This window comes from Populus nigra, chromosome 5 (assembly GCF_951802175.1).
Source record: "Populus nigra chromosome 5, ddPopNigr1.1, whole genome shotgun sequence".
Lineage (NCBI taxonomy): Eukaryota > Viridiplantae > Streptophyta > Magnoliopsida > Malpighiales > Salicaceae > Populus > Populus nigra.
In genome coordinates this window covers 11,771,934-11,837,874 of record NC_084856.1, presented here as the reverse complement: position 1 = coordinate 11,837,874, position 65,941 = coordinate 11,771,934, and the positions used below count along the sequence as shown (strand labels likewise).

Sequence of the window (65,941 nt, the reverse complement as noted above, 5' to 3'; positions counted from 1 at the left end):
TCGTTGTAGTGAGTGGGAATCACCAAATTATTTATGCAATTTGAAGATTATATATTGCATCCATGAGCTTTTTCTCCCAAAAACTCATTTTTGGTTTTCCCTCTCAAATTTACTTTTTTCCTTTCAAAAAAATCATAAAATGAAAGTAATAATAACAAGAAGACCGAGGATTTCAAATATGTAGAAGAATCAAGTTGGAGTTTTAGATGAAATTCTGAGTTTAATTATATATTATTGTACCTAAGACTGAAAAGACAATGCAAATTTAAGATCAAATTAAATTATTATTGGATGAATTTGTATAAAAATTAAATTCATAGACTTAATTATACTTATAATGAGTTAAATTAATTTTCTTAGAGATGTAATTGGTGAAAAATTAAGTTTGGAAGCCCAATTTAGGCTGGAATTTTGGAGTACTAAACTCAAATTTTACATGGTCAATTGATTGAAACCAGGGACAAAATTACAAGAAAATTAAAGTTTACGGTCAATTATGAGTTAAATTGAAGAAATTCACAGCTGAAGAGGACCTTTTAGAAAAAGACGTTGAACTTCAAAAACTCAATTTGGTTGAAAACATGGATGAAATTGAAGCAAATTAAAAGTTTAATGATCAATTGAAGATCAATTTGCATAAATCTAAAACCAATACCAAAATGAAAAGGCGCTGGAATTTATGGTTGATATTGGAGTTTGAAAGGGTAAAATCACATAAAATTAAAAGTTTGAAGTCAATTAAGGATGCAATTAAAAAAAATCAAAAACCAAAGGACTAAATTGAATTTTAATAAAATCCCTAATTAAAACCCTAAAGATGTCAAAACGACATCATTTCATTTAAATGAAACAGTAGGTTTTGACCAACACAGAAACACAAAAAAAAAGGATGTCAGATGACTTGTCGTCTAGTTATTGTTCATTATCTTTAATCTTTTGAACCTGAAAGGTTGCCTGAGTGGCTACTTTTCAAGGGATGCCTCATCATATAAGACACCACTCTAATGGCTTGACACCATACTACACCCCAACATAATTCTTGTTGGCTGGTTGCCATTATAGCCGTCGCAGCGTTGCCCCAAAAAGGCCGACGCGATAAACCTTTAGCAGCCAAATTTCACAACTTATGATGATGACTTTGGGCTAACGGTTGTGATCCTTCCTGTTTAAATCAAGGTTCAGGATTTATCCCTAATAAAAACAAGATGTCCCTCTTTCACCTCCTATAAATAAAGGGTGAATTTCGGGCATTAAAGAGGAAGAAATCATAGTGAAAAGTGAGCAAACAACTAGCATTTTCATAGTATTTTTATCTGCCAACCTTGTTCTTCTCCCTTTCCACCGCAACTTTAACCAACTCCTCCACCGTGAATTCCAGCAACTTCAGTCTCTACACCGTGACCAACAACAGCCCAACACCCTTGTAACTTCATCTCTTGCTTCAGTGGAGAACACTACGCCATCAGCTCCTCCCTTGGCCAAATCATCCACGTTGTCAGCAAAAAGGCTAGACCACCTCTACATCAAGTAACTTTCTTCTCTCTTCCCTCATATTATTATCGTCTGTATGCAGAACGTGAATTCATTCTATAATAGACGATAATTAACATGGTCAATAGGCTGGGGTAGTGACCATATAACGTAAACGAGCCGAACCTATTTAGGCCTATCCATGTTTCCTGCTTATTTAAAAAAAGAGAAGAGATTGTTGGGCCTTTAATTGGCCCAACCCAACTCGGCCAAGTTGGGCTTGGGCCTTGGACCCAAGCAGCCCATAAAAAAGACTAATAAATTCAAGGACCATCTTAAAGTTATTTGTAGGTTCCTTGCATATTTTTCTAACAATTTTATTTAATATCAGGCCGTAGACTTATACTATAAGATATAGACCCAATATAAAAATCTGATTTTTCTCTGAAATTTCAAAACAAATAAAGAAAAATTCAAAAATAAACTTTCATTTCAAAAACGAAAAAAATATTTTATTTTCGTGCATAGGGCCAAATCCTAAAGGTTTTTCATGCATATTTTCTAAAAAGGATAAAATCATATTTTTATCATGTTTTAAAAATGCAAAATGGATATCGTAACTAGTTTATGATTATGCATTAGAATTTGTCCAAAATACCAAAAATCCCATAACAATTAGTTTGTTATTCGGAGAGTCAAGATTTAGTTGTAGGCTTTATTATTTGGGAGTATAAAATTATATTGTAAAGTATATTATCAAGTATTAAAGATACAAAATATAAAATAAATGTGATGTTAAATTTGGACCTTAGAATGGTTAGGATTTAATCAAATAAGATACAGACGTCCTCACAGAGAGAAATCTACCTTATAACTTAGATGAGACCAACAAATATAAACATGACCTGAAAAAACAATCAATCAACAATGCAACTTACCTTAGGTAGGGTGTACTGGGGGTGATGCATCTTCTCTTTGCATAACTAATCCCCTTACCCAGACTCTCGCAGATCATTAGGTTTTCTAGTGACCATAATACTAGGTGGCGACTCCTGAATCTTATAATCATAACTTTATGATTAAACCCAAAACTTCCTTTAATTCCAAGAGGTAACTCCGCCATTCGACGCCATGCACGTCATGACAATTTGTATAATAGGTTGGTGGTTATCTTACATGAATTTGTGAGGAACTGATGCAAACATCTTGATCACATGGTCAAGTAATTCTCAATAAAGTAGATAACAACCCAAAAATCTGAAAATCAGGTTTGATAGAACCTTGACCAAGAGGTAACTCTATACCTAAAAACCAAAGGTATTGAAAAAAGACTTAGATCCAGAGATAACATTGTATCTAAGAACCCTAGGTATGCGAATAATGTCACAAAGTTATTTAATCTTCAATAAGTCAATGTACGATCTTTGTCCCTGCAAAGAAAAATTATTTTACCATAAATAGACAAAAGAAAAACTCACATTTATTCTCCAACCTGATGCAAAATTTTGCATTTAAAGAAACATAATATAATATCCTTTAACTAATCCTAATGGACCCTTTATGGGTTGCAAACTAGTGGACCTAAATTAGTAATCAACTAACATAGGTCCAATATGACAGATTTGATAAGATTTATCTAGTAATTTTGACCCTCTAAAATAATATGTTCCCAGACCCTATTTGACCTAAAAATTTACTAAGATAAATTTTTATATGTCTAGTTTCTCCATGTACAATTTCAGCTTGTTCTAATGTATGGTTTGAGAGATGTATTGATCTTGCAAAATTAATCAATAGACATTTTGGTGCCAAATTCGAACCTGACTTGGTTCGTTTTATCCTCTCCTTTTTTAAAAAGATTCAACCTCAAATATGTATCATGGAAAACATCTTCTAAGGTCAACAAATTAGTACCAAGCTGAAGAATAACATCATTATTAACACCAATAAGAACCTTTTAGGAAAGAAGGTTCCCTTGATATATAAGCTCTTTTTTCAACCATCTTCTCCTTCTTTAATTTTGGTTACTCCTTGTATATTTGATTAGGTGTCAAAGATACAAGAGTTATAGGTTTTTCATTCATCTCAAAGAAATATTTATTTTTCACTCCATCATGCATAACTCTCATATTATACTGTCATAATCAACCGAGTAACAAGTGACTAGTTTATATTGGCACAACATTATATAACACCTCATCATAATATTTACCAATAGAAAAAGCAACCAAAACTTGTTTATTTACTTTTACTTCACCAACATCATTTAACCACTGTAATTTATAACACCTCATCACAATATTTACCAATAGAAAAGGCAACCAAAACCAACTTATTCACTTTTACTTCACCACTATCATTCAACCACTGTAATTTATAAGGTATGAGATGTTTGGTAGTGTATAAGTTCAACTTTCTCACCAATTCAGTACTAGCTACATTAGTGCAACTTGCATTGGTACAACATCACATAACGCATCATCATAATATTTACTAATGAAAAAAAGCAACCAATACCTACATATTCTCTTTCACTTCACCACCATCATTCAACCACTGTAATTTATAAAGTATGTGGTGTTTAGTAGTGTGCAAGTTCAACTTTCTCACCAATTCAGTACTAGCTATATTAATGCAACTACCACCATCTTGTGTGAAATATGTTTTACCTATGACCTTCTGAATTATCCACCTTGACATGCATATTCAGTGCTCTTCTCACCACAAGTGCCTCTCCATCAACTAGATACTCAACACAAACATCATCAACATCCTCTAATGGTGACATCTTTTCCTCTTCATCCTTCCAATTGGTCTTAACCTTATTTTTAGCTTTCATAATCATAACTCTTTCATTTAGACACTATGAAGCAATATGACCAAAACCCAAATAACAAAAGCATTTAATGTCATGGTTACGAGAAGTAGAAGTAACATTGTTACCTTTAACAATGACCAAGATGTCTTTCTTCTGTCTAGGGTATTCAGTCTTGCTCTTCTTATTCTATTGTGATCGACCATCCCTAGTGTTAGCCTTCCAATTGGGTTTCCGAGGTTTTGAAAGGCCTAATGGTTCGCTTAGCCAAATAGTACCCTTCCATTTAAACTATTTCTCCACCTTCACAACCATATGCATCATCTCCTCCACCTTCATTTAATGATACAACTCTATAATATAAGTTATATCATGATTAAAGTCATTCATGAATCTAGTCATGGTAGCCTTAATATCTTTCTCAATATTAGCTCGAATCATAATAAGTTTCATCTTCTTGAAGTACTCATATACAATCTTTATACATTGACCCAAACTCTACAACCTTTGATACAATTCTCTTTAATAATACCTAGGAAAAAATATCCTCCTTATAAGGGATTTCATTTTATCCCAAGTATTAACTTGTCTCTTATAATTTCTCTTGCGAATTGTCACTAATTGATTCCACCATACAATGACATAGTCAGTAAAAACAATCACAACAAGTTTGACTTTCTTGGGCTCTAGATAATTATAACAGTGAAAAATTCACTCCACCTTTTTCCATTCTAAATAAACATCTAGATTATTCTTCCTTTGAAAAGCCAGTATTTTCAGCTTAATTGTACCCAAACTTCCACCTAACTTAACATTATGGTCCTGGTACCTATAATTACCCCTCTGACCAAAATTATCACCATATTTTTTCCCTATACACTAACAATTTCTGCTGCTTAAAATGTTCTTCATATCTCATAACACATCTTTAAAATCTAAATCACAGATGTCCGTATTATCAGCCATAAACTCATCCATATTAGTGTTAACTCGCCTAACAACCATTCTAACATTAAATTCTCTTCGCTCAGGTCTAATTTTAACCCTACCGTGATCATTAACATGTTGCCTCTCCAACCTATCTTCAATTTCATTGGCCATATAATGCATCCGTTGATTCATAATGCATAACTGAGTTACAATTTCATTGTCTCTTCTCTATGGTGCCATGTTATTGCTTGCCTTCGATATCTTTGAATATAAAAATTGGTTAATTGACAAGAAATATATATTCCTGACTCACTTCCTTATACGTTTACACTGCTCTTGCATTTCACTTAAATATGTTCGCTACATGTTTTTCCTCTCGTCTCACTTTTCTTCGAATCTTTTGGAATTGAAATCAAGACCAAATACAACAGCTTTAGCAGCATATCTAAATATGTGTATATGACTCAAGAAGCAAGAAAAATATGAAAACAAGTAAAGACAAAACTACAACTACAATTTCACCAGTAACAAACGAATTTATATGAAAAATAGATGTTTTTTAAGACGTGAAAGAAAAAAGATAAAAATGTTATATAAAAAATTTGAAATGGCACCTAAATATATCAATTATGATGTTATTATGTTGTCATAATTGAAAAATGACAAAAACAAAACATGTTTAAGACTAACTATTATTAGACTTGTTATGACAAGTTCCAATCCTGAATTTAGTTTCTATAGCTAATGAACTCCAAACAACCTTAAGTTTTATATAGGATGTAATTAGAACCTTAAAACCCAGTATAAAAATTCAAGAATTTTCTGAATTTATTTTACCTGAAATTCCTTTCCTATAAAAATCTAACCTAGTACGACAAATTTTAATCCCGACATTGGTTACTATAGCAAATAATCTCTAAATGAGCTCAGATTTTATATGGGGTGCACTTAGGAGCTGAATTGGTTTGGTCCAAATTCTCCTTTGTTTGTGTATTGTGGTAGATTCGATAAAAGTGACTTTTGGATGTTATTTTTTTTTACTCTTTATGCTATTGATATATTTTGAGAAAACAACAAACTAAAATAAGACCCTTTTTTATAACCCAAGATGCAAACTACTAAGCTCTAGACATAAAATAATAAAATCTAATCAAAGACAACAAAAGTTAAGGAAGCCGAACTAAGAAAAAGAAAATAAAAGATATAACCTGATTTTTTAAGCCTAGCTTTGATACCAAATGATGTGAACCTCTTGATCTCGTAGTCACCCTCAACAAAGTAGATAACAACCTAAAAATACAAAAATCATGTTCGATCGAACCTTAACCCAGAGGTAACCCTATACCTAAGAACCAAAGATATTGGAAAAAGACTTGGACCCAAAGATAACAATGTATGTAAGAACCTTAAGTATGTGAATGCCGCCACAAATCTAATTAATCTTCTATAAGTCAGTGTACAATCTTTATCCTCGCAAAGAAAGATTGTTGTCACAAACAAATAAAAGAAAAACTTATGTTTATTCTCCAACTTGCTACTGAAATTTGCAGCTAAAGAAACATAATAAAGTCTTCTCTAACTAACCCTAATGGACCTCTTTTAGGTTGCAAGCTAATTGACCTAAACCGGTAATCAACTAACATTAGCCCACAATAAAATAAACCCCTAAACAATGTTTAACGGGTCAGAACAAATCCAAATTAAAAATAATTATTCAAAAATAAATAAATAAATAAAATAGGATAATAAAAGCAAAGTCTTCACGCCAAAATTTCTCCTTATAGCCCGAATCTCGAATTTCACACATTCTTAGCAGATTTTTAGTTCTGACTTCAAACACGTCGTTCTTTCTTATCTAGATGAATTATTGGGCCTACCACGTATGGTTGAAATTTTTTAGATGTCTAATTTCCAGCTCAACTTGAATTGCAGTGAAATATCACATGCAACTCTAAAGATGTCCCAAACAGTATATAAATGTATAGTCTGATAGATTTGACTAGATTTGTCTAGTAATTTCAACCCTATGAAATAATATGTTCTTAAACTTTATTTTCCTGAAAATTTTTCAAAATATAGTTCCATGTGTCTAGTATCTTCATGTAAAATTTCAACTTGTTCCGATATATGGTTTAAGAGATATGTCTGATCTCGCAAAACTAGTCAATAAATATTTTAGGGCTAAATTTGGACATGACTTAGTTCGTATTAGATGGGATAGTGCGTCAGTGCTTTTTTTTTTCTAATACATAATTTATTCATACTAGTCATGTCTGCCTTAGCTATATTGAATATAATTTTTGTATTTGTTTCTAGAATATTATAAAAATAATAGATAAAGATTATAATTTAACTCCACATGCTTTTAAGTAATTTTACAATACTCAAAGAATATCTAGTAAAATAATAGTTAATCTTATTAGTAAAATAATAATGATCTTAGATCTCAGGACATAAAGAGAAATTATTTAAATTTACCTCGTAAAAAAAACATTGGTATGATTAATACAAGAAGAATGATCTTAGATCTTAGGACATAGAGAAATGGATGGATATAAAAGAAGAATACACATACTGAAATAATGGAGAAAAATTAAATTGTGAACAAAAGGATATGGAAAAAAAAAAAAAAGAGTAACATGGGATAATCCATGCAATTCTACCTTATTGTGTGCGTGTATTTCGTTATATGGCACCTCCGGGGTTTTGAAGTCATCGAAGAATTTATTTTTCAGAGAAGAAATAACATTATAATTAATAACCTGCAATGGGGTTAATAGGATGGGTTATAACAAGTTTATCCAAGGCGTAATTGTTTGACCATCGTATCAATTTTGTATTTGTTGACTTTGTCTATTTCTTTTGAAAGGTATAGATGTTTATTTGATTTTGTTTTTAAAAAAGATGAATGATTTGAAATCAAGCAATGGCTCTCGAGAAAGAACAAATCCACCAGCCAACATCAACCGATCACCCATAAAGATCACATGCCCAGCCACAAACATTGCACTGTTGAAATCCACATGAGAGAGTGTTTTCTATGATTTTCAAAGGGAACTACGCTGCATTAGCACTCTGCCCTAAACCCTAAAACTAGTATGGTTCTAGGGTTTAGAATTCAATCGATTGAAATTGCTGAGGAATTTTGTTAGCTTTTGAATCTCAATACAATAAAAATGGGAGGCGAGAAGATTAATCAGAGTAAGGATAATCCTTGGCCGTCGTCTACAAACATGCCACCGCCACCGCCACCACCCTATCAAGGAAAATCCGAAGACATGAAGCTTTGGGGAGTTGTCATCTTCGGCCTGATTGGGGCCACTGCCACCACTTACGCTGTGAGTCCTGGTTCATTTCATGTGGTAGATAAGTAAAATCATTAGATATGTATAATTTATGAAGTTCTGGAAAATGTTTTAGTAATTGAGGAATGGATAACACATAAAAATTGGTTCTGAAAGTAGATTGATTTGGCATGGCAGGTCAGGCAGCTGCGGCGGACTGTTGATGAGCTGTATGCAGAGGTAGACTATTGCAAGTATAAATGCACCGCTTTCCTATGTCGTCCACTTAAATTCGACTTTCTTTTTGGGCAAACTGAACGCACAAGAACAATCTTTATTTATTTATTTATTTTGTAGCTGTGAAGATTTAGCGAAAGGTTTTTGTGTAGGAAAACTCGGTCTTATCGATGTAATGTTGTCTAAAAAAAAATAGTGATTGATTCTGAGCGTTAAGTCTGCTAAAAAAGGTGAAGTTTTTAAATTAAAAATTGAGAATTTCACTGCAAATTTTTTCTTGTCTATGCATGCCAATGCCCCGCCTGATCATGTCTGTAATTGTACCTGATTAGTTAACCAGGTCTCAATCAATGTGGAAAGGAGGATCTGGAACTAGCAAGTCATTCCGGACATGTTTTCAGGAGGAAGCGTGGAAAAATTATAATCGTCGAATGCAAGAAGCATATGAAGAGGAAATGGAGAGAGTGGTGAGCTTTTTTCTTGTGAATCTTTCCTTCTGGATGTCATATTAGTTATAATATGGAACCCTGCAGAACATGCTATATCAGTTTTTGGTTATTTGATTTCTCTGTGTGTTCCTGCAGATATTACCCTGCATGTTTTAGATTGCTTTCCATGATATTGTGAAACTAAATCGTTGTTACTTATAAGAATAACAGTTGGGTTTAGAGTAGACAGTTATCTGTCATGGTAGTTCTGGCACGTCGCTGTGGTGTTCATGCTGCTCTTATTTGTTCACTTTCAGTCATTTAATTGCATCCGCAAGGTGACTCTTCTTAGAAGCAAGGTTTTCAAGACTGTTCAATTGGAGTACCACTCCTTGTGCAGTTTGAAGTCACAAAAATATTTTGAATTCAGATCTATAATGCTAGTCTAGATGCATAATAGTATGAATAAGCTTGTTCTTAGCTGGAAATCCAGGTACGAATTCTTAGCAAATTGGGCTGCTTCTGGCTAAACCACTTTTTTTTTTCTTTTTGGTGGGTTATCTTATAGTTGCACAGTTCAGGAACAATGTTCTGTCTTTTCCTGCTTTGCATTGCCCAGTTGATCTATGTGTCTTTCAAAACTCTTTTTTTATGCCTCAAGATTGGACTCAGATGATAGAAACTGAAAGGTGGTCTTTGTATGGCCTAGCATGGTTCTCTTTACCAGCAAAACTTCTAGAATCTTCTAGACCTAAGAAATCTTGTCATCCTATTACTCTCTCTTTCTGTTGGGTCCATTTCAATTTTGTTTATAAATCATGTAGGTTGAATTTCTTTATACGCACCATATCACAGTGATAAGCCTAGTTCTTTCTCTGAAGCTGTCAAATATCAATTATCTTGCTCTGAGTTTGAAGTGTCTAGCAGGCTCTTTTCCTTGATTGTATTTGCATGCAATTATGATGTCCTAATGTTTTGCAGGAGCGTATAAGGCGTATGCAAAGCGTGTTTAACCGTGAAAGAAACAAGTTCAAAAGAGACTACGAAAGGTGGAGGGAAAATGGTCCAGGTGCATATCAACAACATTTTCAACGTGATGATTGGTATTGGAAGACTGATTCAGCTTTCAGAGACCAGAGGACTAATTTCAGGAGAACTCCAAGAGACAGTGGAAGCTATCCATTATCACATCACTACTCGGTTTTGGGACTTGACAGGTAATTGTCAGAATCTAATGTGGATGGTTCAGTCAAGTTGTATAGCTGTCTTGATTTGTGGAGATTGGAATTTAGCTTTAGGATGAATTTAAGAGGTGTTTGGAATATGATACAATATAATTGAGTGTTTTTTTTTTTTTAATCATGAGATTTTCTCAGTTATCTGGACTTTACCATTAGCAGTTGGGATTGACAGATTGTCCCTGGTCTTTTTGTGACAGGTCTAGAACAGCACCATATACTGAAGCTGAGATTAAGGTATTACTTGTGATTACCATCATCTCTTTGAAATCTATGTGCGGTGACCAGATTTGACGATTGTCATTCGCATCTTATCTGTGTTTTCTAATTTGTGTATCGTCCATGTCTTCATGTTTTCAAATCTGTAAGCTGACTTGAGCTCCTGATGAAACTTCTTACTTGAAAACTTGGAAAATGTTAAGAGGCTGAATATAGTGGATCATATATACAATACTCAATTCCACTTGGTTTCTTTGGCCTGTCTTCATCTTATAACTGGGTTTATTGTGTTCTTCTGGGATTCCTGCAATTCTAAATGTATTTCTTTTATACATGCAGACAGCATTCAGAACCAAGGCAAAGGAGTTTCACCCAGATCAGAACCAAGATAATAAAGGCTGGCCTTTGTTTTTGATTACTAACTATGATCTTGTACTGTGATGCCACAGCTTTGAAGTGGAACTTAAAGTTGTTTTTTTGTGATTTGGTGCAGAGGCTTCCGAGGCAAAGTTCAAAGAGGTGATGATATCCTACGAGGCCATTAAGCAAGAAAGAAAGAACACTAAATATTAAACTGCCTGACACTGGTAGGGGAACAGCGTAGACTCAATGCAAAATGTTCCTACATATGTATACTTGGGGAAAATGAATCTAACAACAACTTAATTTTTTTGTGAGAATTTGATATTATATTGATAGGAGGTTGTGTGGAGAGGTAAGTAAATAGTTGTCTTTTACAGGGGCTAGATATTAACAAGGACAGCAATTCATGTGTTGTGCACAACCTTTTGTATGTAATTCCTGAAACTATCTACCTTAGACCACAAATCTATATATTTATATTTATTATTAATAAATATTTTTTTTATCTTTAATATTTATTTATATTTAATTAATGAATCTAAAGTAATGATTTTGTGATTAACTAATCGCTTCATAGCATTATTTTTAAATATTTATGTCAATATTTTATCAAGGCTGGAAATTAATTAAAATTGTTAAAATCGATATATATTATGTTAATTTCTTTATGAAAAGAAGCAATTATTTTTATAAATTGAGGTGCGAGGAATACTTGAAACTAATATTCCTGGACAAGATAAAATGAGATTTAAAAAAAAGTTCTAGTTTTTATTTAAAGAATCAATGACTATAGTATTGAGAACTAAAATAATTTAACAAATCAAAAATACTTCATGATATAATATCTAAATCAAAACTTTTTTAATGAAAGGATAATAATTGCACTGAAAAATTAATTATTGAAAGGTTAGATTAAATTACTTATAACTTTGTTAATGTTTAATAATTTTTTTAATATTTAGAAGATCATAATAAATTGTTAGATATTATACTTGATGTTCAAATATAAGTTAATTAATTATTAAATTGATAATAAATTAAATTAAATTATTTTATTTTATTTTATTTAAAATTATAATTTATAATTATACCGAAACTCAATGCCAAGCTTGATATTGGACCCTGAAGTCCTCCAAATAGGCGATTGATTCCCCACTTGTATTGCTGGGAATTGATGACGCTGGCAATCCGTCTATAGACCTTTGCTGCAGCAACAAATATAAAAAGCCACCAATACTACCGATAGAGAATGCCATAATTAATCTATTTAATTATTATATTTTTATGATATAATTTTATAGTCAGATCTACATCCAATACTCTTGAATCCGGTGTTGTAGCTAGGCTCATTTAAACTTAAATCATGTAAGTTTAATATTATTATTAATATTATAAATATTATTCTTGGGTCAAGCGTTGCAGCTAGACCTAAGACTTTTAAGTATATCTTTACAAAAAAACCTAACACTCTTAGATCTTAGCTTTTTTTGATATTTTTTATGCAAGAAAATAGAAAATAAAATTAACCCATAACGTATGACTTTGTTTTTTTTCCTTTTTCTTTTCCTTTCTAAGCCTTTTACTATAAACTGCACGGTGCAGTCCACAGTGAAAAAGTTTATACCTTTAGTTTATTTTTTTTGTCTATAGTTTCTTAATATTAAATTTTTTTTGTTTAATTATTAGGCTTTCATGACACATATCTCGGGTTTGACGGTTTAACTCAGTTGATTCAGATTTTTTCTTTTTTTCTTCAATAGTTTTTTTCTTCCTGTATGTATTTTTCTCTTTACTTTTTTCTTTTTAATTAATCTTTTTTTATTTAGCTCATTAATATTAAATCTTTTTTCTATTTAGTTATCACACTTTCATGACACGAATCTCAGGTTTGACGAGTTAACTCAGCTAATTCAAATTTTTTTTTCTTTTTTCTCATTAGTTTTTTTTCTTTCAATTTCATCTTTTAATATTGTATGCAATCTACAATGAAAATGCTGATGCTTTTATTTTTTATTTTTTTTGCTTTTTTTTCTTTTTATGCCTTTTACTGTGGACTGCACAGTGTAGTCTACGGTGAAAAGACCGATGCTTTCTTTTTTTTCTTTTTAATTATTTTTTTATTTAGTTTGTTGATATTAAATGTTTTTCTTTTTTAGTTATCAAACTTTTATGATACAGATCTTATATTTGACGGGTTAACTCAGTTAATTTAGATTATTTTTTCTTTTTCTTCATTAATTTTTTTCTTCTTATAAGTTTTTTTTATGTTAATTTTTTTTTAATTAATTTTTTTTATTTAATTTAGTTCATTAGTATGATTTTTTTTTTCTATTTAGTTATTGGTTGATGCCTTTTTTTCTATTTAGCTATCTTAGGTTTGGCTAATTGAAGATTTTTTTTTCTTTTTGCTTTTTTATTTTATTTTTATGCCTTTGACTGTGGATGCACAGTGCAATTCACAGAAAAAAGGCTAATGCCTTTTGTTTGTCTTAGTTTTTTTTCCTTTTTAAGTAATTTTTTTCGTTTAATTTATTTTGTTAATGTTTAATTTTTTTCTATTCATTTATCAAACTTTCATGACACGGATTCCGAGTTTGACGGGTTAGCCCAATTAATTCTGAGTAACCCGTCAATTTTTTTTTATTTAGTTATCAAACTTTCACGACACGAATCCAAGGTTTGACGAGTTAACCTGCTTTGAAGGGTTAACCCAATTAATTCAAAAAAAAAATTTCTTTTTCTTCATTAGTTTTTTTCTTTCTGTTGGTTTTTTTCTATTTAATTATCATTTTTATGACACGACCTTGCAGCCAGACCTATATCCAAGGCTATTGGATTTGGTATTGCAGTCAAACCCACTTAAACTTGGATCATGCAAGTTTAATTTTATTATTAATATTATAAATATTACTCTTAGGTCAGGCGTTGCAGCCAAACCCAAGACTCTTAGATATAATTTTGCAGAAAAACCTAACACTTTTAAATCTTAGTTTTTTTTATATTTTTTATGCAAAAAAAATGACCCGCGGCATCGCGCAAGTCATATAACTAGTAAACCAATTTATTTTATGTTTATACTCCTATTAAAAAATAAATATAAATATAGCAAATGAAAAAATTGAAAATGATAAAAATCTTTCCTCCAAAATTATTGTTTAAAGAATATGATGTTTCATGGGACATGTCTTGTAAAATATGAAACAAAACATGAAGCAGTTATTTGATGTATAATTCATATTATATTTATTGGTCAGAGTTGAAGTTTTATGAACATCCTAGCAGCAAAAATCTATAATAATGCACAGTTATTCTTCGAAGCATTCACCCTCACCCAGACGACTTTCAACGAGGGAAGGAGTGGGAACAGAAGTGGCTTACGCTATCTCCACATCTTGCCGAATGAATCTCACTTGACTGGAGGAGCTCTATAATATGCTGGAACAGTTGCAGGGAAGAACATCTGTCTAACTCCTTCTGCCCTAATGATGGGGAAGATGATTCCCGATGCACCCTGCAAAAAAAGGACTTGATCTTTCAGTGTTCAGGAAGAAAAATGTGCATGAAAGTGGGATATTAATCTTGGTAAATAGACTGAAATGGCAATGGAAAGCCCATAGAGAGGGAGGGGTAGATACGCACTGAAATCAATCTAGCTCCAATCCAGATGCGTTTAGGTGAAGGGAATGGCAGTAACAAACGCCCAACCCCGTATATAGCAACCGCAAAGAAGTGGGCAACCAAGCTCAACGGGCGGGGGTTTAAGCCTGAGAGCAAAGACACGGGTCCTGCTGAAAATACGCCTCCAAGACTTAAATAATCAAAGCACGCCTGACGCATTTCCTTCATTGCTTGATCAGGTGAAGCACAAAAAACCTTGTAGAGGGCACCTGCCAGTGTATTGATTGTGGATGCTACAGGCTGCAAAAACATAAAATAAATCTGAGTTTAACTGCAGTACTATGAAGGCATCATCTTCATCATAAAAAATGCTCTGCTAAAAGCTGTCTCTAACTCCAAGTTCGGAGACAGTGTGTTGACTTTTTAGATTAAATCCTAGTATCATTCAAAAGGTATTCCAACATCTACAAAACCAGCAAGTGAACAGAAAAAAAACAGACAAGCATAACACCAGATATACAAATCACCTTGCGCAAGGTGTAGAAAGATTCAAGATATTTGCAGAGTGTAGGTGCATCATTAAGGTTGCGCAAAGGCCTGAGAAGATTCCGTAAAACAACAATGTCAGACAATGCAACAGTCATTCCTCCCCCGGTAAGAGGATGACGCATGTTGAATGCATCGCCCATCAACAATGCACCAGGAGTAGGATAAGGAGCAGCTGGCATGCTTCTGTTTGGCATTGTCCTTATATTTCCTTTATCAACAGCAGCTAGAAAGGCATCATAAACTTCTGGGGGAAGCTGCCAACAGAAATGTCAGAAAGTCGGCCGAAGAAATCACCACACCAGACATAAATAGGGATTAGTAAAGGCCAAACAAGCAGCTGAGGATGCATGGAAGATTACTATATACCTGAGGTGCCACCACAGTCTTCAAATATTTTGCCATTTCACCACTTGAAATGGAAGGAACCTTCTGACCAGGTACATCAACCAGACAGCGGACCTCGGTACTGCTAATAGGATACATCAAAATCGGGGACGGATCCCCTAAGATAACATGCCCATGATTTGCACATGGAAGCTGGCAATTCTCCAGGACCATGCCAACAAAACAAGAGGGCACATCCACCTGCACAAGATAATTTGACATGCATTTTAATTTTCTAGAAAGAACTTCATTTTGTAATAAGCAAGTGGCGAGACAATTTCTACGGGATTGGTCGTCTTAGACTTGATACTGGAATTGCTACACTGCTACTATCCAACAAATATCAAAGGTTCTCACCTTAGGGTTGCAAAGGGAGCGGCGCAGGTTTGAGAAACAGCCATCACAAACAATTGTCAGAGGTGCAAATGCCTTCAGCTCTTGCCCATCTTTTGTTTTGTACTGCACGCCTCTAAAAGTCCCTTTATCTTCAAGTAGAGATATGACAGTTCCTTGCTCCAATTGTACACTAGTAAAATCGAAAACAAAAATATAACTACCAGTGAACATAAAGAGATGCTTCTAGATACTATGATGGCATGCTAAACTGGCATAAAATATATTATCAAGAACAGGGTCCAAGAATTACAACATGCGCACAGCAGACAATCAGATGACCATGGACACTCACTGCGTACCTGAGGATGTCAACCATCTTAAAAATGTGCAGGTACAATGAAAAGAATAATACACAAACACTTGGAAACCATTTTCTTGAATCATTTTAAGAACCATTTAATTTTTCAAAGGGCATTGCCACATGCATAGATTTGCAATGGAAGAAAAGACATACTTGGGGAGGGACGCAGCTTTGTCCCGCATTCTCTGTATGAAACGTCCATTGTGAAAGCTCCTTCCAGCTACATCTGAGTGGAACTTTTCCAAAGGATAAGAGAGTCGAGTATGTTTTCCATCCTTGAAAAGTGCATAACCAAACACCCTCTGAGCATCAATTTTCTCCACACAATCTGCAGCGAGAAACAAGATAGGGGTTCTATTAGCAACTAAGTTCTCCCATTATTGAGTGGCCACAAATGACATCGATTAATACAAACTTGTGGCATTACAAAATTTAGCAGGTAGTAGCAGAATTCATAGTCACACACCTTCAAGTCCCAATTCAATTAACTTAAGGTAACCCCCTGGCTGTAGCAATTCACCCACAATCCTATCAGGCTCAGTCAAGTCTCTTTCAATGACGTGCACTTGACGTCCATCCTGCATTTTAAGATATACATTGGCTTTTCTATTGAAATGACTTGCAGTCAAGATATATATATATATTTCCTTCTAAAAGAAACGATCCCATGTAAATTCAATTCAATATGAAAGTCTGTCAAATCATGATGCAAACTAATCGGGATAACAGAGGCAAAAGAAACGAAATACAGTAGGCCCTCGGTTTTAATAACTTTATAGTACAATTTCTATAATTATTAGAGAATATTACCAGTAGCAATCTATAAGAATCATGAACATGATTTAAATCCTTATGAATAAATAGAGATCAACTAAAATATAGAAAGATAATTTTCATTTCTAGAACCACAATTTGGGGGTGGTAACAACATGAATTTCATTTGTGCAGTCAATTTCTCATTCCACTAGCTAATAATTAGAAGGAAACAAAAATATAGCATCTAACAACTAATTAATTGAAAGATGACAGATCCTCTGATTATCAGAACAAGTTCATACACACCCGCTTGGCCTCCCAAAGGCCAGTTATCACATAATTATACACTTTGATCCATAAGACAGAACATAAAAGACAGGTCATCTCTCCAAGTTGGTATGGTCCCTGCTTTAATTCATCTTATTATCAATTCTCAACCAACTCTATGAAAGTTCAAAAATAATAATAATAATAATAACAACAGCTACTTATTCATCTTGGTAAAGCACGCGTTTAACGAAGATGCCTTACTTTCACAAGTCTGCAAATGTATATGTTTTATCTACGTGTTTAATGGAAATATGAAGGGCTGGCCTCCATTAAAAAAAAGTGTAAAATCAAAAGAACATAGATTGTATAAATTCAAAAATAAACACATAAGAATCATCAAATCCTGTACGCGGCATTCTGTGTCGTATAATTCAATAAATTAATCAACTCTTCCCCTCGGTCCTCAAAAACTCTTCATTCAATTAGAAAGATTTATTGATCATTTGAGGTGCGTTTTCTTTTTCATTTTTCCAAATAAACAATAAAAAAAACCAAGAGTTTGGAATAATCGATTATCCAACGAAAAATAAAATAAAAGTTCGTTTTTCTCCGTTTGATTGCCGAGAAGATGCAGCAAAAGAAAGGAAAATACCTTGCCAAGAGTATGAGCGAGAGCGGCGCCAGCAACACCGGCGCCGACAATGATAACGTCGACATCGGAAACATTACTGGATCTGCATTCTCCACTGGTGGTGGCTATGCTATTAACGTACTCGCTTCTCGCCTCCAACAAATCCTTACTAGCTCTCTGTTCCTTCTTCTTGGTTACCAAATAATAGATAACAGAGAGACCAAACAGAGTAGCTAAGATCCATCCTGGCATGCACTGATCCGCCATTATTTTTAAAATGCAAAAACGATCAATTAAAGAATGGGAACGACGACGTTAGAGAAGGAAAGATTTCTTTGTCTTGCGCTCTCGTTTAATCCTCTAAAAAATAAAAATTTGGGAAGGTGGAAGGAGCTTTGCCGGCAATGCCTGTGTATATGCGTTGTACAGCGAGGCAAGGGGTTCAGAAGAACATTCACGAAGGGATGCATCATTTTATAGGCCATAGCGACCATCACTGCTTAAACGTGGACTTGACGCTAGCGTGCGCCGCGTGGGTGACTTGGTTAAGATGATGCGCCTTTGACCGGTCATTTATTGGTTTTTTCCCCCCAAAAATTGAATATATGACAAACTAGGTGATGACTATGGTTCTAAATTTAACCGGATTGTTTTTGTGTTTTTTTTTAAGTATTTTTTAAATAATTTAAAAATTTTTTATTTTTTTTAATTCAAATTAATATTTTTTTAGTATTTTAAAATTATTTTGATGTGCTGATATCAAAAATGATTTTTAAAAAATAAAAAAAATATTATTTTGATACATTTCCGAGTAAAAAACACTTTAAAAAACAACCGCATCCACATTCCTAAACATGCATGGTTAAGTATATGATTATGATTTTAGATAAATGATTATGAAATTTTTCTCTCTCAAGATGATCATAATTAAGTATATGATCATGATTTTAGATAAATAATTATGGATTTTTCTCTCTTACGATGACCATGATTAAGTATATATTTATGATTTTAGATAAATAATTATGGATTTTGTATAGCTATAATTCTAAATATTTAATCATTAACTATTTGTATTTTTAAAAGAAATCTAAATGACCATGAAATTTTAACAAATTTGAATAATAGCATACCAACCCAAATATTAAAATTAAAAAATATATTTATAATAACAATCAAATAGATTTTACACATAAAAATATCTCAAACTATCCATTTATAATAATAATAATAATAACAACAATAACTACTACTACTACTGTGTTAGAAAATAAATCATGATAAAAGTTTAAAAATAAGTATTCTTAAAACATAAAATGAATTACTCATAAAACAAAATATAAAAATAAATATTATTATTTAGGAATCATTAATTATATATTAATTTAAGTTGTGTTTCGATTTAATTCTCGATTATTCAACAAGTGTCTTATTTGGTGTTGACGACCTTTTTTTCTTTCTTTCTCCCTTTCTTCTCGATTTTTATGCAGGCTCTTTAAATTTCGAAAGCAAGGTTTTTCTTTCAAATTTGGTTTTTGTTCCTTTTATTACTATTTATTTTATTATAAATAATTTATAAAATTAGAATTGCTTTTTAATTTCATCCCCTTTAATTCTCTTATCTATCAGATTTGGTCTCTATTTTTTTTTATTGTTATTTACTTTATTTGAGATGGTTTTTAAGATTGAATATTGTTTTTATAATTTCATCCTACTTTTTTATTGTTATTTTTTTACCTTGAATTTATTTTTAAATTGATTTTTTTTCTTTGGTTTTTTTCTTCAATATTGAATTGGTTAGGTATTCAGCTTCTTGATCCAACTCAAGTGTAGGACTTAATAGATTGCAAGTTTGAGAGATTAACTCAGATTCATAATGTTCACTTGGTTTGCTTATTTTTCGTTTCTTTTTTGTTTTTTAAACATTTTTTTTTCAATTTCATCGTCTAACATTTATTTAACTGGATGTCAAACTTCTTTTTTTTTAATTCTTTTTCTATGATATTTTTCAATAATTTTAAAAATAACATGGGTTATCTTGAGTTTTTTTTTTATTAAATTTAGCTTTTTGAAAAAAAAAGTAATTTTGAATTAAATTAAATCAATTGATTAAATATAGGCATGGGATGTTTGCTTCATAGTATTTTATTTGGTTTGCTTTCAAAGTTACTGCTCTGACAACACATGTAGCCTCTTCTAATGTATTAGTGCAGCCTTTCGCAGTAACGCTAGAATCGTCTTTGTTAGCATTTTTGGTCATGAGATGTTATCCATAATGGAGCGACAATAAATCTCCAATAAGCTCTTTTTTGTTTTCATTCCAGGTATAGTATTGACAAAAAAATTTTATTGTTAATTATTGCCAATTTCTTTTATTTGCTTTGTTTATTGTTAGAACTGAGTTATTGAACTATATAAGTCTTAGTTTTTTTTTAATTATTTAAAAATACTTGTGTCGCTTGAATATCTTTTTTATTTTTCTTTTAAATTAGCCATGTATGCAAGATAACTTGGGGCATCTATATGCATTGTATAGCGAGACAAGTTATTCACAAGAACCTTCACAAAAGATGCATCATTTTATAGGTCGTAGCGACCATCTTAGCTTAAACATGGACTTGATGCTGGCGTGCGCCAGGTGGATGACTTGGTTAAGATGATGCGCCTTTGACCGATCATTTATTAGGTTTTTCCCTTAGAGAATTGAATGTTTAACAAACTGGGCGATGACTATGGTTTTGAATGAGTTAGAATGGATTTTTATCTCTCAAGATGACCATGGTTAAGTATATGATTATGATTTTAGATAAATAATTATGGATTTTCTTCATTTAAGTATTTGATTACTATTTTATACAAATAATTATGGATTTTTCTCGGTTAAGCATATGATTACGATTTTATATAAATGATTATGGATTTTGTATAGCTATAATCCTAACCATTTAATCATCAGCCACTTGTATTTTTAAAGAACTCTAAATGAACATACAAATTTAACAAATCTGAATAATAGCATATCAATCCAAATATTAAAATTAAAAAATATATTTGTAACAACAATCAAATAGATTTTACACATAAAAATATCTCAAACTATCCATTTATAATAATAATAATAATAATAATAATAATAATAATAATTGTGTAAGAAAAGAAACCATGATAAAGGTAAAGCATAAAATGAATTACTCATAAAACAAAATATAAAAATAAATATTATTATTTTAGGAATCATTAATTATATATTAATTTAAGTTGTACTTTGATTTAATTCTCGATCATTCAATCGATGAGTATAGTATGACCAATAGATCTCTTCGTTTTGTCAAAGGTTAATTAATTGGAAAGATACCATGTTGACCTGACTAGATCAATGTTATACATTTTAAAGTGTCAATCAACACTTGAAGTTTAAGTTTTTAGACTATTCTTAAACTTAAAGTCATTGATATTCGTAACATGCAAGTAACCAAACATAAGTACTTTAATCAATTTCTTTCTTAGTACATTAATCTTCTATCTTTAATTCTGGTTATTCTACTTATGTGTGCATTGGATTGTTTTCTTTATGTAACAGTTTCTTTAATTATATTTCTATTATAATGGTGGCGGCATTGATGCTTGTTATTACATCTTAACACCAATGATTCTAAATTAAATGAAAGGTAACAAATATGATTAATTATGTTAACTTATAAATTAATTAAATCATGGATTACATGAATATAATCACCTATAAATAGATAATAAAGCTAAGGGTGTTAAAAAAGAGATAATAACTAAAATTAAAATGTTTAATGTTTTGGAAATTTTACATGCCAAAGAAGGGTGTTAGTGTGACACTCTAGACTCTCTCATTTATGCAAGGGCTAAACCACATATGATTAGACTATCGTATCTTAAAAGGTTAAATCATAGAGTGTTTGCTACACTAATTATACATAATGTTCTTGCATATTGTAAAAGACTTAAATCTTCTTAAAATAACATGTATTTATGCCTTATGATGTACTGCATTGATTAACTTTGATAACATGTTAAGATATTTTAAGTTCTTGTAATAACATTAACAATTTAAAGAATATTCAAATAAAAAAATTTCTGGTATTTTTCATCGTTATGAAATGTACAACATGGTTGGAAAATTTAGGGTTATTATAACTGGTATCAAGGCATTGGCTTTGGTCCAGTAGACTTAAAAATGATAATGATGGATGTTAAATTGTTTCAGGATGGTTCATACCAGACAAGAAACCAAGACTAATCCACCTTCGGTACGATGAAGGGATCAAAGTGTTAATATTGGTTAAGATCAAATGGGAGATCCTTTTAACAGATATTGCTTCATGCATGCCTGTAGTGTCTGTACAATCAGGGCATGGAGAGTCAGCAGGACTCGAGGTTGATCTTGCATCATTACAGATAAAGATATTGTAGCCTAAGGTAGCATTCAAAGAGGGGCAAACAGTTAAGCCCCCACCTGTAAGAGTACATTTACCCTCCATTGATCTTGTTTATCTTGAAGAGATTGTAAGAGCAATAGTAGCTGGAATGTCAAGGGTGACAAGTACAACTCACGGAGACAATGTTTATACTTTAGTACGTTAAGGAAAAAGTATAAGAAAGATAGGGTGTGTGCCTTTTTTAGAAAAGAGGGATGCTGAGATAGCTGAATACTGGTACAAAAAGTAGAGAAGTCCCTTAATCAGATTTCAGTGCTAGAAAATGTGCAAGTATATTATGCTACTTGGTTACTCTTAGATAGTGCCTAATTCTAGTGGGACATGGTGCAAGAAAGGAGATCTAGAGAGGTACTCACTTGGAGGGACTATAAAGTAGAATTTGAAAATAAGTACTATTTTAGACAGCATCGCAAAAGTAAAGAGCAAGAGTTTTTGGCCTTAAGACAGGGCAATATGAATATATTAAAGTATAAGAGGTGGTTTTAGAACCTCTATATGTTTTCTTCTTCATTCCTACCTACCAAGTAACAAAAGATAGAAAGGCTACGAGATGGACTTAGTTAGGATTTGAAGAGTGGGTTAATTGCTTTGTAATTCAGGATTGTGAGAGAATTGATTAAGGCTGCCCAGTCCTTTAAGACAGTGATAGATGAGGATCAATAGGGGATAGCTAAACAAGGGCAGTCGAGAGTTGGAAAAAGGAAAAATCAAGTATTTTTTTAGTAGAACTCCCCCTCTAAATAAAGAAAAGAGTGGATAGTTTGGTCAACTCAAGAAGAAATGATGGGATTTTAGCTCAAGAGAAGCATCAGGTGGATCCTTTTAGGGTGTTAGTGAGGGATCAACTGAGGACAATCATGCTCGAGTGTCAGTCTAGTAGAAGGATATACAAAGTAGAGGATGCCTAACTATCTATTGTGGATGATATAATCAAAGGCATCTTAGGAATTACTTAGTCGCTCTAGGTAGATGTTTTATTTGCCTACATGAAAGGCATAGATGGAAAAAGTACAAATAGTTAGATATCAAATGTTATTTCTACGAGGAGACAGGGAACTTTAATAGGAAATGTCCATTTAAGGCCACAAAGCAAACTTATGGATACAAACCCATAGTACAAAGTCAATAGTATTTTATGACCGTTAATAGATCGAGGAGACTCATTCAGTCTAAGACCAGTGCCAATAAGGACAGATTTAGGGTAAAGAATGAATGGACCTATAAGAGAATATCTAGGGTTGAATAAATTTATATAAAAAGAAAATTGGATGATTATAAAGAATGAATTAAGATATTGTTTAGATAAAAAGTTGATTATTTACTTTACGCATTGAATGAGATATTAACTTGTGACTTACTGAAATTATTGACTTTGTTACAGATAACACACAGGCTCGTCAGGAGTAATCTTTGGTTGTTGCTTTTCTATAGATTTAGGAAATTATGGATTATTAGTTGTAATATCAAACTTGTGGATTGTAATTTTGGATACTCTAGTTTGAAATATAATTTATATATCTTTAAATTAAACTAACAATTACCATCGATTAATTAAGGTGATATAATGTCTTTGTTGTTTAAAACCTGATAACGCTAATGTCTTGCATGATTATTATATTTGTCATTGTAATTTGAGTAGTAACTATATTTATGTACTTAATTAGGGTTTGTTGATATGGAGTTTATTGTAAATGTTTTGATATTTTAATTATTATGATGAATATGAAATTAATAAATGTCTTAGTGACATGAATTGATGAGAATGAATTATGAAATGATGGATATAAAGAGATGAGATCCAAAATGATTGGTTCAGAAGTGAGGTGATGAGTTTATGGTGTTTGTGATTATGAAGTGTTATTATATGTGATATGATTTTGGTGTTGACATTTGGGATAATCCAAATACAAAAGAGACTTTGCAGAAATTTTGATAAAATCTTAATGAGTTACAAATATGGATACTCTTAGATTGATCCAGTTGACTAATTAAACTGCCAGATAAATCGATTAATCATTTCATTGATCAGTTAAAAAGAATTTACACAATTTTTAGATTTATTATAAAGGAATTTGTATCAATGTTGGGGATGTTACATTTTGATATCAGAGTTAGGTTTGTGATTTAGTAGATTTATAAATACGAGTGATGAGAAAAGTCATGGTAAAGAAATGTCAATGCTAATGATAGCATGATGATGATAATTATAAGGGTATCGAGTGGTTTAATTAGGTTAAGTCAACCTCGACTAAATGGTTATTGATGTGGTTATTTTGATCAGAATGATAATTAGAAAGGGTTACCAAAAATAGAGTAAATGATATGTAAGAACTAAAGCAAAATGATTCAATTTAAGTTCTAGACAATGATGTTTTATGTAAATCATTTGAAAGAAATAATAATAATAGTATTAGTTTGATGAATATAAACTATCATTACTCAAATTAAAATATCATTTAACTGTAAAATATTTCTAGCATATCATGCAATAAATAAAGTCATAAACTTCATTTTTTTTTATGTTTTTTTAATACTTAAGTCATTAATGTAAAACACACACATACACACACACACACAGACAACATTAATCATATATTTTGTTATCAACAAAATCATAAAGATTGGTGTGCATCCAGACTAATAAAAAGTGCTTTTTACACTAACCAACCTATATTTGTATTTTTATAAAAAGAGACATAGTTTAATACTAATGATTTTGAAAAATCTCTTCATAATGGTGTTATTCTTTGTTGTAAGCATACGAAGATGTGTTCTTTAATGATGTTCTTAGTGATTTACTACCTATTAGAAGAATAAAACATCAAATTGATTTTGTGCCGAGAGATATAAAATCTAGAGGAGATAAAAGATCCTTAAAGACAAGTTGATAAGCTACTGAATAAAGGGTACTTAAGGGAGAGCATGAGTTCATATGCAGTTTCAATACTACTTATGTTTAAGAAAGATGGGTTTTAGAGGATTTGTATTGATTACAAGGTTGCCAACAATATTATAGTAAAATATAGACATTCAATTTATAGGCTAGATGACATATTAGATGAGTTACATGGATTATATATCTTTATAAACATTGAATTAAAAAACGAATATCATCAAATTAGGATGAAAGAAAGATATGAACGAAAATTATCTTTAAAATTAGATATGGGTTATATGAGTGGTTGTTTATGCGATTTGATCTCACTAATGCACCGAATACATTTATAAGATTAATGAATCATGTATTAAGTGCATTTATAAGAAGATTTATTGCAGTCTATTTTGATAATATCTTCAAATACAATGAAAGGTTAGATGAGTATATTAACCCTTTAAGTTTTGTGCTTGATGTTTTGAGGAATAAAAAACTATATGCCAACTTAGAGAATTATACTTTTTGCATAGATAAATTTATTTTTCTTGGCTGCGTTGTTAGTACAAAAGATATAGAGATGGATGAAAACAAGGTGAAGGCTATCAAAGAATGGCCATCGTCTAAGTCAATTAGTAAGGTAAGGAGTTTTCACAGTTTTTTTTTTTGTTTTTATAGGCAATTTGTTAAAGATTTTTATACACTAGTTGCACTGCTCACTGATTTTTTAAAAAAATCTATTGATTTTAAATAGGGTAGTGAACAAAAGAGTGCATTCAATTTGATTAAAGAAATGTTATATTTTACGTATTTATTAGCATTGCCTAACTTTTTTTAAGAGCATATAAGATTAAGTGATACATCATAAATAAGTATTAGAGTTGTTTTAATGCAAGAGAAGCGACCAATAACCTATATTAGTGGAAAGCTAAATATAGCAGCATTGAAATACCCAACCTGTGACAAGAAGCTTTACATATTGGTTATAACTTTGGAGACTTAACAACATTACTTATGGTTGAAAGAGTTCGTTATCCATACAAATCACGAATCATTGAAGCACTTGAAAAGACAAGTTCAGCTGAATAGAAAGTATGCTAAATAAGTGGAGTTCATTGAGACATTTTCATGTCATTAAGTAAAAGCAAGGTAAAGATGATATTGTGGTTGATACTCTATCTAGATATGTCATTAAATAAAAGTAAGGTAAATGATGATATTATGGTTGATGCTCTGATATTGTGGTTGATGCTTTATCTAGATATGTCATTATATAAAAGCAAGGTAAAGATGATATTGTGATTGATGCTCTATCTAAAAGTCTTGATATAAATAAAAAGGTTGAAATGATGAAGAAATTCCATAAAAGTGTTTGACAACAAATAGAAAAGAAGAATGAGCAATATGCGTTTAAAGCCAATAAAAGTCATAGAGATGTTATCTTTGAACATAGTGATTTGGTTTGGGTGCATATAAAAAAAAATGATTTACCGCCTATAAGTAATCTAAGCTGCATCATAAAGGGATGACCCATTCTAAGTCCTTGAACGGATTAATAACAATACATATATGTTAAAAATTTTAGGTGAATATAATATTAATGTTACATTTAATGTTTTTTAATCTTTCTCTTTTTTATATAGGTGACAATTCAAAATTAAATCCTTTTAAAAAGAGGAAGAACAATGAGAATCATTAAAAAAAAAACACTATATGATCCATGCTGAATAGATTAATTACAAAAATAAAAGTAAATAAGATCAAAAGTCTTTCAATTGGCTAATTTGAGACTCTTGGTCAAGCACGCTAGTAGAATTGGGCTAAATTATCCATGTAGCTTGTAAAGTTGGGTCTATTTTCCACGTAGCTTGTGAATTGGGCTTCAATTTATAGCTTTGTATTTTTTTTTACCTGCTCTTTTTAGTTACTTGGTTATCTGGGAACTTTTCAGAACATATCAAGGGGGGAAGAGAGAGAAGGCAAAGATCCGTGGCTCTCCAGTCTCGTTTTGGCAAGACCAACCATGAGCAAAGGACCTGGACTCTTCGCCGATATCGGCAAGAAAGCCAAAGGTAATCAATCAATCTATTTCTATCTGTGAAAGAAAATCAAAATCAATGATCCGACGATGATTATTTATTGGTGACATGTAGATCTGCTGACCAGGGATTATAATTCTGATCAGAAATTCAGCGTCTCTACTTACAGCGATACTGGAGTGGTATGTGTTTATGTGATTCTTTGTTGTTATGTCTCACTGATTTTCCTTTCTGGATACTTAATTTTGACGATTCCGATCAGGGTTTTTCTTTCTTTTTATATATTTATACGTTGTGATTTATCTTTCGAATCGTGATTTGAGTCAAATGCTGCTGTCCTGCCTTTCGAATCTCAGTCCACTCTTTATCTCTTACTTCCAAGGAATCTAGACGTTTGTATTTTAAAAGAAAACCTAGCTGTTCTTCTGATGTTTGGCTAATTCACTAATCTTTCTGCTTTTGTCCCGTCAAAAGGATAATTAGTGTAAAAGTAGAGAAAGGCTTTCCAAACTGTTGCATAGTCTCCATTTTTTGCCTAAAAAAGTTGAGGGAATGTTTGCAACCTTCTCAAAACTAACAACAATTGATGCTGTGTGAAAAGGGTGTTTAACAATAGAAATGGTCTTCAGAAGGATGTGTAAGGTAACGAAGAAAGGGAAATATTTTCTCAAAATAAGAAATTCAGTGGCCTTACTCTACGGCTAAACGGTTCTAATGCTCTAAGTGGATACTATTGAAAATTTAGAACAACTAGTGATGTTATTCTAAGGCATTTGGTTTAACTTTCCATGTGAGTGGAAACATGTTTTATTCCGTTTCTATCCATTTTTTCACAAGTGTAAAGAGCGATGTAGCTTTTGGAAAATGAAATCTCTAATGCAACTAGCTGTAAGTTATTTTATGAATCATGTTAATTATTCTTTTCTACAATTGAGTGATGGATGGAGTTCTGGCTACCATATATGGCTACGTGAATGATTTTTTAAACTCAATTGGTTTATGTTTTTGTTTTGAACTTTAACTATTTGGGGCGGTCACTTTTTTTTGTTGCCAACTCTGTACCTCCTTAAAAATGCAGTTGGGAAGACTTCCATCACCTGCGCTTTGTGATGTTTGATATGTTTTCTGTTTATCAGGCCCTCACATCAACAGCTGTGAAGAAAGGAGGACTCTTAGCTGGGGATGTTGCTACACTGTACAAGTACAAGAATACTACATTTGATGTTAAAGTTGACACTGAGTCCAACGTATGTTGCTTCTTAAAGTTAAAGAAAACACCACCTGCATGTCCCTTGTTTCAAATAAGCATCTTACTCTCTCATTTCATTCTGACAGATTTCAGCAACCTTGACATTCACCGACTTGCTTCCATCAACAAAGACTGTTGCTTCGATCAAATTACCTGACCATAACTCTGGCAAGGTAGGGAGCTGGGCATCTTTTAAGCTTGAACTCCTCGAAAAGTAAAAAAAAAAAATGAAATAGATGCTGAACTTATGATCAGGGGAGAATTGTTCTTTTTTCTGATAGGAGTGATAATATTGCTTGTGCCTTGATTAGTGGTGGAGCAGGGCTTCGACCCAATCTGACACCTACCTGCTAACTTGAAACTGTTTGTAATGATAGTCTTGGCTTTTTATATTTCTTTCCTGCCCTGTATTTTGCAGTTGGAGTTTCAATATTTCCACGACCATGCAACTTTCACTACTGCTGCTGCTTTGAACCAATCTCCAGCAATTGATGTTACAGCCACCATTGGTACTCCAACAATTGCTTTTGGTGCTGAGGCAGGCTATGATACTACTTCTGGTAGTTTCACGAAGTACACTGCTGGCATCAGTGTAACCAAACCTGATTCTTATGCTTCAATAATTTTGTACGTCTCTAGCCTCATTGGCATCCCAACTATGCTAGATATTGTATTTAAAATGTGGAATTTAAATATATACACTTGGAAAAGATTGGTGAAATGTATTACACTAATTCTTATTTGCTTTCTTTCTCACAGAGGTGACAAGGGAGATTCTATTAGAGCATCGTATGTGCATCATCTGGATCTGCTGAAAAAGAGTGCTGCTGTTGGGGAGATCACAAGAAGGTTTTCCTCTAATGAGAATACTTTTACTGTTGGAGGGTCATTTGCTGTTGATCACCTGACAGTGGTGAAAGCCAAGCTCAACAATCATGGGAAACTTGGGGCATTGGTGCAGCATGAGGTCATACCAAAGTCAGTGCTGACAATTTCCAGTGAGTTTGACACCAAGGCCTTGGACAAAAATCCCAGGTTTGGGCTGGCAATTGCTCTCAAGCCCTAAAGGTTGTCTGCTATTTGATGAGGCATTGTTTGAATCCAATTCTCATTTGTTATATTTTTTTTTCTGGATGGCACTTGGAAAGGAGTGTCAATAAGTAGCTCCACATAAACATGTTTCGAGGATCATGATGACTGGATGAATTGATTTGATTTTTAGTTTTACCGTGGTCCTCTATTTGTAGGTGTTGGAGGCATTTGATACTTGCATAGTCTACTCTTTTCCCGCAGAGAACTTTAATTCTGATTTATGGGAATTTTGGCCAATTGCATTTATGATTCGTTCGTCATAATTCAGTGGTGGCTGTTCTTTAAGAGCACTCCAGTTGCCAACTATGTTTAGTTTTTTATTTTTCATGCTTTTCTGCCATGTTAGAATTGCTTTAAGCAATATAGCAATACAGTGATTCTTTCAATTGATCAGTTATACAGCAACGCCCTGATGTCTCCGCGATATCATATCAATAACCTATATTTCTTTTATAGCATAATAGCCAGATCTAGATTTATTCTTGAATAGGATTGGGCCTTCCTTCACTTAAACAAAAGTAAATAAATAAATAAAAAGGAACTTCACAATGGTGATAAAGAACATCCACCATCCAGTTGGTTTTTTTTGTTCGATGGAAGGGATTAGATCAATCTGTTTCACTAAAGTTCTCTCTTTGTAAATGCAGAAAAAGGAACTTCACAATGGTGATAAAGAACATCCACCATCCAGTTGGTTTTTTTTGTTCGATGGAAGGGATTAGATCAATCTGTTTCACTAAAGTTCTCTCTTTGTAAAATGCAGAATCCCATATTACTGTATATGCTTCTCAATCTGTTCTTTCTTGACCAAATCCTCCCTGGTCTTGTGGTTTATGCAACAATGTCCGTGGATAATGCCTTGTTATTTTCTGTGGTACTGAGATTCACTGGTAATATTTGCTAAGTGACACTTATGGACCTGAAAAAGGATTTAGTTACATTAAAGTTTCTTTTGGACTTGGTTTTTACAATGATTTTTTTTTGGGATTTATTTGGCTTACGGCAGCTATTTAACAATCAACTTTTTATAATTTAATTTTTTGTTTCTGTCTCTCATTAGTATTTGTATACACCAGTGTTATGACTTGTGCACGTACATTCACAGCAAGTGGACCATCTTATTTAAATCTATTATTCTTATTGTTACATGTTATTATTCACTTTTGACCCCATAAAAAATCAAGAAAAAAATAGAAAAATAGAAAAAAAAATTCAAAATACAAGAGGATATATATGAAGAAAGCCTAGAATATTGCCCAAGTTGGTGGTAAAGAACCAAAATGACAAGTGGAAAAGTTGGAGGACTAAAATATATAAGATTGGTAACCCAATTTTGATTGATAAAGGGACCCATTTGTGAAAATATTTTTATTTGGCATAAAGAAATACATTTGGATAGGTAAGGACTCAATGAGAATTCAGGAAGGCTTAATTAATTTTATTAAATACGTAATTGCAACAAAAATTAATTTTTGAAGTCAATCTAGGTTTTAAGGCTTTAATTGAAAGAAATTAAAGTCTGGGGTTTGATTGCAATTTTAAAGAGTTAATTTAGTCAAATCAGGGGCTTACTTGCATAAATATTGAAGTTTGATGAGTAATTAGGGACTTGATTAAAGAAATCCAACCATCAAGGACGAAACTGAAAAAGGTGCGTGAATGCAGGGGTTAAAATTGTTCAATTGGGAGTTTGTTGATCAATTGAGGGTCAAAACAATTTCATAACCAAGGACTAAAATGAAATAGGCGATCAACTTTGAAGCTGATGATTGAGTTTGACATAGGTGAAATTGCATGAAATTAAGAGTTTGGAAGGCAATTACAGATGCAATTAAAAGCAATTAGAAGAACATGACTAAAGTGAAAATTTTCAAATCCTAAAATAAAAACCCTAATTTACAGGGTTTAACCTAGACGACATGTTGTTCAACTACTTTTTAGTTTCTTCTTAACAGTTTTAGCTAATCGAGTAGGCACCTTCAAGCGAATGAATGTGACATCTTTAACCACCTAGAGGATTGTAACCACCACCATTAAACTAAAAAACACCCCCTCTACAAAGATCAATTACTCTCATCAAACGTTTACATCCATCTTCTTCAACAAACTCAATAACATCTTGTCCCTGATCAACCATCACTGCATTTTGAGATTCTTAATTGATCGAGTTGGCACCTTCAAATGAATAAATATGGAGTTACATACCTCCAAATTGAGTAAGAATGGATCCAATCGAAAGGTATGCTTCTCCTCTACCAAGTTCAGGTGGTCTTCAATGATGTTTATATTAAAGTTGCTCCGACGAAACCTCAAAATTGGTCAACTCAGTCAGCTTTGACTAAGATACCTATTTATACAAAACCACTCAACTTTTTCGAGTGTTCACACATAAAAATTCCCATAGAGTTATTATCAAGGTTCATAAATCTTTCATAAAAAATTAGAAGGTGAGGGATGCATGCCTTTATCTCCAAGCAAAATAAACCACCTAGGTAAATTTGCTACAAAACCACCATCCCAAAACCATTGAAGGACAAAGGTTCCAGCTTTAACATTTGTCCAGAACTCTCTTATTTTGATCAAATGGCTAAGTTTTGATTAATCTATGTTTGAATCCATCAAGAACCCTAGTAAAACCATATAAATACCCCCTGGAAAATGAAAAAAAAAAGAGGAAAAACATGGAGAAACACATTGTGAAAAAAAATGCTAATCTGAAGGTTCAATAGCCTAATATAGAGAGTCTAATAAGCTTTGGAATGAAAAGATAGTTATAGGGAAATAAGGAAAGAAAAGAGAAGAAAAACAACAATACATAGCTAGCAAGCTTAGAGAAGTTATAACCATGTAAAAGTTCAAGGGTGGAGCCTATGTGACCTACCTATTCATGTTTTCTTAATGTTTAAACCTCTTTTGATATTGTTTAAGCTTATCTTGCATTTTTTTGGTTTGATTTTGGTGCTAGAATAATTTGAAGTTTTTTCAGCAGAGTTTGTTTTGTTTTTGTTCTTGCTTTAAGCATATTTTAGATTTCTCAAGCTTTCATTATAATAATTTTTTTAGTTTTGGTTAATAATGTGTTAGTGAGGCTTGCACCAAAGACATAGTTCTTGGCTTTAATGCTTGTTTAATTCCGTGTTTTCATTCAATAACATATTAATGATGTATTTGAGGTATTTTAATTGGTGTTTGAATCTGTTTTATAATAAAACAATAAGATGCATATGTTTATGGGTTAAAGATTTTGGAAGCATGTTGATCAATTTATGTTTTTAGTGCAAGTTCATGATTCATACAAGTATGTTTTGACATATAATTGTTAAAAATATCAAGTTTTGAATCCAAATAGCATGACTATGTTTGTTGTTTAGCTTTGATAGTTTTGAACTTTGAAACTTCATGCATGTTATTGATGATTTAATGTTATTTGTTAGTTCTTTGAAACTTCTTAAATATGTTTAGTGCAAGTTCATGGTTCAAACTATTTGTATAAGTAATAGATAACATCACTACAATCCTCAAGTGGCATTTCATGCTCCTTTGATTTATCACTTTTATATTCGATATCCTCGTGCTCTCTTATAACTATAATCCTTTTGTTTGGACATTGTGAAGCTATATGTCCACTCCTCAAACACCTGAAACACTTAATATCATGGTTATAATTAGATAGGATCTCGAATTTACTTTTTATTTTATTGGAAAAATGTTTCCTCCAAGCCTTAGATGATTCGACTTTGTTACCCATGGTATTAAACTTTGACATGGTAGCCCCCTCTCTCTTAAATCCAGCTTCTAAGATGAAAAGGAATCTGAATTATCTCTTTAACATGTACTCTCATTTCACTTTAATCACCTCTCTATCTTGATAGCCATATGAACTATATCTTCAAGTTTAACATAATATTACAACTTAGTCATATTAGTTATCTTTTTATTCCATCCATATAAGAACCTTACCATTATAATTTCTATATCCTCCATAATATTAGCTTTAAGTATGACAATCTCTATTTTCTTGTGGTAATCCTCCACACTCCTAGAACCCTAAGACAAACTCTACAATCTTTGATATAGTTTCCTATAATAATGATCAAGAACAAACTTTTTTCTTATGACTATTTTCATCTCATCCCAAGTCTCTATGAGATCCTTTTTTCATTTAAAAGCCAAAATCTTCATTTTAATACTGCCCAAATCTTCATTCAAACCATCTCGAAATCCATCAGTTATATCTACTCTCCTATGGTTGAATTGCACAAGTGAAAGAATTCCTTAAGCCTCTGGTTTCTATGTGGCCAAAGCCTACCACTATAGTTTTCGTCAAAATTCTGGGACTCCCTAACTGTATTTTTAGCTATAAATTCTTCTAGGGGTGAATTTTCTCATCTCGCAGATATTCTTCATTTCAAACCCTTATGGTATGATTCCTTGAAAATTATCCATTTTCGTTCTCAAACCATTAATCTTACTCATTACTTTGGAAAACCTTATATTCATCAGCTCTAATTGTTGTTACATGGCCAAATAACCTCATTCGTGATTATTTCTATCTTTTGGTAGTAATGATTCACTCTTTGTTGACATCATCAAGAGTTGAAAATTAAGTTAGTAGCACATGCACCCCCCCTGCATGCACTTTATCACATGTTTACATTCAATAAATGTCACTCCTCTCATTTTCACACAATATTTGGCTTTTGACTCTAATATGTTCACCTTCGCCTTTTACCAGTCAATTCTCAATATTTCAGTTCTTTAAGGAACTAATTCACAACAAATAAAAGATTAATAGCTTAATAAAGCAATAAAAAAATGTAAAGAATCAAGAAGCAATAAAACTGAAAATTATCAATACAAAACTACAAATACAAAATCATGAATATCAATACGAATTCTTGCAAAATACGAACCATATAAAGACATGAAATAAAATACTACAAAGACTAAGAAACTAATGATATAAGAGCTAAACAACTCAAAATAGTAGAAACTAATTAAAAAAGACAATGATGCAAAAGGTTGATGCCTTTTGTTTGTCTTGGTTTTTATCCTTTTTAAGTAAATTTTTTCATTTAATTTAGTTTGTTAATGTTTAATTTTTTTCTATTCAGTTATCAAACTTTCATGATACAAATTTCGGGTTTGACGGGTTAGCCCAATTAATTCCAAGTAACCCGTCAATTTTTTTTTCTATTTAGTTATCAAACTTTCACGACATGAATCTAAGGTTTGACGAGTTAACCTGCTTTGAAGGGTTAACCTAATTAATTCAGATTTTTTTTTCTTTTTCTTCATTAATTTTTTTTCTTTCTTTTGGTTTTTTTCTATTTAATTATCACACTTTTATGACACAACCTTACAGTCAAACCTACATCCAAGGCTATTGGATCTGATATTGCAGCCAAACCCACTTAAACTTGGGTCATGCAAGTTTAATGTTATTATTAATATTATAAATATTACTCTTAGGTCAGGCATTGCAGCCAAACTCAAGACTCTTGGATATAGATTTACAGAAAGACCTAACACTTTTAAATCTTAGTTTTTTTTATATTTTTTATGTAAAAAAAATGACCCGCAACATCGCGCAGGTAATGTAACTAGTTAACAATACTCTAAAAGGCGTGGGGAAAGTATTGTAGCTTTCCCCACGCCTTTTATGCATCGGTGTTTCACTGTGCACTGCACAGTGCACAGTTAAACTCTTAGAGCTTGTTTGGCTATGCGACTGCGTTTTAATTAAAATACAGTTTGCAGCCGTTTGGTTAAAGGAAAAAGTTATATACTGTTTATGGGTCCCACTTCTTTTTTGCGTTGGAAACGCAGTTAAAGAAAAATAAGAATTCCTTGCTTTTTTGCACTGTTCATGTTAATTGCACTATTCAATAAATAGTGTACAGTGGTACACTGTTTATGTGAACAGTGAAAGAGAATTGCATTGTTCACTTAAAAAATAGTGAACAATTCTCTTGCATTGTTCACTTGCACTGTGTGAAACTTTTTTTTTTAAGTGTGTTAATTTTTTTAACATTTTTTTTAAAAAACTAGTTTACAGTGAATTTTATACTTGATAATATTTTATCTAATTTTATTATACGCTAAAAAAATTATGGAAACTGTAGTTCTTGTCGGATGTATTTCAAACGTAATGGAATTGTAGATGGTTTCATGGAATAATAAAAAATATTTTATATAAAGTATGATTTATTTCATGATGTAATAGCAATAGTTAAATACACAATATTTAAATTAAAAATCATCAATATTAATATATATTTTGTAAAATTATTTTATAATAGCAATAGTTAAATCCAAAATATTTAAATTAAAAATCATCAATATTAATATATATTTTTAAAAATTATTTTATAATCTCAATTTTAAAAGCATTATTGACCAAACATATTAAATTACTTTTTCTTCAACCTCAATTTCAACCACAGTTTTAACCAAACACCTATTTTTTTCAAACCAACCTTAACTAAAAGTAATTTTTATAAAACAACTTTTTTCAAACCACAATAGCTACCACAATACCAAACACACTCTTAACTGTCTTTTTCTTGTTTTTCATTTTTTTCATTTTCATTTAATTTTTTTCATTTTTATGCCTTTATGGGTTTTTTTATTGCTTTTTTTATGTTTTTTTTTCTTTTAATGAATTTTTTTTTAATTTAGTTTGTTAATGTGAATTTTTTTTATTTAGTTATCAGACTTTCATGACACGAATCTCGGGTTTGATGGGTTAACCCAGTTGATACATATTTTTTTTCTTTTTCCTCATTAGTAAAAAGCTGATGCCTTTTGTTTGTTTTTGTTTTTTCCTTTTTGATTAATTTTTTTCGTTTAATTTAGTTTGTTAATGTTTAATTTTTTTTATTTAGTTATCAAACTTTCATGACACTGATCCCGGGTTAGCCCAGTTAATTCCAGGTTAACCTGTCAATTTTTTTTTCTATTTAGTTATCAAACTTTCACGACACGATCCAAGGTTTGACGGGTTAATCTGGTTTAAAGGTTTTACTCAGTTAATTCAGATTTTTTTCTTCTTCATTAGTTATTTTCTTTGTATTGGTTTTTTTTCTTTTTAATTATCACACTTTTATAACACGACCTTGTAGCCAGACCCACTTAAACTTGGGTAATGCAAGTTTAATGTTATTATTAATATTATAAATATTATTCTTAGGTCAGGCGTTGCAGCCAAACCCAAGATTATTAGGTATAGTTTTACAGAAAGATCTAATATTTTTAGATTTTTGTTAATCTTATTTATACAAAAAAAAATAACCCGTGATATCATACCTGTCATGTAACCAGTATATATATATATATATATATATATATATATATATATATATATATATATATATATATATAATACGTTGATTTTGGCATATTAAGGATGGCACATGTATGGGCCTGTGACCCACTTGCCTTCCGTATCGAAGAAAAACCACACAGAAAACAAAAGCCACATGCCCATCAAATTGACAAGGTGTCAGTGTCACAACTCACAACCACACCTTCCTTATGTATGCCACTCGTCTGAGTGGCCCCTGACTCCAATATTTAATGTCATATTATAAACTACAAAAAGTTAAAAACTAAATTAGTGTAAAAAAATTAAAGATTTTTGTTTCCAATTTCCTGTAATTTAGCCATGCCAAAAAAATAGTCAAATTCGAATATATTTTTTTTAACCTAGACTAATTTAATAATATAATTATAAAAAAAACACTAGCATTAATTAAAAAAAATCAACAATAAAAAAAACACAAAAAAATACTAGGTTTCATAACCTCGATCAAATATGATAAATGAAAAAAATTAGAGGATGAAATTAAAAAAAAGTCTTATAAATTATTTCAAATAAAACAAATAGTAATCAAAAGAATAAAGATCAAATATGAAGTAAAAACAAATTGAAAGGTTTGGCACAAAAATCAAGGAGAAAAAAAAATAATGAAAAAAAAGGTCATCAACATCAAACCAGAGGTCCATTAACCAAATACTTCTTCCATGCATAGAGAGATTGCTAAGGAGATTCCAACATCGTCTCGTAATTCAATGTTCGGTTGTTGTGTGTAGTTTAAAGCGCGTAGACATTATCCACGCGCTGATGCTTGCAATGCACACCTCAACCATTATTTTTAATAATAATTATATTTATTAGATTGCCAAATCATCCCTTAGTCAACTTGGTAATAATATTAAAAAAAAATAATGAAAAGATAAAAGCACATGTATGCCGTTAAACAAATTTGGCTTTTTAGGGTATTTTAATAATTTTGTTATGTTTTGAAAAAGTAAAAACCCATAAAATATACATGTATTAAATGAAAATATATTTTATATCCATGTGTTTTTATAAAGATTGATCTTATTATCGTCATCGATATTTCAAAGTCTATAAAACCCAGAATTTATACAACCTTGCAAGGGCTAGCTGTCACTATAAGATCTCTAAGTAGTATAAAATTATAGGTGAAAATGACATTAACCACTCTTTCCTTTGCATCCACATAACCACATTGGTTCAAGGCTATACGAAGAAAACGTCTTTTTCTCCATTACCATTTCTAACTTAAGTCCTCTTCTAAACTCAATAAAAAATAAATAAAATAAAAGCATGTTTTGTAGATGCATGTGCTATTAAATGCAGCATTCTAAACTCTCTAGTCTTGCCACATGTCTCCGAGAAAACTTAATAATATCTGTGGGGTTTTTCGTGAACCCCATCGTCTTGAATTTTGGAAGTGCTTTCAAGGAGAGTAGAAAACGAGTCCATATCACGGCATGGCCCAGCTGCTTCACAGTCAGAAAAAAGGCTAGACACCTTTGAAATGTGCCTGCCAGGCTTAAAAACACGTTCCCGTGTGCATCCCAGTTACTTGATTGATCTCGTGCATATGCTTGGAAAGCAACTCCACCGAATTATTATTAGTTTTAGCTTAGCTTAGCTTCACGCGCTTCTTGCACTCTATGATCCAATGAGGATCTCTCTATAATCTTCGATTCTGTACTGATATGCCACAAATTTGATGATGATTTTGGAAGAAAGTAAACTTGCTTCAGCCTTTCAATCCATAATTATAATAAACAGTAATGTACATCTGCCAGGTATCACAGCACCTGAAACCAATATATTGCTCTTGAAAATTACAAAGCGCCATCATAAAAGTTGGCTCATTCTTTGAAAATGCTTCTGATCACAAATTCAATTAGATAATTTAGGCAAGTGCTCGGTGATTTGTTAGGTGTCGGTGGTCTGTAGGAAGCAAAATAGCTGCTGGTTTCAGCAGAGCAATTCGAAAGCAGACAGGCAAAATTTACACCGCCATTACTAAAAGGGATTAACCGCTGCTTGAGTATCATCAAGCTGGCATCAATTATAGCCAAGGCAAAGATAAAGTACGATGAACCTTGAAGCTGTCACTTGATGTTTGAAAGCAATTTTTTCTTACAAAAGAATTGACCGAAAAACGAAAGAATAGGAAAAAACAAAGCAGAAAAGTAATAATAAAGAAGAAAAACCTTGCATGTGAAAAGAAGCATGAACACTATCTACCCTATCTTTCATTCCCACCTGCAGTCATTCTTCTGTCCATGTAACACCATATTTTCTCATGTTGAGTGGGGAATGTACTGGGGTTCTGGAGGGTTGGAGGATAATCAAGAAAAGCAGCACCCCCAGCCCAGATCAATTTCCCCATGTAATTTTTCCTCTCAGTGATAATCATATTTGTTGTCCACCCATTTCGCCCATGTTTTTATCAGCATTCTATCTGACAAAACCTATCGTGCTTCCTTCACTGAACCTGCTCGCCTATCAAATCTAGGCCAACAAGCAAGAAAGATATCCCTTGAAATAGCAAGAAGTAGAAATGAATCCCCTGAGCAGAAAGCAAACTCCTTGCTGAAGCTGTTAAGAGAAGGAAAGCCAGTGCCAGCTCTTTCATATATATTCTATTATGCTTCTTTTTCTTCTTGTCCTTTTGATCTTGTTGCATGATTTCTTCCTTCAATTCTTCAAGATTTGGCTCTGAAGAACCCCTTTGATGCTTTGTCTCTTTCTTCGCCAAGGAAACAAGATCACCCTCAGAAGAGCGGCCAGACTTCTTAGTAACAACCCATTCATAGGCACTTCCAAGCTGGAATAGGCCAGAGATCATAGCATTGAACTTGGTCACTGACATAGTGTTTTCAAACAGAAGGTAAGGGACAATGAAAGGGAAGGATTTGGGGGCTGGGAGAATGTTGAGAAATGACATGGTGGCTGGAATGTAACACACAACCCATGCTGGGAGCTCAGCCTCTGGTATAAACATTGTCATGGGGAGAATTATGCAGAAGAGCGTGAAAGAATAAAATGGTAGGATAAGCTTTCTGAGCAGAAAGAAGAGAAAAACCATGTTGAATTTCTTCCATATGCTGATCTACAAAAGACCAATATAACAAAGTCAGCAAAGAGAGCCAGCACAAAAACAGGGAAAAATTGTAATTAGAACAAAGAGTATTTGAAAAAATATATACCTTGGATCGAATAATAGCAGGTAAACAGAGTCTAAACAGCTGCATGGGTCCAGAATGCCATCTGTGTTGTTGCTTTCTATATGCTTCATATGATTCAGGCAATTCACACTGACACTGAACATTAAAAAAAAAAAAAAAAAACTGTTAAACCACATTAAAACCATTGACTACTACTAGTTTGGTGACAAACTCACTGAAATCAATGACAAAAACATCCAGTAATATAAAACTAAAAAGAAATATTTATTATACCTCAACATCATTGAGGAAAATGAACTTCCAGCCATGAAGATGGGCACGAACAGCAATGTCCATGTCCTCAACAGTAGTCCTCTCTAACCAACCACCAGAATCTTCCAAAGCTTTTATCCTCCACACCCCAGCAGTCCCATTGAATCCAAAGAAGTTGATGAAAATACCATTAACTTGCTGCTCCACTTCGAAATGAAATGCTAAATTAATGTTCTGCAACCTAGTCAACAAGTTCTCATCCTTGTTCACAAAAGACCACCTTGCCTGGACAAGCCCTAGCTCCTCATTACCCTGTAATGCCACATTCAATTTCAATACTTGCGTCTTTAATTACTAGAATGGTTGAATTAGCTGCGTATCCTATTATGCCACAGAATTTCACATAAATCAACTCAAATTCGATCAAAATAAATTGTATAATAAGGAATCAAAGTGAAGTACCTTGAAGTGAGGGACTGTCCTTTTAAGAAAGTCGGGGGTTGGCTGGAAATCGGCATCGAAAATAGCCACAAATTCATAGTCTTTGACATAGCTACAATTCATAGCAGACTTGAGATTACCAGCTTTATAGCCATCTCTAATTACACGATGCCTATACAAAATGTGGGCACCCTCTTGCTGCCATTTATTAACCTCCTCTTTAATCAACAATTGCGTAATTGGATCATCAGAATCATCTAGAATTTGTATTAAAATCTTCGATTTCGGCCAGTCTAAATTACACACAGCTGCTATAGATTGTTGATAAACCTACGAAAAAAAAGGAATAAAACACCAAGTAACCAAATAAAATTAAAGAGCTGAAAATGTGAAATTTGAAGTTACCTCTTTCTCATTGCACATGGGAATCTGGACAAGAACCATGGGAAAAAATCCATTTTCACCAGATTCAAGATCAGCAACAGCGTCTTGTTTTGGGATTGGTTTAATATTCTTAAACCGGATCCAGAAACAACCCACGCAAAGAACAAGTCTGTCAATACTCTGGACAAGGAAGAGCACAATACACGCATTGGCTAGAAATTGCAAAGGAGGAGCAAGATACTCCACACGAAACAAAACCCACCGTGAATACAAGGAATCAAAGATATCTTGAAACCCAAATGGCATCGCTAATAAGTACTGCAATTGCAGATGTGGAGCTCCGAAATGCCACCCCTTAAAATAAGCAGCAACTTCAAATCCTAACAGCAAAACTGATAGCCAAAGAAAAATCTTGATGAAAATATAGAATCTAGTTTTCACTGTTGGGTTCTCATTTTCCCGGTCGATGTCGGTGGTTTCGATGTCCGTGCGGCCAGAGTGGATGCGGCGCTTGATAGCGGAGCCGAGAGTGACCATTGCGGTGGCAATGGAGGTCAAGCAACCGGCAGCCTTGTGGGCTTTTAAGAGAAGGACCCATGTAAGTTGTTTAGCGTTTTTGTTACGTGATTTGTCGCGGCCGAGTCGACTCGGTGAGTCAGTGATTAAGAAGTCTTCTTCTGATGGACCTTCAAGCTCCACCATTGACCAGTTTGGGTTCTCCATTTTGACTACAACCGGTGTTCCTCTATGGCTGTCCTTTGCCCACCAGTCAAACAAGGGTGCCATTGTCGTTTATTTGAGATTCTGATCTTTAAAACAAAACAAAGTTTTTTTTGATTCACAGGGGAAAGGAAGAAAAGCGTCAAAAATCCGATCTTTTTATTTGTTTTGAGGCTAAAAAAAGGGCTATAAATCCTATAACATAATGCGAGACGGAGAACGCGTGGAGAAGGAAGGGGAAAGCAACCAGAGCGAGAAGTCTCTAAATTACGGTGACATGGGGAGACACTTTATAACATAACTATTGTTGAGAGTTTTTCTTAGAAGATGGAGAGGGAGATAGAACAATTTGTTTATCGAGAGAGGGAGAGAGAGTCAGGAGGGATGGCTGGGGACGAGTCCAAAAGAGCTCCCACTCAATTACAGCTTTCAATGGGATTATAGAGAGAGGGAGAGTGATGTCCAGAGAGATTTGATTAGGGAAGAGAGAAAAAGGTAACAGCTCAACACGTCTTTTTGCTAGAGAATTGAGAGTTTTTGATTCTTTAAAGGGAATCAAATAATTAATTTTATAGATATTTGGTGAAATGTCTATAAAGATTAGGTGAGGGAGGGAGGGAGGGTCTGGAGCCCCTTTGAGTGGAGACCACAGAGAGAGATGAATTGGAGCGCAGACACGCACAGAGCACGTCCTGTGTCAATGTCGAGGCGAGAGAGCTTGCACTTCCAAGCACTGTTATGGAAAGAAATCAACCATAGCCCGGATTAGGGCATGCTCTCGCGTTAATTGCAAACCGATCATTGCATGCTTTTTGACGAGGATCTTGTTTTGCCTAATTCATTCTCTTTTAACAGACAAAAGAAAAGGGAACGCCATTAACATAGAGTTTCCTTTTCTATGATTTTCGACACTAGATTCATGCGTTTCCTTTCTATAAAACATCTGCTAATTAATGCCTGACAATCTTTTTTTTATGTATTTTCGTCGACCTCTGTTCTTTTTTCTATTCTGCTGCTACTTCTTTCTTTTTTTATTATATAGAATTTTCTGTCCAGGACAAAATTAGAATAATAGTGTTTTATATTAATTTAACATTTTATTTTAACAATAAAAAGATATTCTCAAGCAAAAAAAAGAATTATATTCGGCAGACACAGGAGAGAAAATACCTGACAGGACTAATTTGGACCTAAGATAAAGATAAAAGGGTGTTCGGAGCTCTCGTTGCATCTTCAATTACATGTTTTTTAAAAAATTAAAACAATTTAAAGTAATTAATTTTTTTTACTATTTATCCTCTCATATTTTACAGTGGATTATAGTAAAATTTTTAAAAAAATTTAATTTGATTCTCAAACTTTTCTTTTATATAATTAAGTTATTTTGAACCCAAACTAAAGCTTAGCGGCATGTTTTTTAGGGGGCGAGGGTTGAATGAAAATAAAATAGATTAAAATGATAAAAGTTAGTAAAATGAGTGATAGGTATGAATTTGTTTGAAAAATTTATTTTTATCTCTCATCTTTTTAAGTAATTAGGCATCCAGTCCCTGTAATTTTCAAAAAATATATATTTTGATATCAAATTTTATTTTTTATTTTTTTTAATGAGAGAGGGGGGTCACTGAATTTTAGCTTAAAAAATAATTTGTTGTTGGGAAAGATTTAGGCTAGCAAAACATACAAAACTTGTGTCAAAGGTTCAATATAATAAGGGGGTTAAGATTAAATTTTTTTTTTACCTTGAAAACACCAAAAAAAAACATAACAGAATTTAGGAAGATTTTTTATCAGGTTGATTTCAGGTTTTGGGCTGGGTTTTTGCATTTTTGGAGGCCATGGTTTGGTTTAACAAGATTTATAGGGTATTTCCTAAGTGTTTTAAATTAAAAATGAGTTGAAAATAAGTTTTTAAAAGTAAAAACTACGAACCTCATTTTTTCAACTACCTCAATTGCTAGATTATAAGATCTCAAATGGTATAATCTCAAATGGCACGTCGTCTTTTAAAAAATACACATTTGCTATTATAAATTGAATTTAATAAATAAATTTATTAAACACAATAAAATAAATAACTCATATTGTGATATTAAATATTTTAATTTGTTTTTTAATTTTTTCATGTATATTTTTATTTATCATTAATAAATTTTTTCATTTATTTACATAATAAATCATTATTTATTTAACTAGATATGTGAATCATGTTTTCTATTTAAAAAAATTATATAAAAACATTTTAAAAAATTAATTCAACCGGCGGAGCGCATGCCAATATATATATGTGTGTGTGTATCAAGTGATTACACGTGGCAACAATAGAAACGTCGAGAAAATTCAAAAGGCATGGAATGTGTGCCGAACCATAGCAAACAAGCTAGATATTGTTGTTCTTCACTTTTTGGGTGTTTTTTTTTTTTAATTTTATTTTGATTCCTTTAATTGATTTGTCATCTAATTATGTAGAATTAAGTATTATATAAAAAGATCTACTGATTAATGCATGACAATTTTTTATATGTATTTTCATCTACCGGTGTTCTTTTTCTATTCTGCTTCTTCTTTCTTTTTTATTATATAGAATTTTCTGTCCAAGAAAAAATTAGAAAAATAATATATATAATAGTAATTTAATATTTTATTTTAATGATAAAAAATATTTGCACCAACAACCCCCAAGCAGGTTTTTTTTTATTTGCTACCAAACACGCCCACGTGACCTAGTTATTAAACTCGGGATTCGATCGACCCGGTAATTGAACTGATCCAGGTTTAATAAAAGACTGGCCGGGACAAAAAATATTTTAGTTAAGTTTTTTATGCCTTTTCTTTCAACATTTTAGTTTAATGATAAAATTTTTTGATTTAAATACTTCAACTTAAATGAATAACATATTATCTTTTCAATGTAAGATTTGAAACCCTTTCGTATATATACTTTATGTTCCCAAGAAAAAAATTATGTTTTTTTCATGTGGGATTTGAAATCCATTAATATATATACTCTATATTCCCAAGAAAAAAGTTATTTTTTCAATGTGGGATAAAAAAATTTTGATTTAAATACTTCAACTTAAAAACTTAACACAATATCTTTGTAACGTGGAATAAAAAATTTTAAAAAAATATTTTTTTAAATTTCATTATTTATAATATGTATAGTCTATATTTACATGGATTTTTTCTTGATTTTTTTCATATAAAATATTAAAATTTTATTTTTATTTTTAATTTTTTTAGATTAACCCATAAAACCTGGAACTTCATCTCTTGACCGGATGAACCATACCTGATTTAATAACTACACCATGGGGTTTAAGGCTGGACCATTCACGCTCCTCTCACTACACAATTTTATTGTGTTAACAGAACATGTCACCATCATCTTCTCTTTGGGATTATCAGCTGGTCATACCCTATCCTAGTTTGTTACACTTGAATAAAGTTTTTGTAAACGTATTAGATTAGATTAGAACTATATGTAGTTCATTATCATGTAAAAAATCATCATTAAATAATTTAGTCAGTCTTGGGTTGCATAACTACATTGACCTCTGCTTCAATTATTAGATTAGAACTAATGCTTTTAAAACAAAATGTTCATATTTGATCACGTTTTCTCATAGATTTAATATTATCTTAAATGAGGATTATATAAAATGAGGATTTGAATTGATTTAATCATGTTTATGTTTAATAAGATAGAGTGAGGATTATATACACTAATAAATACTGAAAAAATATCTTACTGTTAACTAAAAAATAAATATTTTTAATCAAATACATTAAATTATTTTTTGTTCAATCTCAATTTCAACTACAGTTGTAACCAAACATATATATTTTTAAATCAACCTCAACTAAAAGTATTTTTTATAAAATAATTTTTTTCAAACCACAACTACAACAGTTACCACAATACTAAACACACTCATAAATAATTTCGTATTTAGTGTGTGTTTGAGGTTGTAGTGTATGATAATTTTTAAAATAGTTTTTAAATAATTCAAAATATTTTTTTAATTTTTAATATTAATAAATCAAAATTATCATGAAACATTAAAAAAACATGAATTTAACTAAAATTATTTTTGAAAATTACAGAAAAACAGAAGACGAACCACTTTTAAACCCGCCCTTAGCCGAGAACAATTAAATGTCTAACTTATCCTCGTATCAGCGCCACCGACAATTTCTGGGGGAATCAATGTAGTTATTCGCATATGGATAGTTGTGGAATATTCTATGCCAGCAGCAGATAAGGTAATGGTAATGATGGGTTCCATGTGTTACCGTGGTACAGTACTATATTAATTTTTAATATTAGTAAATCAAAATAATTTAAAAAATAAAAAAATTAATTTAAAAAAAATTCAAAAATATTTTTTAACCAAAGAAACAAACACACTCTAAAATTTGCTACAAGGCAACTGTCGTTTCCTGAATTGATGTGCGGCTATGATCTGTTCTTCCAATTATGTAAACCCTAAGTAAGATACACGAAATTAATTAAAAAATTTCGCGTGAGAACTCGTTTCAAAATTCAAAAATTTCACGAAAAAGAAAGATACTACAACAGTAGAAGGCCATAAGGACATGGATAAAGGGGTAAAAAAACTCCATTTTTCACTGGGAGAAGATCAGTCACTGATGTGGTAAATTTGCTAATTTTAGTATTGTTTTTGTAAATATAAATAAATATGCTGATGGGAGATGATGACACGTGGTGTGGCGGTGGTACATGGTCGTTGGTCAGAGCTCAGAAGCAGAGACACACATTAATAATAAGATACCAATAATCTTTAATCTCAAACAGCCTGGCCACTACAGCCGGCAAGCCCCTGTCGTGCCCCCAGGTTTTTTAGGGCAATTTACCTCCTCAATCACGTCTTCACCTAACCCGAATTACATTTTATTTTTCGAGGCAATAAAATAGTACGCCCGATTAGACCGAGCTTCTAGCATATAAAATAAAAAATTAAAAAATTAGTATACTTTCTAATTAATTAAAAGATGTATGGAATTCAGTGTTGACTATCTCTTCTTCTTATTCTTTTCTTTGGAATTTTATTTTTTTGGTCACTGATTTTTTTAATTCTTTTTTTTATAATCAAGTTTAATGAGAAATTAGGTTGATAATTTATTTTAATTTTCTTATTATAATAGATAAAAAAATATTTCAATATTAAATTAGTGTTTAATTTGTCCAAATAAAATTATTGATTGAAAAATTAAAACTCGAGGATTAAATTTAAAAATAAAATAATTACATGCTATTTCTCTTCTTAATTACTATACAAGAGGTACATCTTTCGAAACTTCAAACTCAAAATTTTTAAATTTTCAAAGTCAATTCTTATTTTTTTTAAGTCTTTATATCTTGGCATAAAACTTTATTTGTGTCACATTCTAGTACTTGACTTTTTTTTTTTTTAAAAAAAAGAGATAGTTGCTGGAAAAAGAAGAGGAGAAAGAAAGTGAATAATTGCCCATATCCTCATAATAAAAAATATATATTTTTAATAACAACAAATTTTATTTGATAAGAGGAGTTTCAAAAAGATTTAACCCTTTATTTTGCTGAAAAAAGCATATAGAGTTGGAGAGAGTTTTTTGTTTTCAGTTTGGTGTTGTATTTTTAAACCAATTTTGTGTTTTTTAAATTGAGGAATTAGGGTATAAGGTTTCAAGAGTGATTTTTAGGTGTTTTTAAGTGAAAATATATTAAAAATTAGGTTCTAAGATAAAAAAAAAAAAAACCTAGCTTGCTTTTCTAATCACTTCTCCTATGATAAAAAAACTAAATAGACAAATGATGTGTTATCAACCTTTATTTTTTTTAATTATTTTTAAAAAAGTAGGAGAGATGACTTTAAAAGGATAGAAAAAAGATAAGGTCAAACTTGAGGGTTTTTTTTTCTAACTTTGACTTTAAATTTCTTTTTTATTTAAATCTAAATTAATCAAAACAGATTATGTTTGTGTGTTTGAGAGAGAATTAAGATTGATTAAAATAAATTAAATTAAAAAAGTTATGAAATTTTTAAATATAATATCATTTAATTTCTACTTGGTTTTTGAATAAGATTATAATATTATTTTTCTAATATTAGTAGGTGTTTATTTGATGTATCCCCATATTTGTTTTATGAATTTTATTCAATCGTTTTCTTGTGTCTTTTTTCTTTATCACTTGATAAAATAAAATAGTACTTCCAAAAAATAAAGTTATTATACACAATTAGGTTCATGATTTGTGTTGTGAGATTAAATATTTTGATCTATATCTATCTCTTAACTTTCTAGTTTAGTTTTTAGTTAGCATTAACCACTTTCTAGGTTGGGATAAGTTAGGATGCCCAACCTAGTGGTATTCAAATATTCAAATTGAATTGAGATTGATTAAAATAAAATAAATTAAAATAAATATGAAAATTTTAAATATAATATCATTTAATTTCACCTTGGTTTTTGAAAAGATTTTAATATTCATTTTTCTAATATTAGTAGGCGTTTATTTGGTGCAGCCCTGCATGATATTTGTTTTTTGAATTTTATTTAATCGCTTTCATGTGTGTATCTATTTTCTTTATCACTTGATAAAATAAAATATTAGTTTCAAAAAATAAAGTTATTATACACAATCAGGTTCATGATTCATGTTGTGAAATCATATATCTTGATCTACATCTATCTCTTAACTTTTTAGTTTAGTTTTTAGTTATTAACCAATTTTTGTTTTACGTTTATTTACACATATGATTCTCGATTTATTTAATTGAATATATATAAAAACCTTTTGATCTACTTTTTTTTTAATGTTAGACAGATGCATTAAAAACACTTGTATATTCATTTTTCTTAAGTTAATTTTTTTTAAGTCTAACCCACGATGAATCATAATAATGGTAAATTGCATTTGGAAAACGAGAAAAAGGAAAACAAGAAAAGGGAAACTAGAAGGTACAGCAAGAAAAAAAACAGAAAAAAAAAGAAATAATAAATAAGAAAGAAAAAAAGGAAAATAAGTAGGGTATGTATTGGAGAAAAGATTCGGAGTTACTTATATGAGTGGAGACTCCTAAGATTGAGATTGATGATGGTCTGCTATATGATGAGTAACCAATGTTTTTCTTGTTGGCCACAAGAGTAAAGGTATAAATTGATTAGTTTACCACGAGGTGGAGACTAATGACATCAATGATTACTAATGAATCAATATTAATTGATTAGTCTTTCACGAGGTGGAGATTAATGATATCGGTGGTTACCGATGACTGACATAAATTGATTAGTCTGTCACGAGGTAAAGACTAATGACATTAGTGGTAGTAATGACCGATAACTGTTTTGATTAGTTTGTCATGTGGTGGGAACTAATGGTATTAATTTGTACTATCACCAAGATTTAAATGTTTAGTCGGCCATGAAAGTGGTAACTAAAGATGTTATCTAATATTGATATCGAGAAATAATTTGATTAGTTTGCAACTAGGTGAAGACTAATGAAAACAATTTATACTAATATCATAATTGTTTGATTTAGTGAGCCATAAAAGGAAAGGTTAAGGGTATCAAGACTACTAATATATGGGCAAATAGTTGGTCATGGGAATGAGGGAATATTGGCTATTTTGATTATCATTGTGATATTATTTAAGGGTTTATGAAATTTATTACTGGTGAGTCGTGTGTATTACTGTTAGAGCCTTGAAGCAATTATTTAAAGTTGAAAAGAATATTTGATCTTTAAGTAAGTAATATTTATATAAATTCTAAACAACTTTAGATTTGTCTATAGAGATCAATGAGAGCCGAAAAGTTTTTAATTTATGAAAGTTTTTGCTTCCAATAGAGCTGTGGGAATATAATTTACAACCTGTGTATTAACATGGTGTCTTTTGTATAATATAAAATCTTAAATGATGGTAGGAGGCGCATTTTATCGTATCAAACCTATAAGAATTTAGGTTTTTTTTTTTAAAAAAAGAAATTAAAAAAAAACTAGCATGGAGAAAACCAAAATTGAGTTTATATTTTTATGGGTCTCGCAAACTGTCTAAAATCTACTATTTCATTGTGAAAACAATTTTTATTTTGTGTTTTGATAATGGGATGCAAAGTGTTTTTATAAAAATATGATTTTAATTTAAAATATTTTTGTAAAAATATATTTTTAATTTAAAATTCTTTTTAGATTTTTTTGGAATCAATGTATTAAAATTATAAAAAAATATTAATTTAATATATTTTTAAATAAAAAGATAATTCGTGTGTTTGGTATTATGATTGTGATTGCTTTTTAATATGTTTTTTTACTCAGAAATGCATCAAAATAATATATTTTTTATTTTTTTAAAATTATTTTTGACATCAGCATATCAAAATGGTCTAAAAATACTAAAAAATTATTAATTTAAAATAAAAAAATAATTTTTTTAAAATGTTTTCAAAACAATAAGAAACGTTACCCAAAAGTCGAATGAATGAATGGAGGACAGGGAAGTCTTGATCAATAATTAGCCCCGAGCAACTGGACAGGTTAATTGAGATATAGAAATCAAATCCGTGTACGGATTTGATTAAACTGTATGATTAGTTGTATGGGGTCCCCTTAGATTAATGGTGTGGTTTTGTAAGCATATGGGGTCACCGACACAACACTCTCCAAATACTATAGATCCCATCGTTTCTAAATTAAGGTTTTTTTTTTTTTAAAAAAAAATAAAATAAAATAAAAAAATATGTGGCGTTGTTTTCTTTAATCGCGAGAATGGAAAACAGCATTATCAATTAATTAACAAAAACAATTTTAAGGTGGGAGACCCACTTCAAAATAAAGGAAGAAAACAAGAGGTAGAAAAGTGCATTGAATTGTCAAAAAGGGGACTCGTCATTGTTACATGTGCAATGATGAAATGAAAGGAAATTTCCTCATACAACTAAAAGCACGTGGAATTTCACTTTTACATGTAAATAAATAATGAAGCTTCTCTCTCTTTATCTCTTTATCTTTTTATTTTTATTTTTAAATATTTTTTATCAATCAGGGAGTTATCTTTGAATTAATCAAATTAATTGAACTATATTAAAATAATTTTTATATAATTTAATTTTAAATTCAAACTAGATAAAAAAACAAATCATAAGATTTCAAAATTAACTCGCTAAGATGAGTTTAATAGCAATACCAAATAATTTTTTTATTACTTATATATATATTTTTTGTTATGTTCAATTTTTTTTAACCCAATCTATAGCATAACGCGCGAGCATGTAAAGTAGAATGTTCTAAATTGAAAAAAGAATTGAACATCCATGATTGTTTTTAATTTTCTCTTTATGATCTAATAATACTAAAAAATAAAAACATGCATCCTTGGTCAAGAGTATGCTTAAGGCTACACACTTTTTTTTCTTCCTTTCTTTGTACTAAAAAATAAAATTTTAAGAGTTAAATCCCTCTCTATATTTTGTTGTATATTTATAATACCACATATCAATTATAAATAAGTTTAATTGACAAGGCCACTCAAAAAAATAAATCTACTATTAATTAAATATAAATTTTTGTCTTGATTATTCACCACTTTAATAGGTCCATCATTAATGATGGCAGGAATCTTCACTTTATATGTTCTAAGGTGATGAATGAACGTGTTTTATGTATGTTATTTTTTCCTGAATCCATGTTTTAAAAGGGCCAAAGATAGGATGATAGCCCAACATCATTGAGCTCAGCTACGCGCTGTGCTCAAGTACATGTGAGTCTAGTGAGCTGCCAGACCCAATATCCATAGATGTTAAGCCCAAATGATATATAGAACTAACAATCATTCTAGACGCCATATTTGGCCCAAGACTTCATTTATTTGATCTTGTAACCCTTATCATAAAATGTTAAGGTCAATAATACTCATCTCTCAACACTCCTAGGTATATAGAAGTCTTTTAAGGACTTACCAATGTTCCATCAATATTAATAATGTGTAAGAAATATTTATCCCTTATTGATAATATCATAAGGAAATCACTTTCCAGTCCCTTCTATTTGCAAAGGACAAGACTCATACGGTATAAATACCTCATGAATCCCTCGAGCGTAAGAGAGGACATTCAATTCATTCTCAACATTTTCTAGCATATATATTTTCAAAAGTATATCTCTCTAAAATATTATGACGCTTTCTCTCTCTAAAAAGATACTTATTTAAGCATCTGAGAGTTCTAAAATCTATAAAAAGAACATTTTGCAGGTATCACCTTGGCTAAAAAGAACTGATTAGATTACTAGTATCAAAAAATTAACTAGTTATCCAACACATAAGTCTTGCTTCTAAGTTATTTGAATTTTTTAAGACATCATTGATTGACGTTGGTTGTGGAAATTGATAAAAAAGCCATTAACTATTCTTTTAGAACTAGTTTTTGAAATCCTTAACTACTATCAATGATAGACGATCATGATATGTCTGAGATGGAACGTATCACAAACCTCCCTACAACTGCTGACATAACTACTCTATCAAAACATTAACAACTTTTCAAACATGTCAGATTCCTCATTAAAGCAATAAATTAATCAAGAGAAGCTTCGCAAGGCTATAACACCACTCAACCAGGAGAATGGTGTGCATTTTTATGATCCTGTTGATGGTACCAATAAAGTTCCTTTAGCAGGAAAGACTACTTTAATGATCAATAATGTTCCAAATTAACTTGGAAGGCTTAATATACTGTGAATACTAAATGTGCACTGTTTATAAGAGAATCGAAAGGCTAACTAACATTTTTGTTGCTTTAAAGTTAAAACATGATTTCCCCTTTTTACCTTAGGACTTGGTGAGACAAACAATTTTAGGATATATTTTTTGTCAACATTCACTAATGTCATCAAAACCTTGAAAGACTAAAAGCTTTCAACATGTAAAAATAAAGTGTAAGTTCAAATTGTAAAACAAGTGAAGTTTTTTTGACAACTGCTCATGGAAAATTGAGATAAATACTCAGAAAACATCTACTAGAAAAACTTTATTCTCTCCTTATATATGGAATTGAGACCATAATATTAGCAGAAATTGGAAACCCAAGTTATGGAGTCAACTATATCTCAAAAGGAAATAAAAATATAATATAGTCAATGACTAAAAATGTTATTTTTTTTCTATATGGATGATTTATTTAGAATGACAATGTGTTTTTTATTTTTATTTTCTCCAGGTGATGTTATGAGCCTTTAATTAACTCACCAATGATGAGATTGACTCGGTCCATTTAGTGCGATTGCATAACTCACCTTGGCAAGGATTGACTTAATATCCCTTAGGCAATAACACCAACTCACCAAGGATAGGATTGACTCAGTTTCCCTAGTACGATTGCACTCCTTACCTTGGTAGTGATCAACATGGTTTTTCTAGTACGATTGCAGAACTCACTAAGGATGGGACTTACCCAGTCTTTCTAATGTGACAACTCATATTGGCAGGGATTGACATGATATCCCTAAGGTAATAGCCCCAACCCACCAAGGATAGGAGTGACTCGGTCTTCCTAGTGCATTTGCATAACTTACCTTGAAAGGAATTAACATGATATCTCTAAGGAAATAAACCCAACTCACCAAAGATGAGATTGACTTGGTTTTCTTATTGTGATTGCATAACTTACTTTGGCAGGGATCAACATGGTTTTCCTAGTATGATTTCATAACCTACTAAGGATGGGATTGACTCGGTCTTTCTAGTCCGATTGCACAACTCATCTTTGCAGGTATTAACATGATATCCCAGGGCAATGGCCCCAATTCACCAAGGATATGAATGAATTGGTATTTCTAGTGCGACTGAACAACTCACCTTGGTAGGAATTGACATAATATCCCCAAGGAAATAACCTTAACTCACCAAGGATAGGATTGATTTGGTCTCATTAATGCTATTGTATAACTCACATTGATAGGGATTGACATGATATCCTCAAGATAATAGCCCTAACTCATTAAATATATGATTGACTTGGTCTCCATAATGTAATTGCACAACTTTGGCAGGGATTAACATGGTCTCTATAGTGCAATTACATAACTAGCTTGGTAGGGATTGACATGATATCTCTAGGGCAATAGCCCTAACTCATCAAGGATGAGATTGACTCAGTCTCTTTAATGAGATTGCATAACCTACTTTGACAGATATCAACATGGTCTTTCTAGTGCAATTGCACAACTCATCAAGAATAGGATTGACTCCATCTCTTTAGTGTGATTGCACAACTCACCTTGGTAGGGATTAACATGATATCCTTAGGGCAAAAACCTTAAACTCTTTAAAGGATTTTAGTCGATCTCCCTAATGCATCCACACCAATCTCCATGAAAAGCCTACATGCATCTCCTTAACTCAATGAGGATTCATTCAACCAGATAAAGATTCACTTAGATTTTCCTCTCGGTTCTAGACATAGAGCGAATCCTACTAAGGTTAGGTAAAGTTCAAAATTCAATTCAAGTCTAAAGAATCATTCTTACTAAAATTTGAAATTTTAAATATTTTACCAAGTTTAGGCATTGACTCATATAGATTTTTAAAAATTTTTCTATAAAAGAAAATTAGACCTTGCATGGAATTCTTACTATGGACGTTAGATCCATATAGACTCTATAAGTTAGTATAGAAACAAATAAAAAGATGTAGTTTATAAAATAATAAGCATTACATAAACATAAACCCTACAAGATTGAGATTTTTTACATGGCTAAGTAGAGATTGAGGGTTAGGGCTTAGACATTTAGGCTAAGCTCCTCGGCTAGATATTCCCCATGTTGGGCGGCTACAACCTTAATAGAGAACATGTCAGCAAAGTTTGATATGGGGAATGAATGAAAAGCAACATTAAAATCCACATGTATTCCTCTTAATTAATTAAAAAAGTATATATTGAACATTGCAAGAAAGATTTTATCCTCAATCATCTTGGACAAAGCTGCAGACCTTAAAAACAACTCCCTAGGAGAATTCTTCAAAGCCTCCAATTGTATTTAAAAGCTATGGACTTCTTTCTTAGCAACAAGTACCTTAGTCTTTAAAACATCTTGAGTGGCCTTTTCCTTTAGGACCTTTTGTTTTAAGGCATTAATTTCATTATAAGTCATTCGAAGCTTTTTTTTTGACAAAGCCCAACTGAAGAACAACATCTTGAAGGCTCTCCTTTAATAAGTCATAAGCTATTTTGAGGCTTCTCATTTTAGCCTCCACAACAACTTTCTCTTTTCTTAACCATTGAAGGGCAGTCTGATCTGCTTTATATTTGGTAATGACCTTCTTTACATGGTTTCTTTCGATCATCTAATACCTCTTAAAATAGGTGTATATCATTAAAGTGTGTCACAAACAAGATTTTTAAGAATAATGGTTTTAAAACCACATTAAGAAGTTCAAACGGGGGAGTTCTTTACATTAAAAGCCATCTATACTATAAAGGCTAGAATACAGTTGTAGCTCTCATAAGACATCATTAAGATGCTTGAAGGAATGATGAGAATCCTCTTCACCTGCCTCACCACTTTGAGGTCAGCCTCTCCAAGTACCAATATCAAACTTCATGGTGCCTCTCCTCCTCGATCAAGGTTGGGAAAGTGAAGGGAGCTCGATTAAGAATGAGGCTGGCAAAAGCATATTTAAATCTTTGTTTAATATCCTCAAGAACTTTTAAGGTAGAGGGCTCAATAATTGTTGCCTTTATAGCCAAGATTGGGGGTGGAGGAAGAGAAATTGTTGTCATAAAAGCATCTATAAACAAGGTTGAAATACCAATCTTCACAGGGATGAAGATCCTCTTTCTTTTAAAACAAGCAGCAACGCACACAATTACTTCAAGAGGAGTTAGATATGCTTGATCCTTAACTTCCTTTTCATTGGGAGTCTTGGCTCCAGCCATTGTTTCCCTAGGATTAGTGTCCTCGAGAATAAATGATTTATTTACAATGATAGGGTCATCTTCCATCACTTCTCTAGTCTTGCCTTTACTCAAGTCAAGAGATGGAAACCTCTTTATTGAACTCTCATCTACAAACCTTGCCAAAGTTTCTCCTTCTCCTTCAATTGTTAATCCTACATAAGAAAAAGTCAGCAATGAACGTAAATGTATAAAAAACAAGGGATGGAAGAGTTGTATACTTTGCAACATGGCCTAGTAATGCTCATTGACCATCCTATTGATGTGGTACTCAATTGAGGTTGATGCTAACATAACACATGTTTTCTCTTCATCTTAGTTCAGACGAGGCTTACTATTCACATCAAGGGGAGTTACCTTCCAATAATAAAAATAACCCCAAATCTGTTGCGACCCATATCTGGCGCTGACTAGTTTAATATGCCTTATTATCAACCCTTTTCCCCTCTATTTCTTGACATGCACAGGCTTGCCTTGCAATCCTTGTTTGGTTCTGTTGGTGAAAGTATAAAACCAATACATGTCATTGCCATCGTCGGTGCTAACGTCCAGATGATAATATGCCTTATTATGAGCCACCTCCATTTCTTATCAAATATTTTCTTTTTAAAAAAGCACCACTTCATAATAGTTTGACAAGTCTCCTTTTTATAAGGACATGATATCAAGATCTTGCAAAAGACAAATATCTTTTCTAGGGGTCAATGAAAAAAAATTATGAATTACCAAAACAAGAAGTCTTCTTTTAAAAGGGAAAAATGTCAACATTTAATTTTTTATGAATAACCAAATCAACGAGTCTCTTATTTTTAGGAACTGACATCAAATTTTCCACAAAACAATTAGACGTTCAAATTGAATTAGTATAATTAATGGCAATCATAAGATAAATTTAGATAAAAACACAGTAAAAATATTTTTTTCATAAGAAAAAAATATAGTAAGGATGTCATCATTTTTTCTTAATGTATTAATGACTCCTTACCTGAATTTTTAGAACTAGATCACTATTATTCTTTTTCATGGTGTTAAATGACCAAACTGTTCGAGCAACCTTCTCTTTTAAATGGAAACCTCTTTTTTGTTTTTTTTAGAATTAGGTATCCTAGTAAAGTGTCTTTTTTTGCCACAATAAGTCAAAAGGCAATGCCATCAAAACTTCCTCGTCTTCCTTCTTTCATTTTTTTTACGCTGCTCCTCCGAATAACACATTGTGCTCTTTGGTGGTTTGTAGAAATTTCGGTTTGTGTTTAAATTAAGGCTGGTTGTTTGCATTCGAGAGAAAGAAAGATGGATAGGTTAATGAGTCGGGAGTTTTAGGTGAAAGCCAAGCATTCATCAAAGGAAGCGCTGCAGAAAGGAAGGAAGTAATGCGGAGCAGTGAAAAATCCTAAAAGAAGGTTTCATTTCATTGACAATCTTTGGTATTAATTGTTAGAGATAAACCTTCTTTCTATTAGTAACAAATGAGATCATGTTTTTCTCAAAGATAAAGATGTATGTTTAACTTCTTATCTTATTGTATTCCTATCTTAGATTGTTGTATATCACCTATAAATATAATGCATACTAAGTTGATATTCACAGCAAGCTTTTCCACAATTCATTTTAGTTTCTAACTTGGTATCAAAGCTTCAAAGCTCACGCTCTTTTTTCTTCTTCTTTTTCTCCCGATCCATTATGGCTGCTTTCTCTACATCACCTTCATTTGTCATTCATAATATCACCTCTTTTGTGTCTGTCAAACTAGAAAGACACAATTATCTAAACTGGATAACTTAGTTCATACCAACCTTGAAAAACCACGACCTCCTGAGCATTGTTGATGGCTCTAAAGCTTGTCCTTCTCAATTCCTTGCCGACTCAATTGGCAAACCAACCTCTGATTTTAATCCAACATATCTAGTTTAGCAGAAGAAGGATCAATGTATTTTGGCATGGTTAAATGCCACCCTGGATGAGAAAATTCTTTTCACTTTGTATGGAATTACTACATTTATATAAGTTTGGAATGCTTTTGCTACCATATTTGCTCCTCAATCTCGTTCAAGAATCATTCATCTTAAAAGACAACTCCAAACTCTGCAGCAAGGTAACAAATGTTGTTCTGATCATTTGTTAATAGCAAAACATTTGTCTGACCAACTTTTTATTATAGCAAAACCAGTTGATAATGAAGATCTTATCTCATATATTGTTGGTGGATTAAATCCCTTTTTCACCCCTTTCATCACCTTTCTCAACTTTGCTACCCAAGATCAACCAATCTCCTTTAATGCCTTTCAAGCTGAACTACTTAACTACGAGCAACTCTTTAAAAAACAAAACAAACCCCAGTCATCTGATATTACTCAACTGGTCTTTTTCAACTCTAAACACAAACCAACCAATAAGAAACTAAGATTTCCTACCCAGAAAAGTCACCACCAGCCAAGATCCATCCTAATCTAATCTTCTTTACCCCTGACTCCAAACCACAATCCACTAGAGTTTCCAAATAATTTTATGGGTGGAATGATAGAGATGATAATCTGTAAAGTGCTTTGGTTTGGAAGAGTTCGTCTGAGATCTTGTTATAATATGTGATGAAGGAGTCAAAGTAGAGGTGAGGGTTGGCTGTTGGTTAGGATTATCAGATACTAAGGATGACTCTAGGTTAGAGTCTTTAGATATATGATCAGGTATGAGTGTAGTGTTGATCTAATGAGGTAAGGTAAGTTGTGAAGGTCTAAGATAATTGTCTGAATCAGGTAGATCAGTAGAAAAATCAGGTAAAATAGATTGAATAAGAGACAAGGTGTTTGAGACAATACCTAACCGAGTGGACTCTGAAAACTGAGGAGAATTCTGCTGCAAGGAAGGAGTAATACCGGTTGTAGTCAATATATCCTGAGCAGGAAAGTTCAACTTATCAAAGACCACATGCCCGGATATGTAAACTCTATTTGTTTGTGGATCAAAACATCAATAACTGTTATAATTAGAGCTATATCCAAGGTATACACATTTTTTTACTTCTAAAAGCAAGTTTATGTGCATTATAAGACCTAAGTAATGGAAAGCATAAACACCTGAATGTTTTTAGTAATGAATAATTTGGTTGTTTGTTTAATAGGGAGAAATCTGGAGATTTATTTGATGGGATAGGTGTAGGGAGTCTGTTTATGAGGTAAGTGGCTGTGAAGAATACATCCACTCAATACCTAAAAGACAAATTTGATTAAACCAAAAGGGTAAGACCAGTGTTGGTGATATGTCTATGCTTTCTTTTAGAGACTCCATTTTGTTCTGAAGTGTAGAGATATGTGAGTTTATGAAGAATTCCATTTTGTGAGAGGTATTCTTGGAAAACAGTAGATAAATACTTAGCACCATTGCCAGTTAATAGTTGCTTGATAAAACTAGAAAATTGGTTTTTAACTAAGCTTTTAAAATGAATAAAGCAGTTAAACACCTCTAATTTTTGTTTAAATCGGAACAACCATGTAAATTTTGAAAAATCATCAATAAATATCACATAAAATTTACAACCACCAACTGACATGATAAGAGAAGTCCATACATCCGAATGAATCAATTCAAGGGGACGATTAGACCTATTATTGGACTCAAGGAAATGAAGTTTATGACTCTTAACTACCTGACAGGACTCACATAAGGTTTGAGTTTTTTTTTTAATCCAGAAACAGGTATGAACGAGTTTTTCACTAAACTAGAAACAATGGTGTTTGACAGATGACCCAACTGTGAATGCCAGATTTGAAAAGGAGCAGTAACACCTAAAAGTGTAGTAAAAGGAGAAAGCATAGTAGTTTTGAGAGTTGACTTGTTGAATTTGAGTTACTGCAGGAACATTGGATATAAACCAGCTTTACTCGACCGTTGAAGGAGAATTTCCTTGGTTTACAGGTCCTTCAGGAAGAAATGAGTTGTTTTGAGTATAAAATAACAGTTGTTATCAAAGCAAAAACATTAAATAGATAATAGATTTGATGAGGAAGATGGATAGTGAAGAATATTGGTTAAAAGAAATTTTGATATATGTGTAGCAAATATAGAAGAATTAGTATTGGTGATATGTAAACCTCCTCCATTGCCAACGATTACTTTGTCATTTCCATGATATGGTTGCCGATGCAAGGTTAAATTCTGGAATTTAGAAGTGATGTGATTATTTGCACCACTGTCAATATACCATGGCTGTTCAGGTTCCTGTTCCTCTTGAGTATGAGCTGCCATTGCTGCTCACTGAGCAAGAGAATGCCTGTCTTGATAAGAAAAATCCATGCGGTGGTAATAATCAAGGGCCTAATGATTTGTCGTCCTACAAATCTGGCAAGAAGAAGCCAAGATTTCCTACCCAGAAAAGTCACCACTAGCCAAGATCCAATCCTAATCCAATCTTCTCTGCCCCTAACTCCAAACCGCAATCCACTAGAGTTTCCAAACAATTTTCTTCTTACCACTACAGATTGTTTCTTAGTAGTCCAAGAGATCAGACATGAGCCTAGATAAATGCAGTATCCTGAGGTAGATCTCCGATCATCTGGATTACCGACCTAATAATCCTCTCTAAACTCTTTCACTCACGCGTTACCATCTAAACTAACAACCTTTAAACAAGCCGCAAGGAATTAAGATTGGTTGAATGCAATGATTGCTGAATATAGTGTATTGCTGACTAACAAAACTTGGTCACTTTATCCATGACCAAGACATAAACAGGTTACGAGGAACAAATGGGTTTTCAAAATAAAACAACATGCTGATGGCATTATTGACAGGTATAAGACAAGATTGGTGGTGAAGGGATTTGATCAAGTTGATGGTCTTGATTTTATTAAGACTTTTAGTCCAGTTATTAAACCTGTTACTATTCGGTTAGCCCTTGCTTTGTCAGTACATTATAATTGGTCAATCATACAACTTGATATTTCTAATGCCTTTCACCATGGGTATCTTGAAGAGGAGATTTATATGGAGCAACCTCAAGGTTTTGAAGACTCAAATTTACCTGATCATGTATGCCTTATGCATAAATCAATATATGGCCCTAGAACTTGGTTCTTAAGGTTGTCTCATGCTCTCTTGGAACTTGGATTCACTGTCTCAACTGTGGGCATTTCTTTATTTACTTACCATCATAACAATGTGTGTGTTTTTGTGCACATATATGTCGATGCCATTATTGTCACCAGTAATGCTGTTACGACTAGTGATAGTCTTATCTCTAATCTTGACTCTAAATTTGCTATCAAGGATCTTGGGTCACTATCTTAGTTCTTAGGCATTCACATAACCAAGACAAAAAATGACTTGCATCTTCACCAAGGTAAATATGTTGTTAACATTCTACATCGCATGAAAATGACTGGTGCTAAACCTGCACCAACACCATGCATAGCAGGTGCCAAACTCTCAAAATTCTCAGGAGATCATCTTAGTGACCCTACTAAATATAGAAGCATGGTGGAAGCTTTTCAGTATTTGATATTAACCAGACCTGATATATCTTATGATGTAACCATATTATTCGATAGTTTCACCCACATCTACCTAATGTTTTGTCCATGTTTTATATATAAAATGCCTTGATATTCTTTGTTTTATGTTTTGAAGGCATTTTTGGATGAAAGATGCAAAAAGGAGTAAATTGGAGGTAATTGGCAGATTTGACGTTTAGTCGATGTTTTGTGCAGAACGTGAGTTCTAGAGATCGAAATGAAGTGATTCTAGTGGAACTAAAAAGCTAACATCCATACCTTTCTGGAAATGTAATGCAAGAAAAATAAAAGGAGAAAGATCATGGAAATCACATCCTGCAAAGTCAAATCTCGCATTCTGCCAGTGTTGACCTTTGGCCATTCAAATTTTAATATCTGGAGCTACAGAAGTCCAATTGATGCAAAATTAATTTTCTTGGATTCCTAATTCAAAGACCTATCTACGCTCCAAATTTCAGCCAAAAAAAAATGTCATATGTGGGAGATATGATTTTCCAAAGATGACAACTGAATTCTGCCAGCAAATAGGTTTCGTGAAGAAACGAGTCCAAATTATATTCCGAAGCATCTAAACCGACATCCAAGTTTTTATATCAGCAATTTAGCTCCTCTAAGTCAGAGTTTGAAGATTTCATGCAAGGATATTTCTCCTTTTTAGGAAAAATAGTTATTGAAGTACTTAAATGTAAACTGTCAACTTAAGGAAGGACTATTTTGTAAAATAGAGACTAGAGTTTCTTAGCATATAAAAAGAAAGAGAGAAGGAGGCAGCAGCCAGCAGAAAAGAGGGAGGGCAGAAGGAGGCAGCAGCCAGCAGAGAATAAACACAAATTCTCTCCTCTACAAACCCAGAAATCATGCTCTTTTCATTCTTTAGAAGTAGTTGTTCAATAGTTATGCAAGGCTAAGCTCTTTTCTTGGTTGCAAGGACACAACAAACCTTCGGATTTCAAGAACCGTGAGATTTATTCTTCCTTTTATTTTCAGTTTATGTTATGAATGAGTATGATTGTTTTCCTATGCATATTTCCTATGATTGTTGTTGATGATTGCTAGAGCGGACTCTAAGTTATTGTTGTGAACAATCTATTGCTAAGTTTAATATCAAAACCGGAGTTGTGATATATGAACTTATGAAGCAACTAAGCTTGATAATTATGGCGGAACTACGTTATTGAACTTAGAAAGAACATTTGAACAAAGTGACACAAGCTGCGGACAGCTTTTATGTTAATCTTGATGAAATTTTCTAGTTCTTAAAGCTACCATTAAATTGAATCATTAGTGCGGACACTTTGATTGTTTGTTGGTTAGGATTAGTTATACGGCGGATCCGTTAATTAATCAACGTTAAGAAAAGATAAAATTTCAGAACATAAACTGCAAATTTCGTTTTAAGGATCGGTTATAATTTCCGTTGGTGGATGTGTGCTTGCGACCAAGATTTGTTTTCTTGATAAGTTTTGGTTTTAATTGATTTTGTTTGCTAGTTTAATTGCTGCCATAGTTTAGATAATCACAAACCAAATCCCCCCAATTAACAAACCAAATCCCCCCAATTACATAACGTACAACATAAAAATCTGACTTGAAACTTCCTCGTGGGATCGACCTCTTGCTTGCTCTATACTATCTTGTGTGTTTTAAGCTAGGGTAATTAATTTGTGCGACCGCGACATCGCAACATCCTACAATGCCAATTTCTCTATTTTCCTACAAATATTCATTTCACTACTACCAAAAGGGTGTTAAAATATCTTAAAGGCACTTTACAATTTGGTTTTCAATGTAACAAGGGTTCACTTCAACTCAATGGCTTTTGCCACTCTAATTGAGCTGGTAATCCAGATTATTGGACATCTAGCTTAGGATACTGCATTTATCTAGGTTTATATATAATCTCTTGAATGGCTAAGAAATAATCTATGGTGGCAAGATTAAGCACTGAAGTTGAATATCAATCAATGGCATATACAGTAGTTGAACTTTACTGAAAATGCTATTAAAAGAACTTCATATATCTTTACCAATTGCACCTTGTATTTGGGTTGACAATATCAGTTTTTTAACACTATCTTCAAACCCTATTGTTTTTCATGCGAGAACAAATCAAATAGAGATGGACTACCATTTTATACATGAAAAGATCTTTAACAAAGATATACAAGTTAAATACATCTCCATCTAACCTTCAGACATCTTCACTGAAGGTCTCTCCTCCTCATGTTTTCTTTCTTTTATACACAAACTAATGGTTCACAATCTTCCCATCAGTTTGAAGGAGGCTGATAGAGATAAACCTTCTTGATTAATAACAAATGAGATGATCGTGTTTATCTTAAAGATAAATATATATGTTTAGCTTCTTATCTCATTGTATTCCTATCTTAAATTGATGTATATCTATTAAAGTTGTTAGGATTTCTTTGAATTCAGTTTCCTTGTCTTTAACTTCACTTGCATAACTGTTCCTGTTATGAAGGAAGTATTGTTGCACGTTCAAAATAATATCTAGTTAGCTCCCACGATTACAGGTGTTGTAAAGTCGTGGTTTTGTTTCATTCAGTTATTTTGTAAAGGCTTTAAAAGGCCATTGTTATCTTTGAATTATATTGAAGTATTCTCTGCAAATCAAGTGTGCATCAAACTCTCTTATACTCTGTTTTCATTATAGATTTTTTGATTCTAACTTTTGGTATCAGAGCCTCAACACGGGGTTTGATCAAAAGTCTTTAAGAAAACATCAGTTCAGTGAGTGAAGTTTATGGCGAGTGAAAGTAGTTTTGTGCAGCCAGCCATTCCTAAGTTTGATGGGCATTATGATCATTGGAGCATGCTCATGAAGAACTTCATGCGATCCAAGGAATACTGGGGATTGGTAGAGACTGGGATCCCTGCAGCAGCAGAAGGGATGGATCCTATAGAGGAACAAAGAAAGACAATCGAAGATCATAGGCTAAATGATCTGAAGGTGAAGAACTATTTATTTCAAGCCATTGATCGATCGATATTGGAGACAATTTTAAAGAAAGACATGTCAAAAGATATTTGGGACTCCTTGAAACAGAAATATCAAGGCACAGCTCGAGTCAAACGTGCCCAGCTGCAAGCTCTTCGCAAAGAGTTTGAGGTGCTTCACATGAAGATGGGAGAATCAATGAATGATTATTTTGCATGAACTCTCACCATTATTAACAAGATGAGAATTCATGGAGAACAGATGAATGATGTGGTAGTCATTGAAAAGATCTTAAGGTCCATGACTCTAAAATTTGATTATGTTGTGTGCTCAATTGAGGAGTCAAATGATATTGACGTTCTGTCTATCAACGAGCTTCAAAGCAGTTTGCTTGTTCATGAACAACGAATGAGCAGGCATACTTTGGATGAACAAGTACTGTAAGTTACAAATGCAGCTTTGCTAGGAGGACAGAATTGGAGTCATGGAAGAGGAAGAGGAAGAGGACAAAGCCGATCTGTTTTTGACAAATCCATGATTGAGTGTTACAATTGTCATGGACTTGGCCATTTTCAATGGGAGTGCACTAAAAAGGAGAAGCAGGCGCATTTTGCTGAGACAAGTGAAGAAATGTTACTCATGGCGTACGTGGATGATAAACAAGTTAGAAGTGAGTGCATATGGTTCCTGGATTCAGGGTGCAGCAACCATATGTGTGGCAAAAAGGACCTGTTTGATGTTTTTAATGAAGGATTCAAGGATTCAGTCAAACTGGGAAATGATGCAAACTTGCAAGTACAAGGAAAGGGCAGTATTCGAATGGAGATAGATGGGATCATGCACGTGATTACTGAGGTGTTTTATGTGCCAGACCTGAAAAACAATCTATTGAGCATTGGGCAGCTATAAGAGAAAGGTCTTGCAGTTCTCATGCAACATGGAACCTGTAAGATTTTTCATCCAAATAGGGGTTTAATCATTGAAACTGCCATGTCGCATAACAGAATGTTCATTCTCATTGCTAAATATGAGTCCAAGGAACAAAGATGTTTTATTTCCCTTATCACAGACCAATCTCATCTTTGGCATTGTCGATATGGGCACCTAAGCTGGAATGGTCTCAAGGTTCTTCAACAGAAAAAGATGGTAGAAGGTATGTCACAATAGTTTAGCATTCCTTCTAAAGTCTGTGAAGATTGCTTAGTGGGCAAACAACGAAGATATTCATTTCCAAAGGTCAACACATGGAGGGCATCTGGTATTCTTCAGCTAGTACATGTTGATATTTGTGGGCCAATCAATCCAATTTCAAATAGCAAAAAGAGGTATTTCCTCACTTTCATAGATAACTCCAGTCGGAAAACTTGGGTGTATTTTTTGGTTGAAAAGAGTGAACCCTTTGGTGTTTTTAAACACTATAAAGCTAAGGTTGAAAAAGAAACAGAAGCATGCATAAAGGCTCTACGTACTGATCGTGGAGGAGAATTCACATCACAAGATTTCACTAATTTTTGTGGTGTGAATGGGATTCGAAGACAACTAACAGCTGTATACACTCCCCAGCTGAGAGGAAGAATCAAACAATTATAAATATGGT

The 65,941-nt window shown here is 32.2% G+C and overlaps 4 protein-coding genes and 1 pseudogene across 4 annotated transcripts; 3 read left to right on the top strand and 2 right to left on the bottom strand.

The window, feature by feature from the left end:
• Window positions 1-8,064: 8,064 nt before the first annotated feature.
• LOC133694983 (uncharacterized) lies at window positions 8,065-11,496 on the top strand. The gene is made up of 7 exons (XM_062116700.1): window positions 8,065-8,553; window positions 8,698-8,739; window positions 9,069-9,203; window positions 10,146-10,381; window positions 10,603-10,639; window positions 10,961-11,018; window positions 11,115-11,496. Exons 1-7 carry the CDS (start codon window positions 8,392-8,394, stop codon window positions 11,192-11,194), a joined length of 750 nt encoding a protein of 249 aa, XP_061972684.1. The 5' UTR covers window positions 8,065-8,391; the 3' UTR covers window positions 11,195-11,496.
• Window positions 11,497-14,094: 2,598 nt separating this feature from the next.
• LOC133694982 (squalene monooxygenase SE1-like) lies at window positions 14,095-18,345 on the bottom strand. The gene is made up of 8 exons (XM_062116699.1): window positions 17,911-18,345; window positions 16,699-16,810; window positions 16,386-16,560; window positions 15,893-16,061; window positions 15,518-15,736; window positions 15,130-15,405; window positions 14,624-14,902; window positions 14,095-14,495 (listed from the first exon to the last, which is right to left on the bottom strand). The coding sequence occupies exons 1-8, from the start codon at window positions 18,154-18,156 to the stop codon at window positions 14,391-14,393; spliced, it is 1,581 nt and encodes a 526-aa protein (XP_061972683.1). The 5' UTR covers window positions 18,157-18,345; the 3' UTR covers window positions 14,095-14,390.
• An 8,793-nt stretch (window positions 18,346-27,138) lies between these two features.
• LOC133695067 (mitochondrial outer membrane protein porin 2-like) lies at window positions 27,139-29,853 on the top strand. The gene is made up of 6 exons (XM_062116837.1): window positions 27,139-27,299; window positions 27,381-27,448; window positions 28,403-28,513; window positions 28,602-28,688; window positions 28,934-29,142; window positions 29,275-29,853. Exons 1-6 carry the CDS (start codon window positions 27,251-27,253, stop codon window positions 29,579-29,581), a joined length of 831 nt encoding a protein of 276 aa, XP_061972821.1. The 5' UTR covers window positions 27,139-27,250; the 3' UTR covers window positions 29,582-29,853.
• Window positions 29,854-38,953: 9,100 nt separating this feature from the next.
• On the bottom strand, window positions 38,954-42,478 carry LOC133694503 (probable xyloglucan glycosyltransferase 12). Its single transcript, XM_062116042.1, has 5 exons — window positions 41,224-42,478; window positions 40,840-41,148; window positions 40,399-40,689; window positions 40,147-40,260; window positions 38,954-40,049 (listed from the first exon to the last, which is right to left on the bottom strand). Exons 1-5 carry the CDS (start codon window positions 41,986-41,988, stop codon window positions 39,423-39,425), a joined length of 2,106 nt encoding a protein of 701 aa, XP_061972026.1. The 5' UTR covers window positions 41,989-42,478; the 3' UTR covers window positions 38,954-39,422.
• A 14,693-nt stretch (window positions 42,479-57,171) lies between these two features.
• LOC133694401 (calcium-transporting ATPase 2, plasma membrane-type-like) overlaps window positions 57,172-65,941 on the top strand; it is a 14,055-nt pseudogene continuing 5,285 nt past the window's right edge.

Excerpts from the sequence above, each read along its gene's own strand:
- LOC133694982 (XM_062116699.1), bottom strand. The coding sequence starts at position 18,156 with ATGGCGGATCAGTGCATGCCAGGATGGATCTTAGCTACTCTGTTTGGT. Across the intron at positions 16,062-16,385 it reads AAAGCTGCGTCCCTCCCCAA|TGTACAATTGGAGCAAGGAA; the intron begins GTATGTCTTTTC and ends CGATTTTACTAG. Across the intron at positions 15,737-15,892 it reads GCTCCCTTTGCAACCCTAAG|GTGGATGTGCCCTCTTGTTT; the intron begins GTGAGAACCTTT and ends TATCTTGTGCAG.
- LOC133695067 (XM_062116837.1), top strand. The coding sequence starts at position 27,251 with ATGAGCAAAGGACCTGGACTCTTCGCCGATATCGGCAAGAAAGCCAAA. Across the intron at positions 28,514-28,601 it reads AAGTTGACACTGAGTCCAAC|ATTTCAGCAACCTTGACATT; the intron begins GTATGTTGCTTC and ends TCATTCTGACAG. Across the intron at positions 29,143-29,274 it reads TCTTATGCTTCAATAATTTT|AGGTGACAAGGGAGATTCTA; the intron begins GTACGTCTCTAG and ends TCTTTCTCACAG.
- LOC133694983 (XM_062116700.1), top strand. The coding sequence starts at position 8,392 with ATGGGAGGCGAGAAGATTAATCAGAGTAAGGATAATCCTTGGCCGTCG. Across the intron at positions 9,204-10,145 it reads AAGAGGAAATGGAGAGAGTG|GAGCGTATAAGGCGTATGCA; the intron begins GTGAGCTTTTTT and ends AATGTTTTGCAG. Across the intron at positions 11,019-11,114 it reads TCAGAACCAAGATAATAAAG|AGGCTTCCGAGGCAAAGTTC; the intron begins GCTGGCCTTTGT and ends GATTTGGTGCAG.
- LOC133694503 (XM_062116042.1), bottom strand. The coding sequence starts at position 41,988 with ATGGCACCCTTGTTTGACTGGTGGGCAAAGGACAGCCATAGAGGAACA. Across the intron at positions 40,261-40,398 it reads TTTTCCTCAATGATGTTGAG|TGTCAGTGTGAATTGCCTGA; the intron begins GTATAATAAATA and ends TTTAATGTTCAG. Across the intron at positions 40,050-40,146 it reads CTGCTATTATTCGATCCAAG|ATCAGCATATGGAAGAAATT; the intron begins GTATATATTTTT and ends GGTCTTTTGTAG.